Here is a 72089-nt window from a genome sequence, read left to right as displayed (position 1 = left end):
AATCTTGTGATGCATTACGTGAGTAGAGCCGTTTATGCAATAATCTACTTTAATTTACTTATTCAGCAACTTTCCAATCTCCACTAAAAACATCAGCATCAGATCAAAAAGGACAAATTCATACATTATAATAAATAAGAGGTCGTTTTATTTGATGGGATTTTGTTGAAAGAAATGATGCATTCTCATATCATTGGTAGAAAACTGATTCGGCTTATTACCTGTTAAAATAACCATTATAATAATAATAATAATAATAATACGCAGCATCCTTTCAGTTATTTGAAAAAGAGGCAGAGAAAAGCACTGGCATCACATTATAGGCAGCAGACCTCCTGGCCACAGACAGGAAGACAAAGAATCAGACTGTCATTGATGAGAAGAGTCCTGATTACCTCAACACATCCAGAGGTGCCCACTCTGTTTTCTCCCATTCTGCTGTGATGTGGAGGTGGGTGGTGCTGATGCAACAACTTTTTGTTGAGCCCTCTGGAGGTGTTTAACTTTACATCCCACTACCCTCCCACCTTTAGTCTGAAATCCTAGATATAATTCAGTGTAGTCACTTCCTGTTAACGTGAGTCTACGCTTAAAGCTTCCTGACACTGAATCGTGGGACCAGCGTGGGATGACCCTGTTCTCCCATTGTTGTTTGTTCCCATGGTTAGGAGACAAGCATTAATTACTCTTGCATCATTCTGCTTTTTTTTTCTAACATGATTCTTCTGCACAGCATGTTAGCTGAAATTAAAGACGAGTCGTCTCCTTTGAATTAAAAAAACGCAAAACCCAAAGTGCATGAAATTGATTTGGATCAATATGCGTCAGTTTATAAAAGAGAGAGGGAATTATAAAAGATGATAAATACACACATATTCATCGGGTAAACTGGGAAATCTGTCTGACATGTGACAATGGTCTGGCTTTGAAAATGTTGGAATCTTATTTCCAAACTGTTTTTTTTTTTTTTTTTTTGCTGTGCAGCACATGGATGTACTCTGATTTTGTCACGGTCTGGTGACCCAGTGTTCGAGTTTTTTTTTATTTTGTTTTGTTTATATTCCTTGGTTTGGCGTCAGTCATGGTTTTGGTTCTCTTGATTGTGTTCTGCTCCTGTTATATTTGTAGTTCTAGCTTATAGATTCGGTCACTGTATTTTCCAGCAATAAGGCTGCTGGCTTTAGTTAAACTTTCTGTCTCCGAGTCCAGTGCTTGGGTCCTAACCTGGCCTGCCACACAGCTTATCATGACATTTACTGCTAATGCACTTAAGGTCTCACTAAAATGTTCCCGTGTGGACTTTTATGCAGTATTTATACTGGTATGCCTTCAGTCTAACAAGGTTTAAAAGTCAGTAACTCAGAGTCACGGAGAAAGAAACAGACATTTCTTTCCTGACTCTGCAGCTCTCTGAAGACAACATTCAGCTGTATTTGTTGCCTCTGTAACTTCCATCCATCCATTTTCTTCCACTTATCCAATTCAGGGTCACGGGGGGCTGGAGCCTTTGCTGGCTGCCTTAGGGCGAGAGGCGAGGTACACCCTGGACAGGTCGCCAGTCTGTCACAGGGCTAACACAGAGACAGACAACCATTCACACCTAACCCCACTAACTGCATGTCTTTGGACTGTGGACAGACCCCACACAAACCCAAGGAGAACGTGAAAGATCCTGGTGGCACTGAATTCAGGACCTTCTTGCTGTGATGCAGCCGTGCTTCTGTGTAACTTGGATGTTAATATCAAAACAATTACAGTCTTACATCCATCAATCCAAAGTTCTTCCATTTAAACAGTTCAGATTCGTGGTTAGCTTGAAGGCTCTGCCTATCATAGGGCGAGAGGCAGGGATAAACCTGAGCAGGTCCCCAGTGTGTCAGAGGGCTAACAGCAACCACTCACATTCACACCTGCAGCCACTTTAGAATCACTCGTTTATCCACCCGGCTGAGCCTTAGGTTAAGTAAGTGGATTACGTAATATAGTTAATTATTCAGTGGTTTTTAACAAAGTTTTGAAAATGACAAACTGCACAACAAACATCTTCCAAGTGTTATGGTCTCTGTGATTATGGGATAGCGAAGCGTACTTTTACTGAACTTTTACTTGAGAAAGACGAATGGTTGGCATGTCATTTAAAGACATACCTGTCAAACTCTGTACCGTCCACATTTTGTGATTTTTCAGCCAGAGAAGCCTTCAGGTGGACATGAAGATTGTAGCAGTGTTTCACAGAGAGCTGAGTGTTTAGGTCAGGATACTTCTGTGAGCTTTCTATCATTTTATCTATAAAGCCACATCATCTATAAACTACACTTTAGCACATCTAATGCAAATTAACCATCATTTTCCTGCAGTTGCTGGTTTCTAAATGTCTCCAGAGCAGCAGATTGCACATCAAGGTCTCCTCCCCCAGATCCAATTCCATTTGTTCAGCCAAAAACAAGATCGCTCCATCAATATACAAGTCATTCTGGATGCCAAATGCCACTTGTTAAACAAAGCAGTCAGCAGCAGAGGGGAGCCCACAAATCATTACTGCAAACAGCCTGGATCAAAGGTGCTGCTCGAGCTAAATGTAAATGATTTGTGAGACATTTCTATCAGCTTCAAAGTTTATGAATATCTAACACACTTCCTGTTGTGCTCATTGTCATGCAATCATGTTACATGGAAGCTCTGTTGTTTCATTTGACCTAAATGCACATGTGTTTTCACTGAGTTCGTTTTTTTTACTGGTTGTAGATGTAGATGAGTACCCAGGTTCCTGTGGCACACTTGGCTCTTCATTAGAGTTTATAGAGTCATGACCAAACGTTTAAGGCCACTTGAAAAATGACAAAAATCATATTTTGCATTATTGGATCTTAACAAGGTTCCAAGTAGGGCTTCAATATGCAACAAGAAGAAATGGGAGTGAGACCAAGCATTTTTTGAGTGTGCAATTTATTTTGCAAACAACGCTTAAATTGAAACAGGCTGTTTTACAGCTGATCAAAAGCTTAGGACCACATGTCTTTAAAAGGCCACATCTGTGCAAAAATGTGGATTCATTATCATTTTCTGTCAGGTTGTTACACTGTTCATGACGACTTTTTCCATAGCAGCTCTTTCAATGTACCAAAGTCATAAACAGTGTAAAAGATGGACGTAGCAGCTGCGACTGTAACCACTACGCTTCTCAGTTAACACAAGCAAGTCTGGTTATGCCCGGGCACCCATACTGGCTGATTAGTGGTGAGTAATTGTCAAGAGATTTATTCTAAAGACACTTCTTCAGCTAAGAATCTAAAGGTAGAAACACACAGACGCTGCAGCTTTTACTTGCAAGGGCGATCAGAACGCTCACACCAGAGTGGGGGCCCTGTGATGTGCGCTCTGTTCCTGCACTTGTCTTTATTTATATACAAAAATAATACAACAGTGAATACGTCTATTCATAGGAAGAGGAATGTTAGTGCGTATGTATGTGCGTATGTAGGTGTATGTGTGTGTGTGTGATTCTGAAGGACGTGGCCCCTCTTCTTGTTAGGGAGTGCAGATAAAAGTGTCCAGCTCTCCTCTTCCTGGCAGGAGTGAAATAATAACAGCTTGTTCAGCTATTATCGCTGTGAGAAAGAATTTATAAAACAAGTCTTGTAGTGGACAACAGTCTAAGTCATAAAAAGGTCAACATGCAGTATTCTATCATATGCAAACTTATATCATTAAAAGCTTATACTGACTACTAAGTACAATTTTATATTGACAGTAATATACAAATAAAACTCTGGAATTTTTCTCGCCAGAAGAGGAGCACAAACCTGAGTCGCACAGGAAGTCATGATATGAGCCAGATAACCTTCATCATCAACATACTTAACATATATGTACTACCGAGTGGATCCCAGAGCACCATGACAATAATTTAATGCAAAAAGCAATTGCAATAATAAAAAGCAATAATAGCAAAATGTGTTTACTCACGAATCATTATTATGTGACTAATGTCGTTTTGAGAAAATAATTTTTGCAAAGTTACAATTCATTTGCATTTTTTAATAAAACTAAAATCTGAACTTTTGAGTTTTTTATTACTTAAAAGCCAATTCAGTGCTCTTTCACTCTAGCATCACTTAATTTGTAATTTTGAATAAACACTGTCTTGCATTTATTTGGTGAAATAAATCTGGGTCATTTTGACCCTAATATAAAATACCTGAAATAAACAAACAACCGGCCATCCCAGAGGTATTCCCCAGGGCATCACCTGCATCACCCAGGATGAACTGATCCTGGTTAGATGTCTGAACCACCTCAACTGGCTCCTGTCAGTGTGGAGCAGCAGCAGCTCAACTCTGAGACCCAGATATTCTTTGGAGGAAGCTCATTTCCAACACTCATATCTGTGATCATATTCTTTTGGACAGTACCTGTGGCTTGCTAGCAGGGGGGGATATGAATAGTTTTGATTTCAAACCTTCTTCTATTCACCACAACAGACCAGTACTGCGCTGTAATGAATACAGATGCTGCACCAGTCTGTCAGCCTTCCGCTTCACTTTCCCTTCACTTGTGAAAAAGTCCCAGAGATGCTTAAACTTCACTGGGAGCAGCAAGTCATTCCTCCCAACCCAGAGAGAGCATTCCACCTTTTTCTTGCTGAGGACCATGAGCTCAGACTTAACCGTGCTAATTCTCATCTCAACCAATTGACACTCAGCTGAAAACCAACCTAGTCCAAGCTCGAGGTCATCGTTCATTGAAGCCAGTAGAACCGCATCATCTGCAAAGAGAAGAGATTATGAAACCACCAATTTCACACTCTCCACCCTTTGGCTGTTCCTGTAAATACTGTTGACACATTTTATGGCTATAATCAGTGTCAAAGGACAGCTGTGGGAAAGCTAAAAACAGCTAAAAGATAAACACAAGCTAACACGGCAGATACGGCACACAAAGGTGACACCTTCTTCTAATAGATTTTCCAGCCAAATGTTGGACAGTCACATGAGCAGGTGGAGCTTTCCTCATGTCCAACAAGTTAACTTGCAATTATGGTAGCTATTGCAATTTTCAGTTTAGCAGCATCATCTCTTGGTTTCAGTGCAGACCCCACCTGTCTCAGGTAGATCCAGCAGCATTTTGAATGTTCTAATAACTTCAGTCTTTGTTCTATAAAATGACTAATAAAGTGCTCCTACATACTGCGTGATGCTTTAATTTAAAAGGCCTTAATTAATCGAATAAATAGTCCAGTTTATTGAAACTGCACAGGTGGAATTGGGTACTTTGGACTGGAGTCCTCTGGAACCACAAAACCACATTTTAAAAAGCACAGTGGTGTGACACGATTAGCGACAAATTTATTATCAAAGTCATAAAAAATGACCACGATAAAAACAAAAGAAGGATAAAAAACACACCTCATTATCTCTCAGTAGGACAAGCTTCAGGCTAATGACTTGAAGTAATGAACGTGAGTCTTGCAGATTCTCATCAGTTCCAGTTGCATGTTCTGTCACTCAACACTGCTTTTAATGCTGTAAAGTTGGGCATTTTAACACGGGACTCTGTGTGGACTTGTGCCTCAAGTAGCAGCTGGGGGAACAGCGCACATGCATTTTTAGGCTTCAGAGATTGCATCTTAGTCAAAGCAGGAAATGTGCACTAAGAGATTTGACACCATACTTTTGGTTTTACAGAAAATCCTTCTTATGATACCCAAATGAAATGAAATAACGATGGCTCTTCTTTTCTGGCAGTTGTCAAAGCTCAGCTATGAATAATCTCCAAAACTTGATACCAACGGGTTCTGATCAAGGACGCCGATGTGACAAGTAGAGACTGAAAATTCAGTGCATCTTGCAGATCCCAGAAGTTCCTTTAAAAAATAATAGGAAGTTCTGTCTTTGATTCGCTGTTGGTAGCTGTTGTAACAACACTGAGATCATTTGAAGTGGTTTTAAAAAGTCCTAATGAACAACAAATATTATGACAAAATATGACAAACTTTATATTTTATTCACTGATATTATTGCTTTTAAAATGTCACAGTAAACATATAAAGCAGGGAACAAGGGGAAAAGCTATTCTGTCAAACCTGCAGGTGGTATCTAACACTCAACGCACACTCAGCTCACATACTTCTATCTGTCAGCACTAAACTATATTTGAATGCAGAAGGTGTTTCACTTTTGTTTTACCAAACTTTAGTCATGATTGTTTTAGATGATCTGGAGCCACATTTTTAATGAACCTCCTCCAAGACATGCAGAGTCAGATCGACCAAGCCATTTTCAACCCTGTCTGATTGGAAATAAGAAGCCGAGCAGACTGGAACACAGCAGAGCTTGTGATTTTATTAGATAAGTGACAACTCACTTACGCATGACGGGCACATGTATCTTATTTCATTCCTGCACATCCAAAGAATAAATTAAGGCCGTAATGAGAAGAGGCGTTCCCCATCTCTCCTCGGCAGGCTAATTTGTCTTAGTGTCCTTCAGGAAAAGTTTCTGAGTGTTTTAAAAGTGGCCTTTTTTGTCCGTTACACTTAAGACATCCATCTTACCGATATCTCAGTATCTACTATTGAAAAGCAAAGAAAACAGCACCGTGTTACATAACGGGTAGTATGGGACCACTGGCCTGAATTCATTATTACAGAGATGTTTATTTGGTAAATGTGCAAAGCTTGCTGTTTCCCAAACCGTCAGCCCCGCTGGCTTTCCAAACTTGGCTGCTCTGCTTCACTCCAGAGACCTGCAGGAAGTCTCAAGGAGTCGCTGTAACAATGAGAAATGTTCAGGCCTTTGGTTATTTAAGTGTCTAGTGAGCATAATAATCACAATTCTAGGTCATCCTCATTGGTCTCCTGATAATATGGATCACCTTTAGGCCACGCACACACACACACTCATGCACACACAGCTGGATTTTAGCACTAACTCCTAACAACTGTACGATAGTAACTGATCTTTCAAAAAGGATAAAATATAAACGTATCATATCATTTCCACTTTTTGGCTACACACAGAAATAAATAAAGGAACAAATAACGCCAAGCCAAAACCAAATTATTGTAACATGGTCTCTTACATTTCACAGTAACTTCTGTAGCTTCTGAACCGCACATTTATCAACACACATGGGGACGTTGTGGTAGCCCAGCATCACCCGCTCGGCTGCTCCTGATCAGTAACACTACAGCTACAAACATACGTACATACAAGTACACCGTGTTTTTCAAATATTGCCCGTAAACCTGTTTAAAGTATTAATGCAGTAATGAAGTACTTTACAAAGCAGTTTCCATCCTGCATGCATCTCCAGCTTGGTGAAGACCAAATGCAATCCCAGCATAAAACCAATGAGACATAAACCATAGATGAGGATGCACTGTGACAGGTGATCACTGTCCTTTGAGATGCTGCTTTACAACCACTCATTAATAACATAGTAGCCGAACATGCCAAGAGAAAACCTCTTCATAAAATTAAGTTATGTTTTATCAACCCATCGATATTAAAATGTTTTTTAATGATGGGGTCTTTCTGTATGAAGTTCCTATGTGATGTCCTTCATGTGCCTGTGTGGATTTTCTCCCTGGAGCTGTGGGAGGACGCCTGGTGAAATGTTAGGTTAATTGGTGATTCTAAATTGGGTTAGGTGTGAGTGCGCATGGTTGTCTATGTACCCTGCCTCTCGCTGTATGACAGCTGGGGGCTGAGTCATACTAGATTATGTAGGTGACCTTTTGTGATTGCGAATCTGCCCACCGTCCTTATCACCCAGGTAATCCAAGTAATGCAGCTTTCAAAGTGAATCATCTTTTTTAACCTAAAGCAGAATTTTTGTATGAAAACAAGTTGTGGTCCCAGCTAAACCTGGCCAAACAGTGAGTGAGAGGTGATGCACAACAAAACCAAACTTAGTTTAATGATATTTTAAAAATGCAGCAAGTCAGCCGATGAAGCCCATAATAACTCTGTCATCCTCTAATGTGGACTTTGTCGCCTCTATATCTTTTCGCCTACATGGCACTACCTCAAATAACGAGCTAATGATCTTCCCAACTTCCTACTGCAGCCACAGATATACTTGTTAGGTTAATTGGTGATTCTAAATCAGGTGTGCGCGTGCAGCGTTGTGTGTCTCTGTGCATGGCCTGTTGATGGATCGGTAACTTGTACAGGGTGTAAAACATTTACTGCACCGTGTCAGCTGGGACAGGCTCGACATGAGTCAGCAGAGATGAGTCGTGAAAACAGGCTGGATGATTGCACCAATCTCCACATTCTTTCCATTCTGATGTTTAAACACTTATTCTAAGGCCACAAGTGAGATCATGAAGCAGTCTTTCCTTTTATTAAAGAAATATACAAAACTTTAATACCCTTGAAAACTAGAGTCTTTAAGAAGCAGTGAGGATTTCTGTGTACGCTGGTATCAATCAACACTGACACTCTCCAGAGCCCAGCTCAAATACTGACAGCTGTATGCAAACCTGTAAGACAAAAAATGTCCATTTAAAAACATAATTTTATCCCCTTTTTAATGCTTATTTAAAATGACAAAACTAGACTCACAAGTTTCAACTTGTCTGACGTTCAGAGAGGTAAACAAAACAACACGACAGATTTCTGTTATTTATCGCTGTGAGCATGTGTAGCTAATAATAAGTATCATATGATCCTTGCTTAAGAAGGTGATAGGATGACAAGTGGAAAAAGGCACAGTTGTGTTACAGAAGACAAAGAACAGCTACAATGTTGCTCGTACAGCAGCAGGTATGACAGCTGAGCCTGAACACATACGGGGATTTTCTGCTGTTTCTGGTTAACCTAAACTATATACAGTGGATTCAAAAATGTGCCTGATGTTTTCAACACTTGGTATTTATTAGAATTAAATATCTTTTGGTTGTTTTGTAAATAAAATTAAATGCCTGAAATGATTGGCTTCTCACGTAATACTTGTTAAAAGCAAGTGTCCGAGGAATGGCAGCCTCTAAAACCTCTTCTTAATGATCCCACAAGCTTGGCGTACCTTTTAGAGGTTTCTCCTTTTTTTCTTGGCAGAATAACTTAGGCTCAGTCAGGATGGATGGGGATAATTTCAGCATAATCACTTTTGACAAGAGCCAACGTGCTATGTTACTGTGACACTTCATCATTGTAAGAATCCGAAATTTAAAGACAGGTTGTTGAGAGCTGTCATGCTGTCCATGTTCTGGAGCGCTGCACTGTTTAGCAGACACTGAGACACCAAGAGGTTCTGACAGAGGTACAGTTTCAGTTTTCAGTTTTATTTGTCATATCCAAGTTAGCACAGGGTCAACATTGCAATGAAATGTGTTTGACAAGCAGCAGTCACTCAGCAGCATGATACAGTAGGAGAAAATATAATAAGATAAGATAAGATAACTCTTTATTGTCATTGCACAGTCATACATAGTACAGTAGTACAATAAAATTGGAAAACTGTCCTACGTCGGCACTACATATAACACAACACGACACGATAATAAAATAAAATAAAATAATAAAGAAAATAGAAAAATAGTAAGGAGCAAAATATTAGAGAGGCATGGTAAAAGAGAAAAGATGACAAAATATATATGTATCTATAAATATAAATATATGTACACTAGTGATTAAATAAGAAAATCTTGAAAAGAAATATGACGGGAGGGCAGATGGGATATTGCACAGGAATGAGCAGCAGAAAATTACAGTATTGCACTTTTAAATATAAATATCAATGACAATAAAGTGGAGTGACCAGTGCAGATTAAACAGAGTACTTGTGAAGCTGCAGGGTAGCTTCTGAGTGCTGTGTTGTGTGTGTTTAAGTGTTGTGGTTGAGGTGTCGTATGGCTTGGTGGTAAAAACTGTTTTTAGAATAGAATAGAATAGAATAGAATAGAATAGAATAGCCTTTATTGTCATTGTACAGAGTACAACGAAATTGGAGTGCCACTCCCTTGGTGCAAGTTTCAATAATAAATATAAATGTAAAATATAAAAAGTACAAAAAAACAATCGTAAGTACTCAAACAATAGTATGTACAATATATACAGGATAGCAGCATTAATATAATGACAGTATGAATAGCAGCATAATATAATGACAGTGACGGTATGGAATAGGTTCAATTGTTTTTGTGCTTATTTACTACGGTGATAGCTCTGGGAAAGAAGCTATCCCTGAATCTGTTTGTCCTGGTTTTATGTGACCTGTACCGTCGGCCTGACGGTAATAGTTCAAACAGTTGGTTGCTGGGGTGAGAGTGGTCCTTGATGATATTGCCAGCTCTGCTGAGGTACTGAGAGTTTGCAGTGACCTCCAGGCTGGGCAGAGAGCAGCCAGTGATCTTCTGGGCTGTGTTGATGACCCTCTGCAGTACTTTCCTGTCCGCAGCTGAGCACCCTGCATACCATGTTGTTATGCCGTACGTTAGGATGCTCTCTATGGTGGCTCTGTAAAATGTCACCAGCAGCCTCTCCTCCAGGTTGTTCCTCCTGAGCGCTCTCAGAAAGTGGAGACGCTTCTGGGCCTTTTTAACCACCGCCGTGGTATTTGCAGTCCAGGAGAGGTCAGCAGAGATGTGCACGCCCAGAAACCTCATGGAGTGTACCCTCTCTACACAGTTCCCGTGAATGTAGAGTGGGGCCGGGACTGCTCTGCCCTTCCTGAAGTCCAAGATAAGTTCTTTAGTTTTCGTGGTGTTCAGTTGGAGGTTGTTAACTGAACACCACTCAGTCAGTCTGTTGACCGACCTCATCTCTGTAGTCTGACTCATCCCCCCTTGAGATGAGTCCAACCACTGTGGTGTCATCCGCGAACTTTATGATGGTGTTTAAGAGATGGGTAGGGGAGCAGTCGGATGTGTAGAGCGTAAACAGGAGGGGACTCAAAACACATCCTTGTGGAGACCCGGTGCTGAGTGTGATGGTGCTGGACCGGTGGGGGCCGAGTCTGACAGACTGTGGTCTATTTGTCAGGAAGTCCTTGATCCAGAGGCAGATGGGGGTGGAGAGTCCCAGGTGAGACAGTTTCTGGACCAGGATCTCCGGGATGATATGATTGAATGCTGAGCTGAAGTCCAGAAAGAGCATTCTCACATAGCTTCCTCGGTGCTCCAGGTGACTCAGCGCAGTGTGGAGCGCTATGGTGATAGCGTCCTCGGTGGATCGGTTTGTCTGTAGGCAAATTGGTGGGGGTCCAGAGTGGGAGGCAGACCGGCCCTGATGTGCTGACAGACCAGTCTCTCAAAGCACTTCATCACTACAGGCGTAAGTGCAACAGGCCTGTAGTCATTTGGGCTGACCACAGCTGTCTTCTTGGCGATGGGGATGATGGTGGAGGTTTTGAGGCAGGGCGGGACGGTGTTTGATGACAAGGAAAGGTTGAAGATTTTAGTGAAGACTCCGGTCAGTTCGTCAGCACATGCTCTGAGAACCTTTCCATGTATTCCATCAGGACCTGCCGCCTTCCTGGGATTCACTGACTTTAGAACACACCTCACTTGATGCTCCCTGAGTGTTAGTGTGCCAGTGCTGGGGGCGGGTGGAAGTGGTGTGGCAGCTGGGGGCCTGGTCGTCTCAAAGCGGGCGAAGAAACGGTTTAGATCCTCAGCCAGTGAGGCATCAGTCCTAGATGTTGCCTGGTTATTGCTTCTGTAGTTGGTAATGTGATTGATCCCCTGCCACATTTTTCTGGGCTCCTTGTCAGCAAAGTGATCTTCAATCCTCCTCCTATAGGCAGCCTTAGCTTTCCTGATGCCTCTACTCAGGTCTGCCCTGGCCGCCCTATACGCAGCCCTGTCCCCTGACTTGAAGGCAGTGTTGCGGCTTTTTAGGAGGGATTGTACTTCGCTATTCATCCAGGGTTTTTGATTTGGAAACACCCTGACCCTTTTGTTGACGGTGACATTGTCAACACAGTTCCTGATGTACGAGAGTACAGTGTCCGTGTACTCCTGGAGGTTGTGGCTGGAGACTAAATCCCATACAGTTGTTGAGAAGCAGTCCTGCAGTTGAGAAAGGGCTCCTTCAGGCCAGGTTTTTATTGTCTTTGTCTGGGGCTTTGTTTTTCTCAGCAGGGGGGTGTAGGTGGGGGTGAGGGACATGCAGAGGTGGTCAGATCCAGCCAGGTGGGGGAGGGGTGTCGCTCTGAAAGCATGCCTGATGTTTGATGTTTGTTGTCTGAGCAGACAGGCTCCTGTAACATCTGCCAGATGGTAACAAGGAGAACAGCTGATGTGCGGGGTGGCTGTGGTCCTTGATGATGCTGTGTGCTTTACGGAGGCATCGCTGGAGATAAATGTCCTGAATGGCAGGAAGCCTCGTGCCAGTGATGTGCTCTGCTGCCTTCACCACCCTCTGTAGTGATTTACGGCTGCTGGCAGAGCAGCTTCCGTACCAAACTGTGATGCAGCTCATCAGCAAGCTCTCAATTGCACACCTGTAAAAATTTGAGGTGAGGTTGGCGTTCATGCCAAACTTCCTCAGCCTCCTCAGGAAGTAAAGCCGCTGGCGAGCTTTCCTGATAGCAGTGTCTGTGTGAAGGGTCCAGGAGAAGTCCTCAGTGATGTTGACTCCAAGGAACTTGAAGCTGCTGACCCTTTCGACCTTGACACCGTTGATGTGGATGGGCTGGTGTTCTCTGACTGGTCGTTTCCGGTAGTCCACTATCATCTCTCTATTTTTGCTGATGTTGATAGTCAGGTTATTTTCCAGGCACCACTCGTACAGCGCCATCACCTCCTCTCTATAGGCCGTCTCATCATTGCCTGTGATGAGGCCTATGATGGTTGTGTCATCCGCAAACTTGATGATGATGTTGGACTCTTGTTTAGCAACACAGTCGTGTGTGAACAGGGAATATAGGAGGGGGCTAAGCACACATCCCTGTGGCGTACCTGTGTTTAGGATGAGTGATGAGGAGGTGTCTTACCAACTCTCACCACCTGGGGCCTGTTTGTGAGGAAGTTTAGAATCCATCTGCAGATCGGTGTTCCCAGCCCAAGGTCGACGAGCTTCGTGGCAAGTTTTGAGGGGATGATGGTGTTAAATGCCGAGCTGTAGTCGATGAAGAGCATCCTTGCATATGTATTCCCTTTCTCCAGGTGAGTGAGGGTGGTGTGCGTTGCCAGGGCGATGGCATCCTCTGTGGCTCTGTTTGTCCGATAGGCAAACTGAAGAGGGTCCAGTGTGTCAGGGAGGGAGGAGCAGATATGACCTTTGACCAGCCGCTCCAGGCACTTCATGATGACGGATGTCAGTGCAACAGGACGGTGGTCATTCAGACAGGAGACCACTGATTTTTTGGGAACATGAATGATGGTGGATGCTTTGAGGGACGTGGGGACCACTGACTGCCTCAGGGAGAGGTTGAAGATGTTGGTGAACACCTCTGCCAGCTCGTCTGCACACACTCTGAGTAGCCGGCCTGGGATGCCGTCCGGTCCTGGAGCTTTGTGAGGATTTACCTTTTTAAAGGTCCATCTCACAGCTTCTGTTTTCAGAGTTAAAGTTGCAGCCTCACTGTCCTCCTGAGGGTAGAGGATCTGCTCTCTGTTGTCTGCGTCAAAACGGGCATAGAAGTTGTTAAGTTCGTCTGCAAGAGATGCAGTGGGCTGAACACTGACTGCGTTGACCTTCTTGTAGTCAGTGATGCAGCGCAGTCCGTTCCACAGTCGCCTGGTGTCAAAGCTGTGGTAGCTGGACTCCATTTTGTCCCTGTAGTCCTACAGAACACATGTAGACATGCTCAGCCATAGATTAGATTTTTTACAGTAACTTAGGACAGTTTATATCTTGCTTCTTTAAGCAAAATGATATCAGTTGGATTCTAAAAGCAACCTTTCAAACCTGCAGATGGTATTTGATACTGATGGCATCCAGCTGATATTTAGTGTAATTTTGCTTCCAACAGTAAACATAACTATTAGTTTGCAGTAGTGACACCATGTTTTTGCATTATCTTTATTCATCTGCCTGAGTGTGTTTCTGTCTGGGTGAAGGTTTGTTTTGTTGCAAAGGTACTGTGCACGTTTAAATATTGTATTTGCGTCATCGGTTTTTTGTCTTGTGTTTGTGCATGTCTGCATGTGTGCGCTCGCTAAATGATGTGAGTGAAGTTGACAGCACTCATATGCTGCTTGTTAGAATCAGACTCTTCTGCAGCCCACCTGCTGCAGACTGAGCGAAGGGGAAATCATATTACAGCTTCCCACTGTGACCCTTGTTAAGTTACAGTGATCCATTATGTGTGTGTGTGTGTGTGTGTGTGTGTGTGTGTGTGTGTGTTAAAGCAGTGTACCCATCATCTTGCACTGTTTGCGTGTATTTTGAGTGTTTATAGAGTTTATAGAATTTAACACTTGGCTTATTTAACTGTGAGATTTTATTTGCATTTCTTCTGAAATCTCGAAATGAAGAAATATCTCCATCTGTTTCTTTTCTGTCTCAAAAACCATCTGATCGCCTTCAAACTTGGTGGGTGAACCAGTGGAGGATGGAACCTAAACGTTTTCAAGGTACACATTCAAAGGCTTGTTTGTTTTTAACATTATTTAGTTTTTTTCTTTCCCATTCTATCATTTACATATGACATGACTACACAGCCTCGATATTCTAACAGAAGAATTCAGTTGAGTTGTTCTCATTTCACGATTTTACTGCCGAGTCTCCATGAAGCAACGTTTGGTTGAGCATTTTCCGGGTATTATACAGTTTATTTTGTTTAGTCATCTTGAAATAAGCATTTCTATCTAATATATATTTCCTAAAAATAAAATGATAATAAAAGATAATTAATAATCACAGGACTCTCAACAATCTGCCAAAACAAACCTGAACGGGTGTGTCGTTACTTCAACAACTTACCATGTTTCAGGTTTTTAAATGTCTGTGGGTCACTGTTTGTGGAAACACTCCACGCTGTCCCAGATGTCAGCTGTCTTTCACAGTAACACACGACATCGGATGAAAATTAATAAGTGCGCCAAATGCTGACAGTCCACATCTGTTGGGTCTGGCTGATTATAACACTTATATAAAGTGGAAGCTCATCGCGTTCTGATGAACACCTGTCACTGCAGAGGAGTGCACAAAGGAAAAAGGAGGCACACGAGACAGATGTTTCCCATAAGGCGAAAGGGCCACAACTGTATTTTAGACCAACGCATATGTTGTTTAGTTTATGGGTTCCTATTAACTCTGCAACAAGGCTAACTCTCTTTCTAGCTTTGTTACACTGAGGCTGAACTATTGTAATGTTTTAATATTAGACTCTTTAAAGCAGGTCATCCAAAAGACTACAGCTGAAATAATCACAGGGATGAGCAACAGAGATCATGTTTCCTACAGCTTTCAAAAGAACAATAGGCAGAGCCTTCAGATTTCTGGCCCCTGTTCTGTGGAACCAGCTCCAGGTTTGGTTTCAGCAGACAGACACTATTTCTACTTTTAACAGACTCAAAAAGTTTAAAACTAGAGTTAAATCAGGTAACTGTTTGAGGAGATTTCTGTTATAAATTGGCTCCAACTAACAATGCAACATCAAGATGACACAGCTTTCTGGGATTTCCTTCGCTGGATGCATCAAGAGAAACTGGAACTATACACAATATATAAAGTGGCTGACAGAGTATACAGGAACATCTGTGCCAAGTATGCCCTGGATGTCCCGAGGTCGAAATGGGATATTCCCCCCAGGGTGGTCGAGAGTGACTGGCCTAAGATCCTGTGAGACTTCCACATACAGACAAATGTGATGGCTAACCAAGCGGACATAGTAGTGTTGGAAAAGCAGAGGAAGACGACCGTAGTGATAGAGCTTCATCAAATGACAGCAACATCAGGAAGAAGGAACACGAGATCAAGAAAGCTGGGGAAGTACCAAGCGCTGAGACAAGAACTCGAGAAGATGTGGAGGGTGAAGGTAACTGTGGTCCCAGTGTTAATTGGAGCACTCGATGCAGCGACTCGCAACCAAGGCGAGTTTCTCCAGCAGATCCCAGGAACAACATCTCTCTGTCCAGAAGAGTGCAGTCCTAGGAACCGCTAAGATACTGCACAGGACCCTCAAGCTCCCAGGCCTCTGGTACAGGACTCGAGCTTGAAGGTGAAAGACCGCCTGCAGGGGCGAGAGGAGGGTTATATATATGAATAAACCTGAATTATACTGAATATCGGTATAATTGATCTCATGCACACAGTAAAGCACACACTGTGACCTGCTTGCCATTGAACCCCTGGGGTTAAGGACCTTCCACGAGGGCACCACGGTGCTGTAAATGATACTATTTCTGTTTTGTCTACCTGCTGTCAGGTGACTACCGTAATTGTCGGGCTATAAGCCGCTACTTTTTGCACAAGCTTTGAACCCTGCGGCTTTTAGTCAGGTGCGGCTTTTCTATAGATTGTCCATGATTTTTGTGATATCGTAAGACGATTTGTTTTGTTTGTTCCGCTGTTGTACGGCACTACGTTGCCTGGCGGAAGGATCGGGGTTCAAGAGTGGTATGTTGGTCACATGTCCATCCGCCAGGCAACATAGTGCCGTACAAGTAGCGCGAAAAACAAACTTCAAAGTAGCGCTACGCGTTCAGCGGGAGTCGTGGATGACGAGCGGCGATAAACTTGCGAAAAGCAAGTTGTGCTCAACTCTACCGGTGGATTCTGACAGCGTGGAAAAGTGTGCAAACATCCACGATCACCAACGGATTTCGAAGGGCTGGACTGCTGCATGATGGAGAGGAGGACACCGCCACGGCCCTTCAGAGGGTGTTCGACTCTGACACTGACAACGACAATGAGGATTATCTTTGGTTTTGAAAGTGACAACGAAGGAAAGAAGCTGAGAGTGGATGACGAAGCCATCCTGAGCCTGTTCGTTTCCGACACTGGAGAAGAGGACTTTGGTGGTTTTAGTGCGCAGGAAGATGGTGGTGAATGACTGACTTTTCTTCTTGTTAAAGCCGTGTCACTGCACCTGAGCCTAAAAGGTAGTCCGAATCTATTTTTCTGGTGTGCTGTAGGTTACTGTTATGTACTACATGTGCAAATATGTACCCATAACTTGATTTTCAAAATATTAATAAAAGGGGTGTGTCTCCAAACAGCCATCTCTTTCCTGACAATTCGCTTTGTGCATATTCTCTTACATATGATAAGTCAATATTGAAACACCTGCGGCTTTTAGTCAGGTGCGGCTAATGTATGTACAAAACAGGATTTTCCCCTGATTTTAGCTTGTGCGGCTAATATTCAGGTGCGCTTTGTAGTCCGGGAAATACGGTAATCTGGTAACCTTTGAGCAGAAGCACTCTTCTCCTGCCTTCAGGCCTGCTCTGCCCCATGTGTGAGGACCTTGTTTGGCAAGTACGTAAAAGCTTCCTGAGAGAAAGCAAGACTTTGTTCAGCCAAATTTAGTTCCCACAGCTACTGGATGTAAAACTGCCAACTCAAGTGTATTACCAGTGTTGCAGTCACAGCGACTGACACATCTGATCAGCGAACTGCCTTAACAAACACCCTAATCTGAATAATCACAGCCTGTGCGGCCCGTTGGGTGACACCAGATCAGCACTAATAGGACCGCCTGTCCTGTAGGCTCAACACACACACGCACGCACGCGCGCGCACACACACACACACACACACACACACACACACACACACACACACACAGGCTTCTTTCTACTTGTGTCTTCCTCACTTTATCAATTTCCATTTCAAATGTGTTTCATTAGTGCAATAGCAGACAAGTACTTGCCAAAGCACGAATTACAAATAATAGATAATAAACATTCAGTTAGCTGCCAGAGTGCATTAACAATGGCAAATGGATGGGAGAAAAAGAATGTAACCATGGAAATGTACATATTTATTAGATAAAGTGTATTTCACTGTGAGGTCTCCTGCAGCCTGTTTATTATTTTTATGCAACAACAAGTCTCTGTCAGATCATCTGTAAGAAATGAATCCACGGTGGCAGCGACTGGTGGCCTCTACCTTCTGCAGATACCAGTGTGGATCCAAATTCAAATTCAAATTCAAATTTTATTTGTCACGTACACAGTCATACACAGTACGATATGTAGTGAAATGCTTGGACAACTGCTCGTGACCTAAAGAAAACAAAAAAGGAAAAGGCTATGAATAAGATAGGAAATAAATATGAAAAATTAAAAAGGGTAAATTTAACTAAGAAGGAATAAAATATAAATTAAGGTTAAAAATGAAATAACTGTACAACACAAATTAGAATGAAGGGTAAATTTAACTGGGAAGAATAAGATAAAATATATAAATTAAAGTTGAAAATAAAATAACTGTACAACAAAATACACAATACACAATATAGAACTATATAAGAATGTATGAAGAAATCTAAATATAAATAAATATATACACAATAACAGCAGCTGTACAAGTATTAACTGGAAATGAAGAATATAGTGACCAGTGTTGTGCAAAAACAAAGTCCAGAAAGTCCAGTGTGTGTGTAAGAACCATATGTGTGGGTCAGTACTGTGTGGTGGTGTGATTGAGAGACCGTATCGCCTGCGGGAAGAAACTCCTCCTCAGTCTCTCTGTGTTGGTCTTCAGGGAGCGGAATCGCTTTCCTGACCTCAGCAGAGAGAACAGTCTGTTGTTGGGATGGCTGAGGTCCTTCACGATCTTCCTGGCCTTGGTCCAGCACCGCCTGCTGTAGATTGAGTGCAGGTCAGGGAGCTCGGAGCGGATGGTGCGCTCAGCTGACCGCACAACCCTCTGTAGAGCTCGTCTGTCCTGCATGGTGCTGTTCCCGAACCAGGTTAAGATGTTTCCCGCCAGGATGCTCTCTATGGTGCACGAGTAAAAGTTCCTGAGCACCTTGGAGGGCAGTTGGAAGTCTCTCAAGCGTCTGAGGTGGTAGAGACGCTGTCGGGCCTTTTTCACCACGGTGTTGATGTGACAGGACCATGACAGGTCCTGCGTGATGTGAACTCCGAGGTATTTGAAGCTGTCCACTCTCTCCACTGGGCACTCGTTGATGACGGGGGTCTGGTAGTTCCTCTCCTGCTTAGTGCTGAAGTCCACTATCAGCTCCTTTGTCTTACTGACGTTTAGAAGGAGGTTGTTCCTCTGGCACCAGTTCTCCAGATTCCTAATCTCCTTCACGTAGGCCGTCTCGTTGTTATCAGAGATCAGGCCCACCACGACGGTGTCGTCAGCAAACTTGATGATGGTGGTGGAGCTGGTAGTGGCCACACAGTCATATGTGTACAAAGAGTACAGCAGGGGGCTCAGAACACACCCCTGGGGGGCTCCAGTGCTGAGAGTGGTGGAGGCTGAGACATGTCCGCCCATCCTTACTGCCTGTGGTCTGCCAGTTAGGAAGTTGGAGATCCACTGACACATAGATGAGCTGAGTCCCAGATGCTCCAGCTTGGTGGTGAGTGTGGAGGGAATTATGGTGTTAAATGCAGAGCTGTAGTCTATGAAGAGCATTTTAACATAATTCCCCCTTCTAGTGTCCAAGTGAGTGAGTGATGTGTGGAGGAGATGAGAGATGGCATCGTCTGTGGAACGATTTGGACGGTAAGCGAACTGTAGTGGGTCCAGTGTGTCTGGTAGTGAAGAAATGATGAAGTCTCTGACCAGGCGTTCAAAGCACTTCATCACTACTGAGGTGAGGGCTACAGGGCGATAGTCATTGAGAGAAGCAGGGTGGGGTTTCTTCGGGACAGGAACAATGATGGACTCTTTGAAGCATGTGGGGATCACCGACTGAGATAAAGAGATGTTGAATATCTCAGTGAACACAGGAGCTAGCTGGTATGCGCAGTCTCTTAGGATACGACCTGGGATGCCGTCTGGTCCTGCTGCTTTCCTGGTGTTCACTCTCTTGAAGGCTCTCCTTACTTCATGCTCGGAGATGACGAGCACGTTTCCGGTGCTGGCAGTATCTTCCTGTCTGCAGCCGTTAGCGCCGCTAACACTAGCATTGTTGGAGACCTTAGCTGCAGCCTCGAAGCGAGCATGGAAAGTGTTCAGCTCGTCTGCCAAAGTCACGGCCGCGTTCGTCATACCGGCTGTTGGTGCTTTATAGTCCGTTATTGTCCTTAGTCCCCGCCACAGGCTCCTAGAGTCACTCTGTTGGAGTTGTGACTCTAGTTTCCTCCCGTAGCGCTGCTTCGCCTCTTTCACCGCCCTCCGCACGTTATATGACGCGGCTTTGTACGGGTCCATGTCCCCCGTCATGAGTCCCGTGTTGTAGGCAGCGGTGCGGGATCTCAGAGCGTCGCGGATGGTTTTATCCACCCACGGCTTCTGGTTGGGAAACGTTGTGATAGTCTTTGTCTCCACGGTATCATCCGCTAGTTTCCCGATGAATCCCACAACCGCTTCCGTAAACACGTTGACGTCATCGTCGGAGCTGTTTCTGAACATGCCCCAGTCTGCGTCATCGAGTGCGTCCTGTAACGCGGCCACCGATTGATCCGTCCAGCGCGCGACCTTCCTCTGAACCGGAACTTCCTGTTTCAGCCTTTGTTTGTATTTTGGCATGAGGAAGATGGCGGCGTGATCAGATTTGCCAAACGGGGGGCGGGATTGTGCCTTGTAGCCGTCCTTGACCGTAGTGTAGCAGTGGTCCAGTGTCCTTTCACCCCTGGTGGGGCAGGTGATGTGTTGATAAAAGTTCGGCGCTGCGCGTTTGAGGTTGGCGCTATTAAAGTCCCCCGTCACAATAAGCGCAGCGTCCCGGTGTTGTGTCTGGTGCTGTGTGAGTGCCTCATGCAGCTCGCATAAGGCGGTGACCGTGTCCGCTTGTGGTGGAATATAAACGGCACTTACAATGACCGATGTAAATTCCCGAGGTAGATAAAAAGGACGACACATGATGGACAGTAGTTCCAGATTTGTTGTGCAGGAGCGTGTGAGAGGAACAACGTTCGCACTGTTGCACCAGTTGTTGTTCACCATTAAACACACGCCGCCTCCCCTTGACTTCCCCGAGTCCCGTGTCCTGTCCATGCGGTGAACCGAGAAGAACTCGGTCGGCTGGATGGCGTGGTCCGGCACCGCTGGGTTCAGCCATGTCTCGGTGAAGCAGAGGAGATTGCAGTCCCGAATGTCTCTCTGGAACTTTATCCTGGCCCTGAGGTCGTCAAGCTTGTTCTCCAGTGACTGGACGTTGGCGAGCAGGATGCTAGGCAGAGGTGTGCGGTGTGCACGAGCTCTCAGCCTGTTCCTGACGCCGGCTCGCTTCCCTCTAGGCCGCCGCTGCTTCCCTTTGTTCTCCCTCGAGATCTCACTCGGCCAGCTCGGATCCGGAGTTAAAAACTTCGAATTGTGAGTACATTGTATACCAATAGAAACAAGAGTGTCACGGTCATACCTAATGTACCCAATGGTGATGATTTTGCCGATTTAGAAACGCTGAAAACTAACTTAAAAAACAAAGACAAAGAAAAAGTGGTCGGAGCAGTCGTGATGGCAGCCGACCTCACCGGCGCCATCTTAACTTGATCCTGTAGTGTTGCTAATGTAAGCGGGTTCTGCTTCATGCTGCTGAAACAGGTCGGCCCAAATAAACCCTTCGACTCTGCATTGTGTTGTATTTTTAAAGAAGACAAGGAGTCTCTGCTTGATTGATGCAGATTTATTTCCTGGATGGAAACATGGTGTCGGGTCAGTACAAATGGCTGCACAGCACGCTAAAGCAGAACATCCTGTTAGCATCCACTTTAGCATACAGAGTTTTACACAACATTAAACAAATGAAAAGTGCACAAACTGGCATGAGGCTCTGTGTGCGTCAGTTGAGCAAACACGTTTTATCCATCTGTAATACATAACCGCATTATGTGCGGGACAGTACAACTCACCTCTCGTGTAGCTTCAGCAGACGGGCAGTGATTACTGCCGCCAGCCTCACCTAACAGGCCACACCAAGACGTGCACTGACATTTCAGGAATAAGACCACATAAACACTGTTACACTAACATGGTCTGCAGTGGAAATCAGAAGTTTTAGGTCATGGTTGTCATGGTCTCTGTGGCTTCTATTAGTTTTAAATACTTCAAGTGTTATTTTCTCCTGTTACGTTCTCTCGTGTTTAGTGTTGGTTCTGATGTTTCAGATAAGATAAGACAGATCTTTGTTGTCACTGTTAACAGAGCAATGAAACACAGTTTGACATCTCTCCATTTACAGCTGCAGGTTTTTACAATAAACATTCTTTGGATAGGAAGATAAGATAAATAAAGATAAAAATACGTTTAAGAGGTAATGTGCACGTTATATACAGAAACAAAATATATATAAATAAATATATATGGGGGTATATAAAGCTTCTCACAGTGCACTATCTTAAAGGATTTTGTTTTGAAGGACAGAAGACAGAGGAGGCTGCAGGACGTCCCATCACTGAGGAGCTGTTTTTACCTGGTAAGCCTTAAAGAGGAGCGGCACACAGCTGGGTTGTGCAAACCGTGAGGAGGACTCTCAAAACTTCTTTGTCTTCATGACTTGTTTCAGTTATTTAAGATAATCTGCTTTTTTCCCTCCTTGTCGTTTGTGTGTGATTGTTTGTGAATTGAAAGAAATCAACTCCTGAATATGAAAATGTTAAAAGCTTATATCTGAGATCATAAAATAAAGAACGACTCAGGAGATTACAAAGCAATCTGAGATGCACTTTATTTACATCATTATAAAATGAGACCTTCGTCTCCTCTCTCCTCGTGTTCCTCAGGAACAAGAATGGACAATCTGAGAAGAGAGGGGGGCAGTTGCACTTTCCTTTTGTCAAGGAAACATCCTTCAGACATCCTTCGTACTTTTATGTTTGAACTCTGCAACAGTGGCTTTGCATGATTCACAGTTCAAAATAATCCTTCTTTCTCTTATATTGAGCATTGATGCATCTCCTCAACTGATCTTCTATGAAGGAAGCCACTGTAGTCATCATTGTCTCCCTTCCAGTCCAATATGGATTCATACACTGAATGAGGCTGTTTCCTGGATTAACTGCTGTGGGACCAATACCGCAGTTTGCCCATAGTGAACACGTTATTTTGAGAAAGTAGTGAGAAGCTCGGAAACATTTTGTTAAACACTTTATTTCATAAATCCTTCTGTTTTCTTACATAATGTAAAAAAAATAGTCAGAGTAAAGAAATCCAACCGTTGGACTGGTTCTGTAGAAACAACTTAGTCATCCTCCCCCGACGCCCAAAACTCTGACTTAATTTAAGCAGGAACATCTGATGTGTGAAGTAAATGTGAGTCAGATATGATGTCTCTTTCTGTCCTGAAGCCACAGTGAAGCGAAGAAAATTAGGTCACACAGGAATTTTAAATAGAGCGGGGTGCTAAACCAAATGAAATCACTACTTTGCCCAAACGAGACAGGGAATTTCCTGCCAACAGATTTTGGTAGGATGTATCCCGGAGGACACTGGTTCAGATCCACAGAGGGAAAAGTGGCAGATGGTACAATCAATGGTACATCATTGTGGCTCTTTTGGAAAATCTCTGAGCTGTTTTGTTGTTTTCCAGGGAAGCGAGATTTGAGTCTCACCGCATCTGAAGGTGGCGTGCTGGATGTGGCTCTGGATGTCAGACTCTGCAAAACATGGACACAGAGGTGGTGACATCATCCACTGGTTTAGATTTTTAACTTATTGTAATCATTAATTTCATTTTCTCATATATATTATTTTAATGTTTTGTTTTGTGTTTAATGTATTCATCTCCTTTTGCCTCGGTTAAGCACTTTGAATTGCATGAAAGGTGTTATACAAATAAACTTGTACATTTGAAGTCGGCCGTAAGTGGCCATTCGAGGAGCTGGCTTCATTCATCAGTCCTAAAGTTTTCCTGAACTTCCCTTCAGCTTGTCCTGCTTGCTTTTCTGGATTTCCATAATCTTTAGTCCTCATTTTTCTTTCTACAAGAGTGCATGAGAGATAGACTTTTAGATATTTTAAAGCTTACAAATAGGCAAATATTTTATTATCTTCACTTTATTTTGTGCTCAGCAGGACAGTTAAAAAAAAACACAAATCAAAGCAGAGATCACAGCTCACTCTCATCATTGCTGCTCTTTATTGGTGACTTCAGGCTATAGAATTGATTTTACCATTTTAAAAATGTGTATGCACAACAGGCTAAAGGTGTTGCTGATGCTAATGTCAATTCCATTACATTGTCTAAGTGTCCAGATGATGTGTGATTCCCTCATTTGAGACTCTTGAATCTCAGATCTTGGTTATTATGTGACATTCCTGTCATATGCTGTGGGAGTGTCTGGTCGGGTGTGGTCCAGGTTCCTGTTGTCCGTCCCTTGGGGTGGAGTTGGCCAACTCGTCACCTGCTTCCAGTTTCCGGGGCTCCATCTAGAGGGTTTTTAAGCCAGCACTGCCTGCCACTCCTCGCCAGTTCGTCCTGCTACCACCCGTGGTAAACTTGGCCTCCTCTGTGCTCGGACTCTGTGTGCCTGGATCGTGGGTTAATGTGTTCTCCGTCTCCTGTGTTCTCCAGATTCATCATCCGTCGTACTCATCAGCAGCGCTGGTTCTGTTTCCATCCCGTTCTCCAGTCTGCCTAGAACCCTAGGACCACACACTCATCTTCTCCTCAGCCTGCCCTCCAGCCCGTACTTCAACTTCCCTGGACACCTTGGAACCTGGACCAGCTTCCCCACACTCTCAACCATCCCTGGGACGCTCCCACGGCAACCCCTTCCCCTCCTAATAAACGGTGTTTTCAAGTAAGCCCAAGACTCTCCACTAGTACCACTCACCTCTGCCATTTAATTGTTTCCCATTAAGTAAAACCCTTCTTCTCCGCCCTCGGGCCTCCCTCAGTTCCTGCAAATGATTTCTGTTAGACCCAGTCTTGTTTAAGTTCCTTTTCCTTCAATAAATTGTACATAGTTCAAGCAATCGAGTCTGCTCTTGAGTCCACTGCATCCTTGTTTGTGACAATTCCTTTGGGTTTGTTGCTTTTTATTTGAATTGATTCTATTATTATCTGAATGTCTTCCTCATATTTCAATTATTTCTTTTTTGAGTGTAACAACAAACCAGTAAAGGGACTTGGGATCTGTTTAAACCTTTGGGAAATTACAGATTATTTAATTAGCATCTATTTATATCAAAGGGACTTAGAAGGGGATTAAAGCTTCAAGTTTCACACCTTAATTTAATCAAAATGATATAATGGTTCTGTCAGGATAAGCCAGAGAGAGGAATCAAAGTGCAGGGCAGAATGGGAGGCAGGCTGGAGAACAAAACAAGAGCTTTCATCAGCTCAAAGTAAAAGAAATCCACGAGGAACAAGAGGCGGTAAACAGATTATCTGAAATCTGACAGAATTATGCAACACATACACGGGGTGGATTGGACAAAGGTGAAACCGGGGTCGGGCAGAAAGTCAAAAAGGACGGAAATCAAACCCAGGTAGAGAGAGGGAAGTCAATTGCTGTTGTTTGTAAGGCTTCAATTACCAAAATAAAACAGGAAATTGATATGAGGAAAACAAGGGAACTGATTGATAAAACAGAGCCAGACGAAGAAATATTGGCAACACAAGGAAAATATGAACAAAAAGGAAACGCAAAAGACTGAAATCAAAATAGAACCAAACTCAGGACCATCACAGCCTGTTAGACAGTGAGTTTTTTTCTGAATTAAGCAGGACGAGGGCTGTTTGCAGCCTTCAACCTAAAACCAGCTGTAGCAAATGTCAGTGTTGAATGTGGGGCGATCGTGGCTCAAGAGTTGGGAGTTCGCCTTGTAATCGGAAGGTTGCCGGTTCGAGCCCTGGCTTGGACAGTCTCGGTCATTGTGTTCTTGGGCAAGACACTTCACCCGTTGCCTACTGGTGGTGGTCAGAGGGCCCGGTGGCGCCAGTGTCCGGCAGCCTCGCCTCTGTCAGTGCGCCCCAGGATGGCTGTGGCTACAATGTAGCTTCCATCACCAGTGTGTGAATGGGTGGATGACTGGATATGTAAAGCGCTTTGGGGTCCTTAGGGACTAGTAAAGCGCTATATAAATACAGGCCATTTACCATTTGAATGTGAAAAATGTAAATACATCGCAAGTGTCAAAGAAGTGATCTTTGCCAGTGGGAGTAAAAAAACCTCTCTATTCCCAAGCTCTCATTGGCAAAATTAACACAGCAACAGTGCATCTGATATTCAGCCTAATGCGACACGTCTCTACAGTGTTTCACCAGCAATGAGCAGATGAGATCTGGGTCACAGAGGAATTTTAAACAGCACTGGTAATACAATTAAATCAGTGACAGTGACATCAGTGATTAGCTGGAGGGCTCATCATCAGCAGAAGACAGAAGCTACACACGAGCAGAGAAATGCAAACTTTTTTACACTGTGATATTAAATGACAGTTGAAGCTACTGACCAACAAGGGGTGAGAGGTAGCAGGTCAGTTTTAGGTGTGCTCTATACACAGTTTGTATCATTGTTCTTATATTGTTCCTATTTTTATACCCACTGCTGCTGTTAGTGGGTATAAAACCAGAAAGAAATCTGTTTTTCATAGTTTGACTATATGCTTTTCAGAAGGTTCTCACATTACAACCTGATCCACACCTGGGCTTTTCTGAAGTGTGGTGGTAAATTCAGGCAGCTGCAGCCACCTTCAACACTTTCTGTCTATTCTGGAGCACCAGAAATGAATCCAGGTGGGAATAAAAATCTTCTTTTTTGACTTTAAAGCTCCTGATTGAACCTGGTAGTTCCAGCAGACGAGACACTTCTGTTATTAGAAGGAAGCACATCTCTTTCTAATCTTTGATCCTTATATTTTACTGTTTCTTTTACACACACTACAATGATGAGGTGATGTGTGAGCACCTTTACTGTTTCTTTCTTTAAAAAAACCTGTAGCCTACAAAAATAACATGAATGGATGTTTTGACATTACCAGTGACCTAAAAGTGTTTCTAGCTGCATCCCACTAAGTGGACCTAGAACTGTACATCACTACCAAAGCTTGAGACACCCACCGATAGCACTGATCAATCACTGAAAATAAAGACAAGGACAGCGCTATGTCTTCCATGGTATTGTAATACACTATTGTATAAGCTCCTACTGTATGTCAAGAATAGCTGTTGCACATTAGAAACTGTGTTAGACAGGTTTTTTAAAAATATACTTTAAACATTTTATCATGTCGTCATGATTCGTCAGTGGCTCCTGCGGTGCTGTGTTTTTCTGCAGGGTGGCGCCCGTCTTCCAGTGTTCACCTGTTCTCCACGCACACCTGTGGCTCATCACGGCTGATGAACCTCAACCATACCCAAGGCCCTGTTGGAGTGTTGTTCCTCGCTTACCTGTGTTAGTGCAGCCCAGTGCTGGCTCTTGTGTATTTCCCTGTGTTCCAATACGAAAAGGAGTTTGAGCGTGTGCTTCTCCCTTTCCCGACTTGCCCTTGGAATCCCTGGAACCCTCTTCTCTCTATATGCATAATATCCAGCAGTGTTGTAAACAAACCCTTCTGTTTGGCTGCACAGTACAGAGTCCAGCATCAGTAACTGTGACAGTCGCTTTATATTCGTTAAAGACATAAATCAGTAAGGAACTCATCTCCTGTACTTTTAGAGGTGTGCCTTTTAAAATACATTGAGGTGCACTGCATCCTTTGATTTTCATTAAGTGCTGAAGGAAAACAAGTCAAGACAAGAAGGAAAAAAGCAGCTGATGTAAACACTGCTGTCTTAATACAACTCATCCTGAGAGACTCCTGTTTGTGGAAGAAAGGAACGAGTGAGACAAGAGTCGAGGTGAATCACAATGAAGAGACAAGACTGAATACAAAAATTGAATGAGTGCATCCATCGATGTTGGGATATATTTTGCTTCCATAACATATTCTTTCATATGACTGAAAAGACAACTTTAAAAATGCATAATTAGTTCTTTATTTGTTTTATTTGGTTGGTACTCATGGTGATAGCTGTTAGTTCCATTTTCATTGTTCACTTGTAGTGGCTTCACTTAAACAGAACTGCCTTTCACATGTTCGCTGGTTTCATCTCCTCTCAACAGTGGATTTATACAGATCCCATCATGCAGTGTTTCTGTGAGACGTGAGCAAACATCCAAGAAGGGGGCGGTCGACTATGAAGCAAAGACTGCTGTGAATCTGTAATATTTTATTAAAATAATGTGACTTTGCATCAAGTGACATCAAAAATACATCAGGCTGCTCAGCATCATTGCAGTAGTAGGTGGCTATGCATGCATGTGTGACTGTGGAGTTTGGAGCACAATACCATCAACTTACTCATCACCATAGTAGTGAAATGGTGAGGCTCTCATTCACTAGTTACAAAGCTTATGCAACAGGTCTGTGAATTACTGCTGCCATTAGGAGCACAGAGCAGTCTATGCTTTGGGCAGGTTAACCTTGACAGATGCTGACAGATCCACCCCACACTCATTATCTCCACTTTCAAAATACCCATGTGGTCACCATCTATTCACATTCAGACTTTAAAACTATTAATTAGGAGAAATTCATCGGTTTACAGACGTGTTGTATCAGGTGGAATTTGAACCGACGCCGCTTGAACCAAATTCCCAGATTGCTTCTTGCTGCCAGTCCCCCCTGCAGGAAAGCGATCGCACAGTGAGACTACAACTGGAATTCATTTGCATATGAAAACAGGATGTGTAGTGAGAATTCACAGCTCGTGTCTGAAGATTAATTTTACATTTTCACACTTCTGCTTATTAGCTTCATTTACCCAATTCACTGAAGTGCTCGGCCCATCAAGTACCACAAGAAGCATATTCAAATGGACAGAATATCTCAGCTATTAGCTGCCCTCTGGATAATTCTTTTAATTTTGTTAACTGGGAGCCTCCATTTAAACACAGATTAAAGAGTCCTCTGACTGAGCCCACGATGCCTCTTGGTGAACATGTTGCGATGGCAACAGAGGGAAGAAAAGAGGGAGAAAGGGGTGTCTAGATAATATAGAAACCTCAAAACAGGAAGTGAATGCCTTTTATTTGCCAAATGAGTTGGTTAGCCCCATTACACAGAGAACAGAATTGACTTATTCATTAATCTGGAAATGGATTTTAAACAGCAGAGTGTGCCAAGCTACACAGAAACACTGTTCACAGTTTCTCTGGGAAACTGCTTGAAGACAACAAAGTCTTTGACTCTTCACTTAGTAAACAGATATAGTGCAAGATAGGATACTTTTTTGCGTGGGCAGCAGTTAATCTGCTGGTTATATTTCAGCTAATAGCCAATAACTTTATGTGCAATCCTCGTAGGATTGCTACAGAACTACGGTTACACCAGGTGAAAAAGGGACTAACAATAAATGGCCACAACACACAAAAATATCAGCAGCAATGAAATTAAAGTAAAAAAAATTAATACATATCTGAGTTTTCATATAATTGTTTTAAAGACTGACAGAAACCAGGTCATCAATCAAAATAGTCTTTATCTATGAAGAATTTATGATCACGTGGTAATGAAACAAGCCTAAACCTTCTCATCTTCCACTGTAATAGCAAACACGCTGACTCGTCTATTCCAACTGTTCCCTGCTTCCTTCTCAGCTCAGTAAGCTCAGGGGTTGTGCACAGTGGGCAAGTCTTTTTAGACCAACGGCGGGAAAATCTGTAAATTATATAAAGTCAGCAGTTGCAGCCACTCCCCACCAACATGTTTATGGCAACGCTGAAGACACCGCTGTGTCATGTGGTGCCTGCAAGCCAAGTTATGTGGCTGGTGACTCAGATTTACCTCTAAAGCCTTTAAAACCAAGGCATGAAATTCACCAACATGTTTAGACATGACATTGTTTCTTACCATCTCTCTTCTAGTTTGGGGTTTATATCTGTGCAGTATTCTTATTCTTGGACCTTTAGATGAAAGTAGCTTTGAATGTACAGCTTAAAATAATCTATAGTGGAGCCCCTCAGTTCACACACACTCTCTTTACAGTGAGGTTTTTGTTTTGTAGTTGAACAGTCTTAAAGCTGATGAAAGGCTGTCTGGTGGCTTTTACTTGGAAGCTGCAAAACCTTCTGCATGACAGGAGAAGTACAAGCAGGCCATGTGTGAGGTGTACGACATCGTTCATGATGCAGATGCTTCCTCAATACACCTGCTAGGTTAAATGCTACTGATGGTGGAACCGAGCAGCTGCAGTGCTGCACGGTGCAGGTGAGGCTTTCCACAACACACCTGTAGAAGGAGGCGAGGACTGAGGGAGCCACTCCAGCTTCCTTCAGCCTTTGGAAGAAGCAAAGATGCTGATGTACCATCTTGTTGTAGCTTCAGGTTGGTGTGCCTTCTTGGTGTTACCCACTTCAAGTACCCGGGGATGCTCACAGGTACTCGATGCAGGTGGGGTGCAGCTGATGCCCACAACCGCATCCTTTTTTTGGCTTGTGTTGATGAAAGAGTTGTTTCACACACAACATGCAGTGCAGTCCTAGATCAGCAGCATGTGGATGAAGGCGCTCATGAAGCATCCCTGTGACCAGTATTTCATGGAGGAGGAGATATGAATTCTGACAGTTCGGGATCTGTTTGTAAGAAAGTCTAAAATCCAGTGTGGATAGTCGTCCTAACAGAGCCAGTGTATTTACTGGTGTCTTTAGGATGATGCTTTAGTCTAAAGTAGGAGCTGTTTTCTTCCAGATGAGTGAGGACCAGAAGAACCACTAAAGAGATGGTGTCACATCATGACTTCAGAGGAGTCCCTGGGGACTAATCATTCCCTCTTTGGCACAGGGATATTGACAGCAGTTTTGAGGTATGTGGGAACGCTGTCGAATATATCTGTCAACAACTCAGAGAGCTGGTGTGAGCAGACCTTTAGTGCCCTACCTGGGATGCCATCTGGGGAGAGTTCCCATCCAGCATTTCAAGGAGTAACCCTCTGCAGAGAAAAACTCACCTCTGCCGCTGTGATGCTGAGGGGCAGCTCACTGGGTGGAGGATGAGCTTGGAAGGGGCAGTGGTCTTCCTGGACTTATGATGCAGGGATTTAAACACACATAGTAAATATAGCCCTGAACTTAACAGGAAGAAACCTCCGGCAGAACCAGGCTCAGGGAGGGCGGGGCCATCTGTTGTGACTGGTTGGGGTGAGAGAAGGAAGACAGGATAGAGGCCCAAGAATGTTTCTCATGCAGACTGGATCAGCCAGGGATCGAACCACCAGCCTGTTGTACCTCCCGACATACAGGCGCCTCTAACACATCTGAGACTTAATATTATTTTCTTATAGTCCACTCAGTCTGTTAAATGTAAACACACTGCGGCTGTTTATGATAAGACGACACTTCAATGATCCCCGTGGGATAGTGTGTGTGTGTGTGTGTTCTCAACAAAACTGAGTTTTCTTTCTTTTTGTGCAGCAGCTCAGGGTGTGTGTTTGTAGTTATCTTGCCCTGGCAGAATCCCTGACTTCTGACAGGGAATCGAACTGCCGGCTCATTGCTCCCTCTGCTTTGCAGCTCATCACATCATCAAACCTGACAGCTCGTGTCAAAGCTCGTCCCTCTCGTCCCTCACTCAGGCTCCACTTTGCCCTAAAGTCTCTCTCCTACTCAAATACACTTTTATTTTTCTTTTATTTGATTCTATCATTGCAGCAGATGCCTTGTTGATAAATTCTGACTTAAAATAAGTTAAAACAGCTTATTATGAATAATTGGCTCAACTGGATTCTGGATTGGGTCTAATCATCTGTATGTCTGAGTCCTGTGACAGAGTGTTGGCTGAGAAACGTTTTGGGAGAGGAAAAGAACAGAAACGGTATTTAAGATATAATTTGGCAACTCCAGGCCTCTAGGGCCGGTGTCCTGCAGGATATAGATGTGTCCTTGATCCAACACAGCTGATTTAAATGGTTAAATGACCTCCTCAGCATGTCCTGAAGTTCTCCAGAGGAAAGGGAAGCATTTAATCAACCCTAAAAACTCATTATGCAGCATGACAACAACCAGCTTTGGAACCTAACAGTGAGTGACATACAGCACTATTTTAGTTCATGGACCTGTAACAGATGGTATGGCCCCTACACACCCCTGATCTGAACATCAAGAGCCCTCTCTGAACTTATCTTCCTAATGTAGTATAGTTGAAATCCTGCTCAGCCAGACAAAGGGAGAACAGAATCATTTTCCTTGCAGACATCCTTCTGGCTCCAGAAAAGGCGAGTATCTGTATTATATGATTTACGCATATAATACTTATGCAACAAAACATTGTGAATTCAAGAGTGAAATTTGTGTAATAGGCTGAAGAACATGGTTCTCATGCAGTGGCCCCTTTTATCATGAAAGACAAAGAATTGAAAATAATAGTTTCTGTTTTTAAAACAAAAGTTTGCTGTTAGGAGTGATGGATGAATCTGTTACATAAGTGATTGACTTTTATGTTTTAAATATACTTTTACTGTCCGACCAGAACACTGAATACGCATCAAAGGATGTTTAACTGAATCTCAACAACTTCAGTCCTCAGATAATCAAAAAATTTCCAGTAGAAATGGAGTGTGAAGCAGCAAAGTTTAAATGATTATTTTTAAAGTGATGGAACTTTAAGCTCAAAGCCTGCTTCACAAAACCTCACTTAACAAAGATCTAGACTTGTTAGACATGGTAATTCTTTCAAAAAAAAAATTCTGTTTATTATCTAAACATTTTTATACCATAAGACTCTGTAGAAAATATCTGTTGTAAATCATGAGGCGGCCGTTCTGTATTATCTTTGTAATCAATATATTTCTTCTCATTTCTTTTCAGTTGTTTCTGTGAGCGGTGGCGTTCTTTAAATCTGTGTTCACTGCAGAGGTGCCCATTGTGTCCCAGTCAAACAGTGCTCGCCACTGTGCTTAATTATTCTAACAAGCAAAAAGTATTAAAGCGATGCTTATGTAGTGTATTTCAGACAGTGAGATGCAGAAACTGCAGGAAATTCTGGTCACAACAGATGTTAAAAGGGAATAATGAGCAGCATCATGGCGCTTGCATCAATCTGCTGCCCAAGATGAGTGGGAGAAAGCACAGCCCTGTCATCTGGACTGCAGCCACGTACATATTTTGATGCAAAGACTGCATGAAGTGTGCAAGTGTGCCCATTTTATTGGACATTTTGTTCCTTTCTTATTCCATTAAGGTCAGAGAAACCATATTTTGATGGTACACTCCTTGCCACGGATGCAGATGTATACCATTTTGTTGAGGATGTAAGGAGTAAAATGAAAACTCAAAGTTCAGTTTACATTATAGCTATTAGTACAACAGTTCTACTACAAAGATATTACTTGTACTGGCCGTACCTTCGGAAGTTGGCATTTTCCATGTTGGAATGCATGCCAAGGCCCATCCAACCCAGTGTGAGGTGCTACACCGTCTTTATCAAACTAATTGAAATTGTTTTTATTTCAGTGTTACAGTAAACAGTGGTTTCACATTTATCAGATAACCTGGAATAGCAAAAATCAGGAGGTTGCTGGCACAACTGCTCTCAACTGTAATGTCATGTTTGGATATTTATTATTGTATGTCTGCATGATTAAGCAGACTCATAATATGCTAATGACGCTGATGCTAATGCATGCTAATGCTAATGAGAACCAAGGAAAAAGTATCTTTCAGTTAAACTTTATTTTGTGATTTCCTGCCTCTTTGGAGATAAAAGATGCCAAACAAACACGTGAATGGAAAGGTCAGGATGTCCTCTATTGCTCAAATAAGTCAAAACAAATGTCCATAACAGAGGACATAAATGAGTAGGTTGGTTCTCAGGAGGATATAGAATTCTGTATTTGATTTTCCGTTGCTTTTTGTTTCTTTTTGTTTGTGTCTTTGTTGCTGTTTGGTTACATTCTTCTTTTTACAGTTTTTTTTATCAGTTGCTTTTTTGCGTACTTTACCAGCTGCAGTATTTTCAGAAGGAAAACGATGTGGTGAGGGAGATGACACAGCACTGCACCTACATCAGAAGGCTGTCTGGGAGCAGCAGGACAACAATATCATGAATGTCGTCTGGCAGAAAAACTGAGATTTATTTGTTTGCTTGTTTTTCATTCATTTATTTCTCTGCATTCCCAGTTGGAGTATTTGAATTTGAAATGTTTTGTGTCTTAACACTAACTTGAAGATTTGACGTCCTAATCTGTGGCATATGTGACTGAATCAAAATGAATTATAGTTCTCTCATAAGTTATGGTTGGAGCACAGACATGATAAAAAATGGAGATTGCTGGTTTAAAAAGTGAAGCAAACATGGAAGTGCCCTGAACTTGCATTCTTCTGAATGACCACTGGTGGAACATTCCCAGATTTCTGGGCATTTGTCCGGACCTCAGTCATTCTAGGTGTGAGGAAGAAGGATTTTTCAGGATATAGTCACTGGCTAAATAATAATGACTGACAAGAGTGTGTGGTTTCAGTCAGACACCCTTGCCCACTGTCTAAATTTAAAAACATTTCACATTCACTATTACTCACCTTAATCATCACCATTATTTATCTCATTCCCCATAATGCAGGATTTTTGCTGTAAATTTATGCAACAGTTATTGTGCTTTTGCAGTAGCATCTTCATCACGAGGTAAATATTTTTGAAAAAACAACCTTTAGCCAAACCAAGATAGAAAAGTGAAAGAAATACTTTCTATCACCATCAGGAAGATTATGTATGATATCATAACTGAACTGAGGTCTGTAAAACTCGGTCTAATTTTAGCTATTTCTGTTTTTGTTTTGTAACCTCACAAAGTTCAAAGGTCAGTAGTGCAAAGCCGTGGCAGTCAGAGGTTTTATATTTCTATGCCACTCTCACCATCAAGATATTTTCAATGATCTATTTGTTTTAGACTTTCTTCTCAAAATTCTGGAAAAAAAGACGTCCCCACATTCCCCCTCCAGTGGTCCTAATCCTCTTCTGTATGTAACAGTAATGTAATAGAGTATAGTTAAATACTGTGTGGATTAGAGACAAAATCATTGAATTTGTTATAACTTTATTAACAAAAAAAACTAAAATTAACTTATTGTTGCTGGATTTATTACAAAAAGAGAGCATTTATGGGCTTAAATGTCATAGATTGTAACGCTCTGGGGCTCTGCAGTGGTTCAGTGCATAAAGCAGCTGGCAGCGGCCTCCAGTAATCTGGAGTGAAGTGATGTGCTCAGCAGCAGTGGAGAGGGCCATCAGGAGCCACAGATAGCTTTCGGCCCACCTGAAGGATTGTTTTCTTCTGCCATTACCAGCTTCATCAGTAATATTACAGCAAACTGGAATGATGAGCACTCTTAATCTATGCATCAGATGCAACTCTGCAGACTGCATTGCTCGCTCTGCAGCTGCTTGTTTAGAAATAAACAAGCCAAAGTTCCCTTTGGCTGATCAGGTACAACGATGAACGAGAGAGGGAGAGAATAAAAAGAATGATGCAGCTAAATGTGCGCCATTCAGGGGGTTTTATTCTTGGAAAAAAACACCTAGAACACGTTTAAAAAGTTGTTTTAGGCAACTAATAAAAATAGAATAAAAATAAATAACTTTCTGGAACTGTTCATTTCTTCTTGTATTTCTTATGATTAATGTATAAATATTAAAACCATTCAACCATTAATTAAATGGAGACTCCATGAAAAGTTCTTTATACATCAGTCTAATCAATTACAAATAATCTGCAACAATAATCTGTATGCTAAACAAAATGTTTCCATTTTTTATACATATCCCAAAAACCTTTAACAACATTTTTTTACTGCACTCATAACAGAGAGGCCGCTTCACTTATAAATCTCAGTCAGTTAGTGTCAGTGTTATTAGTTAATGCTATCAGTAAAGGTGGAGGGAAACTGATCCAGACTACAACAGTCAAAACAATTATTCACAATTTATCACTTACGACGATGGTTGAACCTTGGAAAAATACATAAGTATGTTCTAGACTGTGACTGAGACTGTGCTTGTTTATCTGTTTTACTTTTATTTATATTAGTAGTAGTAGTAGTATTAATATACACTCCATTTATTGATCTGTTGGATACGTCTACATGGTCTCACAGTTGTTGCTAGCTGGTGCTACAGTAGCTTCTTTTCTCCACTGGCATTCTGTTAGAAATCATCCTCTGTGTGACTAAATGTTAACAGTAGAGCTACAAACAGACTCCTCACATTTTTTAAATATGTATTTGTCAAACTGACAATTAACACCTTTGAGCTTTGACTTCTTTGCCGTCACCTCTGTCGTTGCAGGACAGGATATAAATGGCACTCCCATCGGGGCAGGTCTTGGGGCTTTGAAATTCTGGAGGATCTGATGTTAATTGGCTGTCTTATATAAACCTAGTCTCCAGTTGTTACAGCTAATGTTCTTTTCCTTCTTTGTCCCACATCCCTCAAGCTACGAGAAGCACGATTATGAAAATGTTGTTTGTGTCCCCACAATTTTCTCTCCCACACAGCCACAAGTCGTACCCAGGATGAACTCGCCACCTCTCTCCACAGCTGTTGTTAGGCAAATCTGCTCAATAATATGAGTCACTACAGTACGGTGTTTGGCTCCTGGTAGCTAAAGTTTCAGAATGCTGATCTTCTGGAGTTCTTTTACAAATGAAACTCAGTATCTAAAGATTTCTAGGGTGGGAGGTTATTTTCCACCATAAACTGAGGGTTCTGTGTAGGAACAAAGCTTATTAAGTGAAAATAAGAAGGTTGGGGTTGCTCCAGTTATGAGAGGTCAGGACTGCTGAACCTTTTTGGAGAGCGCTGAACTGACTACCTTCTGTTTGCCAACTTGTTTTGCATCTGCAGACTCGTCAAGGACATCCTGGCTGCTTGTTTGGAAGACAGTGGAATCATGGAAGTTCGTACAAACCCTTCACTGTGACCCTTTCTTCTCCTTGATAACACATTTGCCCAATAAATGAATACACAGTCTATACTTGACATGTTTGTCTAATGAAAGAGTCTTTTTTTAAATGTTCTTAACACTCATGAGTGAATCAAATCTGAATCGAATGCACTGCTTCTGACTTACATTCATGTTGAGCTATTATTCTCATTTCTATATTTTCACTTCACTAGTGTAGCTTTGCATGATTGATCTTATACTGTGCTTCCCAGCTAACTGACTTTCTGTCCCTCACAAACAAAAGGACTGACCAGCTGCCCTGACACGCTCGTATTAAGGAGACTTTCTTTGTACAGCATTCAAACTGAGGAGAATCCTGAGCTCTTGGTTCACAGGGATGACTTTTACATGCGCTGACCTCGATATTTGAAACTTTGATCTTGTTTGATGTGACCGACCATTATTGGCCTTTATTAACATTTGCTGTGCTTTTCCTTTGGGTAGGAAAACAGTGATATAAAAAGTCGTTGACCCCAAATGAACATATAAAACGTCTGGGATTAAACTGTTAGCGCAGTACAATATCACTGGAAATAGAAAGACATAGTTTAAAATGGAGAGAAGGTTCAGAAACGTGCTGCCCAGACGTTTTTTATCCTCGGGGCTTCTGTGCCGTTGTCATCATTACACAGGCTATTAGCTTTGCTGCTGGCCTGATATGAACTTTTATGTAACATAGTCTGTTTATTAGAGTAAATGTTAACTTACTTTCACATAAAATCAATGCAGATTTGGAAATACGACGATTTTTTAAAAGTTTCTCTTAGGTATGAGTGGGGGGAGGGGGGGTGTTTTGGGTTATTTTATTGTATTTGCTTTTTTGTCAAGCACTCAAATATATACAGCTGTGTGTAACAAGGTGTGTGTAAATGAGCTTCCTCCGAAGGGTGGCTGGCCTCTCCCTTAGAGATAGGGTGAGAAGTTCGGCCATCCGGGAGGGGCTCAGAGTAGAGCAGCTGCTGCTCCACATCGAAAGGAGCCAGCTGAGGTGGTTCGGGCATCTGACAAGGATGCCCCCTGGGCGCCTCCTGGGTGAGGTGTTCCAGGCATGTCCCACCGGGAGGAGGCCCCGGGGCAGACCCAGGACACGCTGGAGAGATTATATCTCTCGGCTGGCCTGGGAACGCCTTGGTATTCCCCCGGATAAGCTGGAGGAGGTGGCTGGGGAGAGGGAGGTCTGGGCCTCTTTGCTTAGGCTGCTGCCCCCGCGACCCGGCCCCGGACAAAGCGGATGAAAATGGATGGATGGATGTGTGTAGCAAGGTTACAAATCTAAGACAAAATGTGAAAATCACACAACCCCACAAATTTCCAGTTTGCAATAAAGGATTCATGTATTCAAACAATGACACAGGCAGTGTGTAGATCTAAAATACTCTTTGCTTTAAAACAAATGATCTCCTTTTCAGAGTTGATTGGGTGAAGAAAGCACACAATTATGATGACACGTACTGTGCAGTGCATCAGCCCAGACGGCCTTTAAGGCATCAGTGGAGGCAGGATTTGACTTTTCCACACACCAAACCAGTGAACTGCCAAAATCCCAGTTAATGTTGTAAGCTGAAGATTTTGTATGTGACTTGCATGTACATTTCCTACAATATAGTTTGCATTGCATAGCTCCTTATGTGGTACTAGTGACAAAGTGATGGCTCAGCAGTTTGTAGATATGAAACACTATCAGTGGAGCATTGTTTTAAAGAGTGAAGGTGTTTGGGACCAAATGCAAAGACACAACTGTGATGTTTATGGTAGGCAAAATTAAACAAGGCATGAGGAATATCGCTACAAACACTAGGAATGTGATGCAGGAGCCACGCAGGAAGACTAAACAGTGCAATGAGACAAAGAACAGAAGCAAAGTGAGAGTTTAAATATACAGGAGCCAATGAGAGGCGAGCAAACAAAACATGGCTGAAACTAATCAAGGTTGACAGGAAAGGAAGAAAAAACCACGAACAAGACTCAAAAGACAACAGCTAGCAACATAAACCAGGAAGTAGCATAATGGGAAAACCTAATATAGAGACAAGGAACAGGAGGCACGATTAACTGAAATTCAAGAAATTAGATTTAAACTTTCATTATAACCTCAAACAGAAACTACTTTGCAAAAGGTAGTGAAACAAAAACTACCAAATGTAAAGACTAAACTGGGACATTAAATATCTGATACACAAAGAGAATAAAACACCTAAAAACAAAACAAGGCCAAACACCAAAAGCACAGGAATCCAAAAATTAAAACAAAAACTCAAAAGTCAGGCAAAATCCCAGGGTCAACGACACTCGGCATTTCTTCATTTGTCAGTGTAAATGTTTTTTTACCATCTCTGAATCTTTTCATCAATTCTTTAAACATCTTGCATTTTACATAAACCGAACCTATCGCTTAGGACTCTCTCTGTGCACAATACCAGTCTGACTGATCAAATTCATTTGAATGGAAAACAACTAAGCAAATATTATAACTGCATTACATGCCAAACATTGTCAAGAGATTATTTACCACCTTTTTGAGCGATGAGCTAAATACTGCTCTTATAATATCAGAAATATGTGCAGAACAAATCCCAGCTGATCAGCCAGGAATCGATGCACTGTTGGAGCAAAATATCAAGAAGGATGTTTATTTAAAAGAGACATCTATTTGGCTTTTCCCCTTTTTACACGACCATCTGTTTACGAGGGATTTCCAGGCTAATTTTTGGGTTATTTTCTAAAATCACCATTTATATGGAATCTTTAAGTTTTTAACTCCAGTAATAACCTAAATAACTGAATCCAACACCCAAATAATGAACCTCAGTTGTAATTACCGGGCTACAGAGGAGCCAGCAATATTCTGGTTATAGCAAACTTTCAGTGGCCAACAAATCTCTGCGGCAGGTGTGAATGTTTGGCTACGTTAATGTGAATCAAGGTGCTGCTGCTGCAAAAAAAAAAAACTGCCAAAAAATGCTCTGGGAAATGAAATGTGAAATTCGGCTCAGCAAGCATCAGCCAAGAAAATATCAGAGCCCTCGCTTAGGTGTGAATTTGTTTGCATTAAAAATAAGCTCTGTCAAATCAACATTTCAGAAACAGCATGATATCCTCGCATTATTCAAAACTGTGCACATAGCGATTTAAAACGAAACCCTGAACCCTTCAGTCTAGGTCAGTGGGTCACAAGATTATCACCACCAAGGAGCAAATTTCATCAGAGTCTTTGTATTAACTGTCAAAGCATGATTTCTATATTTCCATCCTCGGGTCTTTTTACTACAAAGAAAATATATTCATATTAAAACAACCACATTTGTGATCATTTATTTAGTGTTTAGAAACGAGTGCATGGCCACAGGGATGCGTTGCTACTCTACTCATTCTTGCACAGACATAAAAATTATGTCCCAGCCGGAGCTCTGACCGAGCTCTGACCCTGAACTCGTAATGAACTCCACCCCATCCCTCAGGGTGCTTCATGTCCTTGCATATGGCTTTTCAGCTGTAGCTTCGTCTCTCCCCCTCCCTCCTCACTCATGTGTCACCTCACCTCTCTGAATTCCTGTAACTACTCACATGATAAAAACTAAAGTCAAAGTAAGGTTTGATTAGATATTGTCTACTGTCAATGACATCACTATCAGACATTACCATGATATTAAATGAAAAAAAAACAGCTGGTTTATATTGATTTTAATACATGCATGTCTGAAACCCTTTAGGACATCTTAGTTGATGCTTAAATAAATATTACGGTACTATTACCGTATTATAAAGCTGGAACTAGCCCTCCCTTATGTTCTCAGCATTTTGAATATAAAATGCAAAACTTCCTATCGCTGTCTAATTCTATAATGATCTCATCCATCCATCACTGCCCACATATCTGGGACTGGGTCTGAGCAGCTTAATCAGAGAAGCCCAGACCTTCTTTTCCTGAGCCACCTGCTGTAGCCCATCTGTTGGAGCTGCTCCCGGGCCAGCCGAGAGACATAATCTCTCCAGTGTGCCCTGCATGTACCCCAGGGTTTCCTCCTCGAAGGATATGCCCAGAACACCTCCCCAGGTGGGACTCAGGAGTCTCCTACTCAGATGGGAGGGGCCAGCCACCCTTGTATCTGTGATCTTGATTTTTGAGTCACTACTCAGAGCTCATGAATACAGAAGAAAGTAAGGATGTAGATCAACCCGTGAATCGACAAGCCACCACACGAGGAAGCCAACAGGACCACATCAAAACGCAGAGACGAGCTCCTGAGGCCATCAAAGTGGAAGCGTTTGGCCGCTTGACCGCCTGTAAAAATGTCCATAAAATTCTAATTAAAAATAAGAATCAGTGAAAAAGAGCAGCTCTGAAAAAGGCCGATACTCAATGGGAATGAGACTAACTTAATTCCAGCAATGCAGGCTAACCCCTCGCTCAGGTTATACAGGGAAATGTTTAATTTTTCTTCCCTCTTCTCAATTTCACTGATTAGTTTCACAGGTATGTGCTTAAACTGTATAAATACGAGGTTGTCTAAATGAAACTAACGGTATGGCTTTGTAGTGTGGAAGGAGGAAACCCACTCAGGCAAAAGACACCATACAAACTCTACATAGGAAAGCAGGATTTTCCTTTATTAGACAACAATACTTAACCACTACAACACCACGCAGCCTGGAAAAGACACCAGCATCGCAAGGTATTAGTTCGAGTTTACATCCTGGGAGAGAAGTATGTGTGATACCATCACAGACCTGTTTTGGCTTCACTGGTGCTTAATGGCACTCTGTAAAGGGTGTGATGCTCCAGTGTAAATGGAACCAGACAGACAGCAGGTAGTGTGAAGTTGTTTTAGAGGCACTGGGGATGAAGATGGTCACTGCTGTTTTTACTAGCACGGTTACCCCACAGGTCCGTCTGTCATTATCTGCTTACACACCCGCAGCAGCCACACTGCGTCCTCATACAGCCTTTCCTTTTGAACCTCATCTTCAGCCTTGCTTCTTCTCCAAACTGCGATATGTTCCTCAGTCATTTTTAAGACATTTTCTCCTCTCCGGCTTGTGATGAACCTTTTCCCTTTTCCCTTCTTCACATTTTCCTTACAATTTGAAGAGACACATCACACTTATAACTAGTTTAGCTTCTCTTTGTTGCTTTTCTGCACAATTCAAAATGTGTAATAGTGCTAAAGTACAACAATCTTCTCATTTTCACCAGACTAATCCTTCAAACACAAGTATTCCCAGAATTACCCAATTCTCTGTTTTTCTTTTCTTTTGTCTCTCTATAGATACCATCCAGCCATCCTTGGTGTGACATCACAATTCATTTCCATTCACATTTGTCAGCATTTGTCTTTACTGTGTTTGGACAGATGTTAAATTGGTTTTTCCCCAAGCTGGCACAGATCTTCTTTAATGAATATGAACCAGCCCAAGTTTCCCCTTAAAGCTCCTGCCAAATTTGACCCATCTATGTTCTTGGGAACAATATGGGAGAGTGAGGAGACTGATCCAAGCTGATCTGTGTGGCATGGCTGAGTTTCGACCTTGGGTGGAGCCTACAAATGGCAGGGAGAAATGGAAGCGGCGAGGGAACTCTGTAATAGGCAAGGCAAGTTTATTTATAATTCAACAACAAGGTGATTCAAAGTGCTTTACAGAGACATTAAAAAACAAAAACAAGAAAAAGCCCGATTTAAAATTGATTAAAAAACAGTAGATAAAATCAGAACAGTAGATAAAATCAGTAGTTAAAATGTAAGTTTTGAAATTTAAGCTTAAGTGCGGATTTGGTGCTTTATTCAAATGCAGCTGAGAACAGGTGAGTCTTCAACCTGGATTTAAATAAACTGAGTGTTTCAGCTGATCTGAGGCTTTCTGGGAGTTTGTTCCAGATATAAGGAGCATAAAAGCTGAATGCAGCTTCTCTGTGTCTGGTTCTGACTCTGGGAACTGATAAAAAACCGGATCCAGATGACCTGAGGGATCGGGAAGGTTCATACTGGGTCAGGTAATAATAGGAATATAACTTTAAATCCGCCAATAAAGGCTCAAAAACCATAATTATGGACAAACAACAATATATACTGGAAGCTAACAGGCAATTGGCACTATATTCCTATTAAGGACAGTATTCAGAAAAATACACAAATTCGGACTCGTGCTATTGTGGACAAACTATACAGTAGGAAATATATTACCGTGAAACAAAGAGACTTTTTATACAGTTATTTATACAGTTATTTATTTATTATTATTTCAGTTATTTGAAAGATACGTATCATTTTCTAGAACTAATCAAACCAATGAGACTCTGGACAAACACACATTTATTCACAACAGACATTGATAGCCTGCACACGGACATTAATACAGAACTAAGGCCAAAAACAATAGAAACTATTCTGAAGGGGCATCGGGACCCTAAGATGAGTTCGCAGGTAGACAGTATCTACAGGTGGAGGGCACAGCAATGGGGCATAGGTAAGCCCCCTCATATGCACATTTGTACAGGAGTCAGTGGGAACAGGAAGCTCTGGCTAAATGCCCTCAAAAACCAACTTTTTTTCTCAGGTATTTGGATGACATCATAGGAGCATGGTCTCATGGTGAGGAAAAGTTTTGCAAAGTTATTAATGTTTTAAACAACCGTCATCCCTCTTTTAAGGTGAAATATGAATTACATTCTTCACAAGTAAACTTTCTGGACACAACTGCTCCTGGAACAATTGGATTCAAATAGGAAAAAGATTTCTACCGAGGTCTATTTCAAACCCACAGATTTCCATGCTCTTCTACAGAAGTGCAGCTATCATCTTAAACACACGTATAAAGGAATTATCAAACCTCAAATTATTCGATTCTATAGAATTTCCTCGCATGACTCAGATCTTCAAGAGTCAATTAGCAGACTATCCCAGAGTCTTAGAAATAGGGGCTATTTCTTAGAACAATTAAAAGCAGTATGCTCGCGATGCGTAACTCAAAGATAACAAGTGCAGGTGCAGATGAGCCAAATGAAGATGTGGCTCAGAATCAAACCCAATTGGAGGACCCGAGCAGACTTATGGTTACTACCTATTCACATCTCCTACTTACCGTTGCAACATCAGTTAAAATCAAACTTTAATAAGTATACCTAAGATTTGAGACCATTCCCAAAGTATAGAGTAATCTCGGCTCATAGGAGGAACAAGAATTTAAAGGACATGCTTGTCAGAGCTAAATTACCTGAACAGTCAGGTAGAATAGAGCTGGTGAAATCAAACCACAACAGTTTATATATAACCCCCATGGACGAGCCGGAGCACCCATTTTACACAAGATGACATTGAACATGAAAAACATTATTTATTGTATTTTATGTTAAAAATGTCACCGTGTGTATGTAGGAGAGACAGTATAAACAGTACTAGACAGACTAAAACAACACATTTATAGCGTTGGGGAAAACAGACTGAACAGTCCCTTGGTCTTGCACTTTCAAATACACCGACTGCAGTACTGGAACATAACGGGACTTCAAGCCTGTGCGACGTGGACGTGCCTGCTCCTTTGCTTTCATAGTTGCTTCATACCTGTGAGGTCCACAGACTTTAATGCAGAATTCGCTGATTCCTGCATTTGCATCTATCCTATTTTTAAGCCTCTCGCATTAGGGAAAGAAAAAATTGGGAACAATCTGAAATATAACAGGTCTTCATGTCTGTAGAAGGAAACTTAAAAAATCAAACACTTTGGCCAGAAACTGTTTATCAAACTAAGCGGATTAGTCGTAGTGGTTCAGTAACATTCGTGTTTCTAAACTTGCTCTAAAAATACTGCACAGTAACTCTCCTGAATCTGATGCACATCTTCTGTTACTGCTATATAACACTACTGTAGCAGCCTCTGTTTCAATGCCACGATTGGCAACCTGAACCAAAACCTCTGGTTGGTTTTAGTACTAAGTGTCCCAGAAGCACAAACACATAATGAGCTTTTGGTTTTTCTTTGCTGTGTTTCTATTAAGTTTTCTCTCAACTGATTATTTCACTAAATTGCAGGTAATCCAAACTGAAGCAGGCAGCTCATATTACGTTCTTATCCAGCTGCCCTTACTTGAAAAAATAACAGCAACAACAACAACAACAATCATAATAATAAGTTCATACATACTTAGATAAACACAGTAAAATATCGAGTGCCTGTCGAATCAGCTTCCACGACTCATATGTGTGGTATTCTAGCTCGTTTACATGGCTTCCATGAAAAGTGCATCAGTGTCTTTGAACCTTTTATTTCAAACCAAACCTCACAATAATCCTTCCATCCAACCCCGCTTCACAGGCCATAGTACAGACTCTCTGAATGGTTATTGATTAATAACTTGTTAATAACAAGTGATCAGACACTGAGCATCCAAGTGTGTTAAAACAACACCAGGGATCGTATCAAGCTTCATTAACCAACAAGTGATATCAGTGTGGTGATGTCCATCTTTTTTACAGAGTCTATGATCCAAACAAGACACAAACCAGGTCTGTTGGTCTAATGTGTGATTAAGCAGACTTTATAGGTTTTTAAAATGGAACAGTTATCTCCCAGCAGGCAACACTGCATATGCCAACCCACTGATTTCACAAGACGCCATGCAAGTCAAGTCAAGTGGCTTTATTGCCATTTCAACCATGTGCAGTGGTACAGTACACAGTGAAGTGAAGCAAGACAACATTCCTCCAAGACCATGGTGCTACATATAACAGACGATCAACACAGGACTCCATAAAGTGCAAGTGTGCAAAAACACAAAACAAAACAAAGACAGTGCAGACACAAGACCAAAATGCAACAATGACAGTTGGTTGTGCAAAAGACAGAATTGTGCGAAAAGTAGCTTGATGTGTGTGTGTGTGTGTGTGTGAGTGTGAGAGACAGAGAGAGACATTGTGCAGATAACAGGGTGACACAGAAAGCACCTGACATACCTGAAGGCATTAATGTACAGCCACGGATGGGAAAGTAGTGAAAACTAAAATAAGGACATCTACCTGTACAACTTTTTAAACTAGCTGCAAACATTGCAATACACTGTTAAAACAAACCCAAACTGTTGGACTAAACAGCAAAAATCTGTTACCCGTAGAGTAAACCAACAACTTAATCAACTGTTGTTCTTCCAGCCAAGAGGAGGAGCGTAGCTTTCTCACCACGGGTATCTGATGGAGCCCTAGAGGTGGAAACCAGCCCACAGTATAATGTAGCTTACAGGAGAAAACTGAATGACAGACGCATGGGTTTGGAGCTCATGTGTGTGTGTGTGTGTGTGTGTGTGTGTGTGTGTGTGTGTGTGTGTGTGTGCATGACTAAGCTAACCCTGTGTGCAAAGATGGTGAAGTGTCTTTAGATTATGCAGCTATAGACCACAGGCTGCTGCATCTCCATCCAGAAACCACCTCCCAGCTGCACCACGTGGTGCCAAAGTCATCGCGCTCCAGCGTGTTCCTCCCAGCTGCACCATCCGTGGCCAAAGTCATCACACTCCAATATGGGCCTTCTGGATGCAGCATCTAATGCCAAACATATCAAAACACAACATGGGCTCTCAGCTCGACCATCTTAAGACTCATTTCAATCCAGTGAGTACCCTCCAGCCGTCCATCTGTGTGTGAAAATACATTTTAAAAAATTCAGTGCACCTCACACAAAAGGAAGAATAATTTAACGCAGTCCTAATCCTCCATTTGATCCAAAAGACATAAAAATACCATTTCATCTGTGCCATCTCCAGCCAGACATACTTCAGTAATTACTAGCATTAAATCCTCGTCTCAGTTTCACCATCTGAGGACAAACGTGTCATCGCTGCATGTCTCGGTACCACCTGAGGCCAAACTCATTGCAGTTTAAATTGCATATCTGTTTCTTATCTACTAACATTTTTCTGGTTTCTGTTCAGTGTCTGTTTATTCTCTTTGATTTGGTGTAATTCAGATTTCATTTTCTCCATAAAGAGAACTTGTCCCTCTGGGCGTTAAACACTCAGCATCTGAACAATAAAGCTCCACTTGTACCTTCAGGCGGTCCAATGCAACGCCAAATAAAAACCCACTATCGTCCATGTGAGTCAGTGGAAGACAAATCAAAGGATTCTGTGGGTCTGTGGTCTGAGGGAGAGTTTGTGTTGTACGCTCTTCCTCCTACACGAAGAGTTTTGATTTATTTTTGGCTTACAATTTAACCCCAAAACATGATTTTTTGCTTTTATTTAAAGTTTAAAAGATCTGGAGAAAAAAAAGACTTTAACTTGTGAATAATCCAAATGTTGACAGAGCAGTTGCTCTGTGTAAACCTCCCACTAGGTGCTTGGAGTGTAGGAGGGACATATTTTAAAGTTGCTGAGTGAACACTGACAATTTGTTGCTGTCCACTGTGCTGGACAATTGGACTCATTGCTGAAACTCTATATGAACTCAGTCCACACACGATGACCTGCAGGTCTGCCTTTACTGTTTAATCACAGCTCCACTCGACAACAACAGGCTTTGTTTATCGGTCAGCTTTGTTAACAGAGATTAAAGACTGTCAGTGTGGAAAACAAAGGCAGCTGTGGGCACTCGTTCAAACAGAAGTTTGAATTTCTCTAAAATCCTACGTGCACATCCAAGCCAACTATGAAAAACAGCAAATATGAAGCGTGTTAAAGCCTATTGTATATGCTGTGTATGCTCCAAATATAGAGTTATAGTTTGTGTACAATCTGTTAAGAAAAAATAAAGAAAAGAAACATCAGGGAACCACTCGTGACATGTTCTTTGGCAGCATGAGTACTTTCACTGAGGTTTATTTTGACTCCCATAAACTAAAGCAGCGTCAATAGACAATAGAAAAATACAGACTTATCCACAAACAGCTGGAGTTCATCGGGTACTAATCCATGAAGATGACTATTGTTATTGTGCTGTTATTGGACGTAGTGTCATTGGCACTTTATATTACAGCTTGGTAATATAATAATAAGAAGAGAAGAGGTAACATTAATACATTACCAAGGTAATGTAACCAAGTAACAGCTTGGCACTGATCTTGTTACTGGCTGAGTAGTATTAGACTATATTTTAAATAAAATGACATGTTGGTAATAATCTCCTATGTTTGTAAATATTTGCACACTAACACTGTATACAGTTAAAATGATTCCTACATTATGGACAAACATTCTCCTTTGTTTGAAAACAAAAAAGTGAATATTATATAGGGATGGGTATTGATAAGATTTTCACGATTCCGATTCCATTTTCGATTCTGTTTAACGATTCGATTCTTTATCGATTCTTTTTAAAAAAGGAGAACACTAAGTTCGATTAGCTCAGAACTTTGTTTTATATCTTCTCTTTGAACAAGAAAGAAATTTAGGAGTAACATGGCCTTACAAACCCAACAGTGAGATCTTAAGAGATCCAGCCTACGGCTCTTCAATGGGGTGTCACAGGGTCCCCAGGAAAAAAAAAATTGTAAATGTAAAATAATAAAATAAATATTCTTCTGTAGCAATAACACATGAATATCCAGTAATGTCCCTGCCTACAATTAAACACATTCACTTACTGAAAATCATCTGCTGTGGCAAATGGGTTCAAGCCTTTGACCACAAACTTAGTCACTCCTCGGTGACATTCGTCTATCCTGGCCTGAAAGGAGACGCTACCGGTAGACTGCAGCGAGAACTGCCAGCATCTGAGCCAGACTGTCTGTCTCATCATGATCACCTATATTACTTCACAAAAAAAAAAAAAAAAAAACCCAGAACGAAAAAGTAAGCTTAGCATGAGGAAAAGACACACGCAGAGAAAATGATGCAGAGACTAAAAACTTTAAAATCTAAACTCCAAACAGAGCAGCACCATGACACAGTGTAAAATTCTTTCCTGACATTTAGATGGAAGCTAATGTTTGCTCATTGTTTCACTGTGAAAATCGTTCAAAGACAAACAATTGTGAGCTAATTAATTAAAAGTAGATTCAATTAATTTTCCCTGAATGCGTTCGGGAACCAGGTTGAGCGTGAAAAGTACAAAGTTTTCATTGCCAACCAAGAATACTTTAATAATCACTAAGGAAATTATGTGGGTCACAGTTGCTTCAAATCAGTAACAGTAACAGACTAAACTAATTAAACAATATGTTACAAAGTTTACAAATTTAAGAAATAGCACTAATATATACAAGTCGCTCAATCATAAATATCAAGAATATTAAAGAGGTGAAATATATATGGTTGATATTTGACTCTAACCTGTGAAACTTTATCATCTGTTATTTTACTGGAGAGCATGTAAAGGGTGTAACTATTGCAGTGTGCTTTGGAGTTGTACAGGGAGGCAGAGGCAGGAATGATGTCCTGTGTCGTTCAGTGGTGCATTATGGGTAAGCTCAGTCTCTCATTGAGCGTGCTCCTGTGACTGGCCAGCATGTCATGGAGTGGGTGGGAAGTATTGTCCAGCATTGTCCTTATCTTAGACAACGTGCACCTTTCAGACATCACCTTAAGGGAGTCCAGCTCCATCCCCACAACATTAGTGGCCTCGTGATCAGTTTATTGGGTCTGTTGGCATCTGCAACCCTCAACCTGCTGCCCCAGCATGCAACAGCATAGAGGATGGCACTGACCACAACAGACTCAGATGTTGAAAGACCTCAGAGACGACTCTGTACCTTCCTCAGTGGTGTTTTTAGCTCAGTCCAGTTTATTGTCTGTGTGTACTCTGAGGTCTTTATAGTCCTCCACATCGACCCCCTGCACTAAAAAAATGTTCAAGGGTTTCCGGTCTGAGCTGCAGATGATTCTGCTCACACCAAAGAGTCAACCACAGCCCAGTACTCTCTTTTAGCCACGGGCAAACCTTAAACATGCCGCTTTATCCATGCGTGATGTGCTTGCCATGCCCGTGGTTTTCCCTAACCATGGAGACAGTGGTTTAACAGGCTTTTATGCAATTTGAAAAATAGTAATGAGTTCTATTAATAAGATGCAAACATAAAAATGTCTCAGAAAATAAAATGGCCTCTTATGTTTCTGGCTCACTAACTTCATCACCATTCACTTCTTTCATTTAATAGAAATGCCATTTCACAAACTCTTTACATCAGCAATAATAGCGCTGATAACTGCGCTGGAAATTGGTACAAATGGCAATATTTGTAAAGATGGCAGGTCTAATTCTGGACTGTCCTAATCTACAATAAACTATCAGAGAGATTTATGGGTAATAAAAACTGTCTCCTGTGACTAAACCTCACAAAGTAATAAAAGTCCATCTCTGCACTCTCCTAATATACGAAACCCAAATTTAATACACTTGTCAGAAGCACTGATAAAGCTCTCAGAGAAAAGGCCGCCCCTCAGCAAAGTCCATACAAATTCAACAGGCTAAAATTTAGACATACAATTATAATCTTATCAAAGTGCAATTACAGAGATTGTGTAACATCTATCCACATCACCATATGCTCCCACTTCTTGGTTGTAACAGGTCAAAATAAAAGAAGCTCGCACACACTGCTGCGTGAAGACAGACCTGGGAATCACACGCAGTGACGTGCCACATATTTCATTGTCATAATTAAATGTTTGCTTTGCTACTTCTAATCACTGCGTGCATTAACATGCACATAATAATTCAATTATGGACAATAATTAGAGTGAAGCATTACTCCAATCATGCGGCTTCTGTTAAATATAATTAATTATATATCTTCTTTATATATCTAGCACCCAAACTGTATGCATGGTCGTTTGTGTCTGAATTTCTCTCTCTCTCTCACACACACACACACACACACACACACACACACACACACACACACACACACACACACACACACAATCGTGTTTTCATATCTTTGTGGGGACATCTAATTGACATAATGCTTTCCCTAGCAGATTAACCCTCAGCCTAAACCTAAGCATAACCTAATTGAGACCCTGACACTAAAACCACATTTTGAGTCTGAAAAATGCCTTCAAACTCATGGGGACCAGAATTTTGTCCCCATAAGGACTGTTGGTCCCCACAAGCATAGCAAACATCCAACTTTTGGTCTCCACAAAGATATGTAAACACACACGCACACACACACCTGGGTGTGTTTGTGCGATTATGTGACTGCAGTGTGACAGTGCAGCAGCTGATGACTAGAAGCTGGGGCAAAAGAGGGGACATGAGACGTGTGTGTCCTCAAATCTATCTGACAAGCATACCTGCACACACACACACTCGGATTGTTTTGCTCTCGCGTTCACATCCAGTAAAATCACCTCTAACTGCAGTGGACAGGTGGCCCTTTTAAACTCCTACTCACTTTCTCTGCACTCTCATTCACACAAACACATCAGGCGACAGCGCTGCCAACTCCTGTGGACAGCTAGCCTTTTTAATTCACACTTTGACACACACGCGCGCACCAAAATGTCGACCAAAACAGACCCGAGTGCCAGGAACAGTGCGCGGGCTCTGCTGCTCTGGACACAGCTAACCATGTGTTAGATGTAAGTATTGCTAACAGCAGGAGACAGGTGTTTTTTTCCTCTGCATCTGTGTCTGCTTGTGTGTAAGACACTCTTGACAAAAAAAGGTGCAAATAACCACCGTGGACAGGTATCTTTGCACCCTTTCTGTCGCTTGCTGTAAATGTACGCTTACCTCGACGTTTGTGTGTCGCACGTTTTTCCCCACCTTTGTTCATACATGACTCAAAGACGTCAGACAGTGTTGCTGGCTAACACACCCTGATACTGAGCCTTTTTTAACAGTTTGTTCTGATGAGTCACATCTGTGCAGTTCTACCAAAATTCCACCCTATTCAAAGCCTATATAAGACATGAGCCTACTGTCAAGCATGATTACTTAATATTAGTATACATATAAAAACAAAACAATAGCTTTATTGGTGCAATATATAGACACTTAATTCCACACAGACAATGAGTTCACAAAACCAGAAATGAAAGCACAGGAAACTGTGACTTAACATAACCACCAGCTACACCTGACATCCAACCTTTTTGATTTACTCACAACAGAGCTGCGGTCCTCAACCCCCGGGCCCTGGACCAGTACTGGGCTGCAAGAGTTCATGTGAAAGTGTGAAATTTATTCATTTTTATCGTTAACATGGTTTCCCTGGGTCTACCGGTACTGGCTTGTTGTATTTATCCAGGTCCAAACTCCGTGAAAATATTGTCGGACACAAAAAAGGTTGGGTACCGCGGGAATTGAAAATATAATTTAAAAAAAACATCAAATGTTCAAACTGAGAAAATGTAAAATTTTACAAAAACACACGAGCTCATTATGAATCTAATGGCAGTCCCAAGAAAGTTTGGACAGGGCCGTGTTGTTTCCCGCCGTGTAGCATCCCCTCCTTCTTTTTAACAACAGCCTGTAAACATCTGGGAACTGAGGAGACCAGCTGCTGGACCTTTGTGAACATGACCATTTAGTTTAACTGTGCTGTTAAGCTAAATGGTCATTAACATATCAGGGCCCGAGGAGTAAACAGACACCAGGCGTTCACGCCAAACACAATCAGGATTTGAGGTTAAAGCCTCTCAGCTGCTGCAGCTCCATTTGTGAACTGATCTGCCAACAGATCCTCGGTGGCTTTAAATCTGAGTATTTGTGGTCTTTGCTCTCTTTCTTTTCCTTGTGTCTTGTGTCTATATTTGGCTCCTCACTACAGCCATGACAGATTCAACATTAAAATGTCATCTCAGTCTCCTTAAAAAGCAAGGTTCTGCAGTGACACCTTGGGTCTTGGCATTCATGTAGATTTCCTTACAGTCACCCATGTGATTGTAAGTGACTCACTTAACAGAATAATGTATCCAACTACAACACAAAGAGACTTGTCTGATTTGTGAGAAACGCAACAAAGAGGCCAAGATATTCCAGTAAAGAGATCCCAATCCCATGTGCCGAAGCAAGCTTAATCCACAGCGGCAACACCATCCACCCTACAGGACAGAGCAACTATTTTTGTATAGGTAGCTGTAACTGATAATGTTATTAGTCTTCTTCTTCTCCTCTGTCTATTTTTACTGTATAATTTTTGTAACACCTTCCTGGTCACTTCAGGCTGCTTTAAAAAGATAATATAACTACAGACAGCAGACGTGATGCATGAGCATCAAAAGTCCAGGTGCAACACACAGGAAATAAATTTGTATGCGACACCAGGTAGAGATCCTGTGTGGTTTGTTCTGTCATTTATGCATGACCAAGCTTGTACTTTCATCCATTTCCCAGAAAACATTTTTACCAAATGTTCTTATCACGAAAACAAAGCAAAGAGGAAGAATGCATCAGATAAGAGAGCTCAGAGCCTGACTCACAGGTTGCAAAGTGTGGGTATAAGCCTGCGCTGACCTCCCTTCATCAGTTGTGCATTACTGTTCGCTAAATTCCCTTCTGCCTCAGGAAGCAACGAGAACAACATCCAAGCTAGCAGTCCACACATAGAAAACCACGGCGCAGACATGCAGCTTTTAACGTCTGTTTTCCTGTATTTTCCATTTTGAGACAGTGGAGTAAAATTTCACTGTGACATGATTTTCCATCCTGGACATGAGGTCGACCAGGATTAGAAGCTCAGCCGGTCAGACCTGGTCTGATGGAAATCCTTTAGCTAGTCTGCTGGCTTTGGGGGCTGCTCAATTCCGATTTTTGATCAAATCCGATTTTTTTGTCTGCTTGTTCACACTACAAATAAAATGCGACAGCAAAAGCGTTCAGCGTGAACCCTCAAAGCGGCCGCATGTACAAAAGAAGACGTCACACACAACAGGCTCTGTTTAGACCCAGAGCAAACAATATTGTTTGACTAATGGCCCTTAATATAAAGACTTCGGACTTTACGTTTCCCAATTTTTGCTTAAAGTTATTTTGTTATTTATATAATAATGTAAATAACGTAATGATTATCCTTATATCTGTTTTAGAGGAGCGGTGCTTCAAAGGATAGTTGCAGATTTCTGTCAGAATCTGCAACTATCCTTTGAAGCACCGCTCCTCTAAAACAGCAATAAGGATCACGAAAGTGACCCAGATCGGATTTGAAAATATCGGATTTGTGCCGTTGACACTGTCATACCATGATCGGATATGAGTCGCATAGGGTCGGATTTGATTTGCAGGGTGAACGTAGCCTAAATGAGGCAGGTTGAATCTTCTTGCATTTTAAGCATGCGCAGGACTGGAATGTAAGTGGTTTTGGCCGTTTCAATGTGAACAATGTGAAAATGTCTGGGCTAATGTGGACGTAGACTTATTCAGCACCGCCACCAGTTGTGTTGATTGTAATTGCCGAGTGTGTCATTAGACATCAGGATCAGTCATTAGACAAATGACTGATCCTATTTTTCCTCATGTACTCAAAGTCTGCTGTAAATACTCGGTAGAGCCCCAAATATTCCCACCACTTTAACAGAGCTGTTTTTCGAGTTTCAGATCATCTTAAAAGTCTAATTGTTTTCTTTTTTGTTGAAGGTTAATCACCACTGACAAAGTAGTTTTCTTCAAGCAGCATTTTATCCTTTTTCAAAAAAGAACATTGATTTCCTGTTTCTAATGCTAATTATGCATAAGGCTGGCATATTCTCACAAAGGACTGCTGAAAAAGAATTTCTGCAGTGCTAACTAAAAACATTAAGAGGATCCACCATGATCCTCTTAATGTCTGCCAGATGGATAAACCGGAGCTGAAATCAGTCAAAGCCTGTGCTTTAAGTACAAGTCCTCGAATAAATCTTATTGAATTATTCTTATCTTGGAAATGTTCAAATCCCCATTCAACAAACACCACCTACAAAGTGTTTAAGTTTATTCCAACATATGTATTTCCAAAGGTTCCTGAAACGAGACAAAGGAGTTAAAAATGGAGCCTCTGATGTCAAAGCACTGAAAGCTGCACTGCAAAGCAGGATTTTGTCTTCGGGGTTAACCTGAGGTTTGTCGTTCACTCCTTGCAGGGATGCATTGCCATGGTAACTTAAGCTGCCAAGCTAACATGCTGTTGGCTGCAAACAGTTTTTACGTTTGTGTTTTTATATTTATTTTTTTCTTGCTCTCATTAAACACTGGTTTTAATAACTCAAATTAAATCTGTCTATTAAACATTACATTTAAACAGATTGTGATCCATCAAATTGTTCTGTATCTTAATGTTAGAGCAACTGATATTAAAGCACATAATCGGCAAAAGCAGATTTTCTCTTTGTTTATAAAGGAAGCTCTGCTGCCAGCACTGTAACTGTAACAGTGATTGGTCAGACACCAATGCTACACTTTTCATATGAGCTCAAAGGGACATTGGGATAACCTGGTTTATCTTGGCGAGCTGACAAACAGCTTCCTGTGACGGTTTGCCCTTATCTTACCTGATTACTAACCCTGATGTGGCAATCAGGATAAAGATATGTTGGGAATGATAAATCAAAAAGTCTGTGTATAAAAGAGAAACGCAGTCAGCATTTAGAGTTGGAAGGAGACTTCATGTATCGGAAGTGTTGGCAGGGAAGTGAAAGATAACTAAAGGAAAAGTGGTCTTATCTGCAATGCATTTACATGCATGTATGTGTGTGTGTGTGTGTGTGTGTGTGTGTGTGTGTGTGTGTGTGTGTGTGTGTGTGTGTGTGTGTGTGTGTGTGTGTGTGTGTGTGTTGCATAGGCTTGCAGAGCCGGTGGGAGTTTTCCAGGCTGGAAGCTGTCGCTACTTGACACGACAGTGCTGTGATAACTACTAATGAGGACACAGGAGAGAACATGTTATTAGACTCAAAATAAACACATCAATACGCAAACATCCTGCTGACAAAATGAAAGACAGACACACACATACATGTATTTGTTCCCAGAAAGCACTGTGAGAATTTTCCCATCATAAAAATAACAAAGCAAAAAAAGAACAAGCGAGTGGATAATCCCACTCGACACACTAATGCAGCTACCACCAGTGCGCTAGCCGAGCTTTAATTCAGGTTAAGCTATGTTCATGAAAGCTTGATACCAGGGGACACAGTTTTCTTCTTGCTATGAATAAAACAGCATCTTCTTTAACTGTGGGCTACCTCGGGGAAATTAGAAAACACTGAGTACTGCTCGAGGTCAACCTTGATTTTTTTCAATGAAAACTGTGAGAAAAATGTTTTGGATCAAAATGCATTTAAAATGAATTTAAATATAACAAGGTTTTACAAGGTTTTGTTAGTAAATACAATTTAAAATTGCATTTAAAAATGTTCACAACTGGATAAAGTACTCAGATTTATTCCACATGTGTAAAACCTTTTTCCTTTGTTTCTCAAAAACCAGGAGTGTGTGAAGCATGAATGCACTGCTCAATCAGGATGTCCTACATTTCAGTTCATACAGAGAACTTAGAGTTGCAATACAAAGCTAGAAATTCTGAGAAGTGTGAAGGACTTTATTTTGTACAACTTTCCTCAGCTAATTATATATATATGAAACATGTCACTGTATTTGTGTTTTAGACATTATAATTATGTTGTTTTCTTTTTCTTTCTTTGTTCTCTGTTCCCATGTATACTCTACTTTTCCTGTCACATGTTTCATGTCACCCTCGTCTCTATATTCCCCATGTTTCCCCAGTGACTGTTAAGCCTGCGTGTCTTGAGTTTTGATCTGTGTGTTTTCCGTTTGATTTTTGTAGTCCTTGTCCTGTGTGCAGTGTATCTAGTCTTGCCTCCCCTTGTCTCTTTATGTCTGATTAGTCCCAGCTCTGTTTCCACCTGTTCCCCATTCTCTCTTCCTGCTTGTTTTAAGCCCTGTGTTTGTTTGTCTTTTTGTCTGTTTTTGTGTTGCACGCTGACTGTGCTGTGTTTTTTCTCTCCGTGTGCCTAATCATCTCCTAGCTCTCAATTCCTGGTCTATTTTCTAGTGTTTTAGTTTTAATTTCTTGTTTATAGTTTAGTTTTGTATTTGATGTGAAGTGTTTCCAGTAATAAAGCTGCCATTTTCAGTTATTCCTTCGTTTTGAGTCCTGCATATGGGTCCTCATCCTGCCTGCCACACAGCGAAACATGACAGTATAAAACAGTAAACATTTACCGACTGTGTGTATTCCCCCTCTTTCTACTTTGAAGTCTTAATAAACACATATTTATTTGTAAATGATGATCCATTCAGTGACACAGGTTTTTAAAAACGAAATACAAGAGTAACCCAAATATGAAACTTTAAAACCAGGACTATCCGGTCATTAGCTGTTTCCAGGTCCAAACTCCGCTTCAGGTCCCAAAGTCAAACGAACACTGTGACATCACTGAGAGTTACAAACTGTCTGAATTCTTTCATCTGTAATAAATGATCAGTGTTGCTGCTCTACCAGGTGTAACAATTAAGTTTAACATCCAGGCATCCATGAAAACAGGATTTATCAAGTTTAACAGATCAGGGAGTTCGATTCCTACACAGTGTTCAAAAGTGTTAAATTTTTTGGTGTTAATAGTCTCCTTGCAAAAGTAGAGTTAATTTTACTCTAAGCAGAGTCACATTCTTTTAATGTAACTCTGAGGTGTAAAATGATAGTAGTTAAAATCGAGTGTTAAAAATGAGTGTTTCTCTGTCAAATCTGGAGGTGTTACAATGGAAACATTAACTCTTGACCTCTTAACTCTGAACTCCTACAGGGGCTATGACACCAACAGAGTAAATTCACAAACTCCGCCCCCAGCACGGCTCCAATCGAAGCTGAAGTGAAGCCGTTTCAGAACATTTTGCTCTACATATTTGAGTTGTTTGCCATGCTTGGTAAGTCATTCTTTCAAAGATTGTTTCAATTATTATTAGCTTTTACTTCTGTGGCTCTTTGGAGTTGAGACAAAGCTGTGTGAAAGGCATTAGCCATGTTGCTCGCTGATAGCATAATATTCTGTTTTAGCTAGCTGAAAGGTATTGTTTGCGGGCAAATACCACAGCCTTGAAAAAAAGCTTGCATGTGAATTTTCAGTCAAACTTTTGGTCAAATACACCTAAAACAATGTGTAGAATGTGAAATGTTGGTATAATGGTGCTACTTGAAGCCTGAAAACGATCGCCCATAAAAAAAAAACGAGCAAACAGCAGTAGCTGACGTCCTGACTCGATTCTACGTTAGCATAGATCCCTCCAGAGTTTTGTGCACACGGTTTAGGTAAAAATGAAAAAGGTTGAGGTTTTACATTTAGTTCAGTATTACCTGTTGCTTGTGTCCTTGTCTTTTGGGAAAATACTTTACACAAGTAATGGCTCAAAGAGGATTCCTTTTTTTTTTTTTACTGTGCTGCAATTGTTTACTGGATTATTTGTGCCATTAATTCGTGTCAACTAATTTTTATTCAATCTCCGCACAGGATATGCTTGTGAAGATGGAATATGGGGGAGAGCAGAAGTGCGTTGAAGTTCCACAAAGGGATTAATGAAGGACATGCATATTGTATTGAAGAAATAAGTGATGAGAATGCTGTTATTTGCATTTACCAGCTCACCTATGTCAGACCTTTTGATAAACAAAATTCTAATGAAAGTGAGAACATGTATACTGTTACATCTTTCAGAAAATGTTTTGAAATTGTGGTGCACAGTTCAGAATAAATGTTTTTCAAAAACCATTGCATCTTTTTAGTAAATGTTTATTTCCAAAAGAAATTTCTAGAAGTTCAGAACAGTAAAATTCCTGCTTTTTAGAATGAATTAGAAGATAACTCTTACGTAGTTAAACTAAAATACTCTTTGAGAGTTAATATATAAACTCTTTACACCAAGTGTTAAATTATCAACTCCAGACAGATTTGGTGTTTAACACTAAATCAGAGTTAACGTACCAACTCTCCAAAAAGAGTTAAATTAACACTCTCTGGTGTGGACCCATATAGACACTTTAATAGTGTTGAAATCAAATCCGACAGTGTTAATTTGGACATGCTGGATTTGCTGTGTAGTTTCCATCTAAGCATGATATAGCATGTTCTGACTGAGGGATTTCTGAAAAATGCAAACGTACAGCTCTGCTATCACTTCCAACATAAATGAAGACAGGAAACTAAACAGCAGTGACGTTTGTAGGGTTACTGAAGTTTGGCTAGTGTTACGTCCCTCTGCAGCCCCTAATCTCTTCAGTGGGTTCAGCTGTTGCTAATTGACCACACGTAGTCAGGTGTGGATGGAAGGATACCTGAGGCAGGCTTTCAGCAGGCCTCACTAGCCGTTGCCGTGGTGGCATCAGCTGTTCTAGCCAACTTGCAATGCAGTTTAAGATTAAACCTCTTCTCACCTACGTAATGTTAGTGACACAGCTATGTTAGCATAATATAAACACAGTGAAGATGGAGGATGAACGCTAACTGTTTTCCAGTCAATAAAAGTTAACATGAGGGTTCCCGATGGTTAGGGACAGGATGCTGTAAACGGACCAAACTTCAGTCAGGAGAACAACTGAGATAATCCATCCACAATACGAGGTTAGTCATTCATATACTGCTGGGCTGTAGCTACATCGGAAGGCTTAAAAACTGAGCTTAAAAATTAACAGAGAGGCCGACAGTGATCACTGACTGTTTTTAGGGGCTTGTTGAGATTCAATAGAGCAAGATACAAAGCATTAAAACATGTTAAAAACACAACAGCCTTAATAAACGCAGAGTAGACCACAGTGGTGGCAGCATCAGGCTAAGGCAGAGCCTCTCATTAACACAGCCAAGTACACTGTTCAGAACTGAGGCAGATCCTTACAGAAAGCATGCTCTGTGATGAAGAAGGAAACATACTTCTGGAGCAGTTTCCAGCCCAGCCAAAGCCCACAGGAAATCTGCAGGAGAAATTTAGGTTATCTGACACTCAACGCAATGCTGATAATGTTGGTTTTCAGGCTTTAACACACTTGATTATGTGTAAACTGCAGTGACTGTAGTAACCATTTCTTTAGAGAAAGAAATAGTCCAAACACTTTTTTGGAAATAGTATTCTTATTAGAATATGCAAATTCAGCATGAAACAGAATTACTGGGCTGTGTGTCCCAAAAACATAACTCCGAACAAGAACTGGAAAACAGAGAGAGACACTGAAGGTGGATTTTAAAATATAAGTTGAAATCACCAGATTTCATACAGGCCGATTATTGATGAAACAATGTATTGAGATATTGTTTGAGCAGTTAAGCAGTTTGCTGGACATTAATGTGAGGAAGTGGAAATGAAGTTTTGAATTATGAAAACACCAGTTCAGGCTTTTCAGGGGATCAAACCTTTGTCTAATTATCCCAGGGCTTTGTTTTCTGTGTTTTTCCCACAGTGTGTTTCAGTTTTTATGACTGAAACAGAGTTAAACTGAATTAATTACAGTATCTCATTTGGCCAAATAAATGACTCTGCTTGATGTTTCCTCAGATCTTTGTCATTGCTTATTTTCTGTTGTGGTGGCGGGATGCCAGTGTTAGGAAAAGATTGTGATCCAAGTGTGTGCATGTCAATGTTACTGCTGTCAGTGGTGATTAAGTAGACTTATTGAACCATAAAATGTGTAAATGGACCCGAGTGTAACAGCTATTCATGTTAAATTCTGTTGACTCAGCACCAAACAGTAAACAGGGCTAACTACTGAGGCAGCAGGTGGCTTTTCACCTTTAAACATGACTGTAGTTTCTGAGGAGTTGATACAAAATCTTTACTAAACCTCTTGAATTAATGGTGAACGTCTCTTTTTCAGTCACGTTTAATTTAAAATCTACTCCAAAGCTGTACTGGGACAAACCTGAAATATGGCAAACCAATAATGTAACATCTTCTGGTTTGTTTAAACCAGAAATCTGCCCATTAAAAAAATGTACAAGCCAATGTTGTTGTGTTTTGTGAAATGAATGTAAACACTATCAAATAGATCTTCACTCAAGTGCAGCCACAACTGCACGTTTATTATGACGCCAAACACATCAATCTGAGGCCAGAGACTCAAGCAAAGTCTAATGAGATAATCAGCTACAGCTGTGACAGGTGAACAGAGGAGCGCAGGTGTGGAGGATGCAAACAAACGAGGGACAATCAGCTTCCAGCTGTGGGAAATAATCCACCATATCAGCACCACACAAAATATACAAGAAAGGTGTGATGATGCAACAGCTGCATTAAAATAATAAGAAATGCAAACTGTGAAGTGAAACGTGAGCTGCTTTTGATGATTTTATTTATCACAAGATTTCTTTCAGCAGGGAGTTCTGCCAGTGATGTATGGATGAATTAAATATTTCTGACTTTTTTGGCTTTTTTGATGGATTTCTTTCACTGTACATCATCGTATTAAAGCTGGGCAAAACATGAGTCAATTTGCAGGAAACATGAAGGAAACAATGAACAAATCACAGATCATTGGGATATGGAGAAAGCACCCAACTGGGAATAACTTTATGCTACATTCATGGCTCATCCTACACACTTAAAAAGCAGGAGAAAGGGAATGTAAAGAAAAAAAAAAAGAATTGTCATTGTTTTATAGGCTTCTTACTCTAATGCCGTTCTCAGCAGACCTGGCACAAAGAATTAGATTTGTAAAGCAGACGTGGTCAGTGCGCAGAAACAAACCAACAAAGGGGATAACTCAGAGGAACAAACCCATACAGCATCTACTCGGTTTGCAGCTCCTCTTCAAACTGTTTTATGGTGAGTTTCAGCTCCAAAAGCTACATTTTGGTTCACAAAAAAACAAACAAGGACGAAAGCAACTGTGCATAAATCAAACTGTGCAACAACTTAAAAAAAAAGCCTTGCCAGATAATGTAATGGATGGATTCCATTTAAAAAGCAGCATATTTCTCTTTTCTAGCTTTGGTCACAACCAAAAGCAGAGCTAGAAATGAGATCAGCAAAACAAAACTTCAAGTTAATGTTGCTTAATTACTCTGACCTGTGAGTGAGCATCATGTATTTCAGTCAGTTTCTACCACCAAAAAGCCCAGAATGAAGCAGAACCTTGAGTTCCTCGTCTTACTTTAACTCATTGGAGTATCAGTGGTCAACACCACCGAGCCGTGGCTGACACTGTTTCCTTAACTCAGCAGAGGAGTATTTGAGATCAGCACTCTGGCTGCTTGCTCGCTCCAGCTTCTTTTCCCTGTACGTTTCTTCTTTCGTGCACCATTTATCATCTCCAGAGTTTACTGTTTATTTACACCACATAGCATAACAACGGAGCGCTGGATGTGAGACACGCAGGATTCCTTCTGTATGGCTGTTAGATCGCTCAGAAACACAAACATGCAGATGGACTGGGAGACCATAAAATCAGTAGAAGATGCAGCATAGAAAGCTTTTGAAAAAACAACACGAATACCTTTGTAATATTTTCAGAGATAAAAGATAAAAGGACACTTTGGTTTCGTCAGAGGGCTCATACAAGAAAACTGGATTTTGATACATGTTTCTGTTATTAAAGATAAACATAAATAGGAAGTATATATATATTTTAATACAAACTTGGTGAATGTGTGCACAATTTAAATGAATAAAAAAGTCTGCAGCATGAATCACTTTCACTACAAGAAGAAATATTTGGTAACAATATTATTGCAGACACGAGTTAACTACCTCTGTAAAAACATGAATTAATTAAAGAATAAATCATCTACATGTTTATTCATCATTGTGCATTTTGGGGTGTGTGGGATAAGAAATTTTTGAAAAGTTACCACTGATACTAACATTGAGTAATTTTGACCAATCAGAAATCAGTGTGGCAAAAATGCATGTCTGCATGTCTGGTTGCTTAGCAACACATTATTTACACACATTTAAAGGTTCCGGCAACATGAATGCGATAGCTAGATGTGACTGAAAGATAAGCACACAGGGGACTGTGGTGAGATAAATGATGAATAATTACTGCAGGGCTGAGCTGTGGTTGGCTGTGCAGAGCAGCGAGGGAACCTTAGCTCAGCTGAGCCGAGAATCCGAAGAACTAATCTGATTAAATAAAGAGAGAAATCCAGAGTCTCAGGTCTGAGGAGCAAAGCTCATGTTTTCTGGTTATGGACCATCGTGATTTTCAGGATTGTTTGATTCTCGGGCCGTGAAAAACATTCTTACACTTTTCCTCCGATGCATTCGAATAAACTGCCAGTACCTGATGAGCCAGACTTCAAACGGCTTTGTTTGTTCGGTGAATGTTAAACCTGAATACACATCTTGAGGTTTTCTCAAAGTAACATTGTTCCCAGCCTACTTTCTAAAAAGTACTTTGTGCATGAATAGTTGCCAGCTTGGCTCTATAAGTGCTTTTAATGCTCATTCTAGCAGCTGCCGAACACTTTTCTAATGAGAACAGACTCCCTGCAGCGTTTTCAGGTGCAATAAACCTCATTTTCCAAGGTCATGTCTCTAATGTAAAGCAGTGGGGGGCCTAGTATTTACAGGCAGAAGCACGTCTGGGAAACATTTTCAAAGATGAGGAGCACAAATCTAATGGAAGGGAAGAGAATAAGAGGTGTTCTACTTTTCTAAGCTCACTTCACTTTGTCTCTTCTGTAGAACTTTTCTATGAACTTCTACCATTTCAAACATTCCCTGACAAAAAGACCAGTCTCGCTGTATCACTGCACCACTCCTCCTTTATTCTGGCTCCATATTCCATATACAGTATTTGTGATTGTCTCTGTCACTCTGACCACGGATGTACCAGAAAAGTCGAAACACACCAACTTCTTCAGGTCAAATTGTTGGTTTTGATAAAAAAAAAACACTATTATTTCTCTGTTCATGCTTCTTTGTTCATCCCACCATCTGCTCACTGCTCAGTTTAAAGAAACTGATTTTCACACATAAAACCAGCGGATGCACACGTGCATGTTATTAGACGTGCTTGTTAACTTTGCTTAACTGTCATCATGTTTTCAGTTCCAGTGCCATTGTTTCTCAGTCAAAAACACGTTGCACTCAGATTGGGCATAAAAGGGTCTTGAAGCATTTAAAGCAGCTTTAAATAATTTACATACTTTCTAATATCCAGCAGAGGGCGACTGCTCCAAAACCAAGACTGGTTGTAACGTAGAACCTAAACACTGAGCTATTAGTGTGATCCTCAAGACTGGGTCCTCTAACACAGACCTGGGAGTTTTCTGCACAGCATCTCGGCTGTTCTTAGGACTCCACTGACAAAGACAACAGTACGTACACACACACACACACACACACACACACACACACACACACACACACACCATTTCTATAGTAGAAGGGTCCAAAAATCAATTCTTCTCTGTGAAGCCTCGCCATCTTTGGAAAATCTGATTATTAAAGGGACACTTAGACTGTACCAGTTAGTAAAAATACTTGCACACAAAAATGTGTGCACTCCATCACACACAGACACACAAAGCTTTTGTATTCAGTTCATGTGACAGATATCTGCAGCAGCTCTGAATGCCACTGCCTCCTGCCTCATCGACTCAACAGCCCGGACTCGACTGAACTTTGCAGGAAGTTTAGACGGTTTTCTTCACTGTTGACTCTCTGGACTTAATGTCAGCATTTGTTTATATTATGTAGCCCATTTACCTCTGGGGCTTAGTGTGCAGCAAGCCAGCTAACACCTGACAGTATCATTTTGGAAAATGGATCGAAGTGTCACTTTGGTACAAATCAGGAAGCAGTCAGCCTTTGGTGTGAATGCCTTTATTTTCCTCCTCTTGGCTCTCGAGCTGCACGGCCGTGCGGTGACACAATGTTTAAATTCACAGCACCAGCTAAGTTGTAATTAAGCTCAAGAGTTTTTTGTGTTTGGAACTTCTGCAGCATCTGAATACTTTATCCTCTAATTATATCTAATGAGCAAATGTATTATAGCATGTATTACAAAGACACATTTTGTTATAATTATCTGTATTGTGGACAGGGTTATGGATTTCTGAGCGAGAGTTATTGAAGCTGCTGGTGCATAATGACTTAATTTGCTCTACAGGCAGTTGAAACCTAAATGGTGTTTTCTGCTGTGCTAGTTTACATAGCAACTGAAATGCACTCATCCATAAACCAGATGTGGAGCAGGAAGCTTGCTGATGTAGCGTTTGCGAGCTTGTTGCTAGTTCAGAAACTTCAGTTTCCAAAGCTGTGTTGAACTTGTTGTGAGTTTAGCTCTGATGAGTCGAGACGTTTGCACAGTTTGTCCAGTTTGTCTTGTCTGCACACTCTTGGTCTTCTATGTAAAACATTTTTGTTCAAAGGGAGTAGGCCACACTGTAACAGAGTCATGCCTTAGACTGGCCTCACAAGTGGCTTTATTGGTCAACATTAATTAGCAATAATTTGTTGGTCTCCTATACTAATATTTCCCTGTTATAAGCCATTCTGTGCTGTTACACCAACATGAACTAGTATCCACTACTCGATGTGGTTATCTCCCAAGATATATCATATCTTACAGCTGGTCTCCAAATTGGCACTCAGTCATCATAACTTGGGTGAAACCTTACTGTAGACAGAGCACCGCTGCTGATTAATAGCGCCACTTTGGACATTTTTCTGTCTCAAATCACAGTGTGTCCATTCCTCTGTGCCAATATTGCAGAGAGAGACTTTCAAAACAAATGAGAAAGTGAAAACAGGAACTATAGCCAAGCCAGAACGGCCACTGCCAAACAATCAATCCCAGTTCCCCACATATTCCCTTCTGCAGTCCAGGCGCCCGGAGCTTTAGGCTCATTTTCACATTGCAGTAAAATCAGGGCACATATCTGCAGGTTCCACCCCAACAGCCTGCAAGTGTTACAACTCAATCAGAGCTGATCTCCTCTGTAGTCCAGTCCAGTTTTCTACCCCCCTGCCACACACACTCACACACACACACTCAGCTGGACATGTGTCCACCTGCAAAAGTATGGCTGAGATCAAAACAAGCAGCAGATTTTTAAGGTCAGAAGGATTCGCTTTACTGCGGCGCTCTATTCAAAGTCAGTGCTCTGTTGTTTGACTGCCAGAAGCCAGCGTGCCGTCTCTCTCTGGGTGTTTTCTTGTCTTGGCAGGCTTTTGGTGTTTTGTTTGCGTTTATTATTGAAACTTTAAGAGAGCAGATAAATAATAGTTGCAGTCATGTGTATTTCAACATAGTTATGTGTTATTTTTCCTGGCAGGAATATCTCCAATGTTTGTGTTCAATATCGAAATAGTTATTTCTGTGTTATTGTCTGTCAGGTTTGTTTGTGTGTGCCAAATAAACTTTATGCACATAATGATTGTTTGTACATACACTTCATTCCCTTTGCTATTATATACTGAGTGCAGGGAAGTGTATACACAATATGAACACTGTGTTCGTGTATCGATGTATTTCTGTGTGTGTACAAAAATTATTCTCAAACTAAATTCCAATATTTTCACTAATAAAATCATCCTTGGTCAGTGTCACTGGAGACAAACTGAAGCTGCAGTTGTTATACAATGTAATTTCTACTTTCACTCAAAACCATTTAAATATGTTCTGGTTGGAACAGTAGCAGATTTGGAAAAGTATTCCAGGCCCTTCTCTCCTCGGCCCTGTCCATCCAAATTCAGCCCAATTTGGGGTAACCCAGGCCAGATGGAAAGGGAAATCTGTCCAGCATGATGTGAATCAGCCCTAGGGTCTCCTATCATTTTAAAATGCCCAGGAAATCTTCAGAAATAAGCCAAAATCCACAGGTCCAGCAAACATTTAGATCAGATGCCTAAAGGATTTCAAGCAGCAGGGGCTCCAATCAGATTTCCTAATCCCCTATATGAGTGAGCACAGATGGGAGAGTTAATCAGCACTGTCATTATTTTGGGCAATAGTCAGAGTTAATGTTGTCTTTGTGTATTGCAGGGTGGTATCATAGAGGTGCTGAGTCTTCTGGAAAATTTTGAGTACTGCTATTATGTTTGCACCATGGACCTTAAAAAGAGTCAATCTTAACTTCTGTGTCAAATTGCTCGTATCACCAGTGATGCCTGTCAACGTGAAACTCGAGTCAAAGTCCCAGAGGCTGACTGGAGTTTATCAATGAAAGAGTACACAAGCCTGAAAGAAACGCATCACATCAGGAGTGTGACCAGAACGATGTTTGTCTTGCGCTGGAACTCATCCCATGGAGTCAAGCCGTCGATGCAAAGTTCTACTGTAACATCCCGAGGCATCCGGGAAGATTTGGTAGGACCAACCTGAAATGGGCCGTGTGGGCAGACACACAGTTCACTGGAAACTTGAGGTTCGGTCACACCAAATACATTTTTACTCACCACTATTCCATTTATCTCCACAACAAAAGGCCCCACCTGGGCAGTGGATTTGAACCCAAGACCTTCCTGCTGAGCAGTAATATTGCTAACCACAGCACTGCTATTCTGCAGCATTCTAGTTGATTCTATTTGTTTATTTAAGCAGAAGGCGTTGGCTTCACACTATCACAAGGACCGGACTCAGATGTCAACCCTTTCTGTAGCTACAACCTGAGGAAATTAGATTTAACATCTATGATTTGAATTGCTGCTGATGAGTAGATACTGCTATTCGTGCATTTATTATTGATGTAAATAGCTTTGTAATTGTTAATTTAAAAGGTCCTGTAGGACGATCATTATCTTTCACTCTCTCACACGGTGGTTGCAAACAGATGACAGTTCATGTGTCTGCAGATCAATTTTGTTGATTGAACTCACCTCTCATCTTGCAGCAAGTGTGAAGAAATGAATGAGGCTAATTGATGCTGCATTGTGCACTCTGTCGGGGTGTCTGACAGAACCCTGAAACTTTGCTATTTCAGGCAGTCACAGCTCTGAGAGAGGGGAGAAAGAAACACTTGTGCATATGTTGTTTTTCAATTCTGGTTTCCTTACTTGTTTCGTACAACTTGTGTTCAGTTACCCAGTTGACCTTTTTAGTGGATACATGTCGTGCTTTATTCAAGTTTTCAGATTATCTTGCCAATATACACTCAAGATTTCCATTAATCGTCCTGGTCACTTTTTCTTACACGTTTGGGTTTCCTTGTGTTTTCATTGGTAGTGTCATCATCTGTGTGGATAGTTCTACTTACATTTTGCTTCTTCTTAGATTTTGGCCTTCATGTCTGGGCTTTCCTACTTCATCATCCAACCATGTATAACTGTAGCTTTGCTTTGAGGCAGAGAGAGCAAAAGCCAAAAATCTTAGTGTCTCGTCCTTACAGAGACCAAGGCCTTCACTGGCCGGAGTATCTCAGTGTATTTTGTGTGAACAGCTTAACAATAAAAGTTTTTCATGAAAGCAGAGTTTGGAACAAAATGTAGAATTAAAAAGATCATTTAAACAAGGTAAACAAGGCCACTTCAATCCAGAAAATCAAAAAGAAGAACTGAGGACATAAGTGATGCAAAGAATCTAAAAACACAGGCAGATAACTCAGGAGGAGGATTGAAAGACCCTCTGACACAACTAAAGAGAAAAGAAGGGCTTCGATAAGCTAAAACAAGTTAAAACAAAGAAGGCAAGAAAGTAAAACTAGACAAAATTAGACAATTGACTATCAAAATAAAACAGGAAGCTACTATACAGGGAAACACTTTGCACTGAAGAGGCCAGACCAGGGCCCTATGTTACAAAATAAGTTCAGCATACCCAGAGTATCACTCAGTTATGTAGATTTACTCACCTTAACACTGACAGTATGGATAAACGGTCACTCGAGGCTGGTTATCAGTCCACTACCTTAACCGTCATCCTTAGTAAAGATGCAACACTGTTGTAAAAAGGACAGTTATATTTTTATGTTCTTTGTAGAATGTTAATCACCATTCGATAACATATCTAGAGTAGGCAGCCATCGTTCTCATAGGCATTTTCTAAGGAAGAAGCCTCTTATGATCCATAAAACCCAGGAGAGTGATTAGATGTTAACACAATCACCCATTTCACATGAGCATGCAAAGGAAACTTAATAAGAAACTTAACATTGATAATAATTGTAAGAATAATGGGTCTGACCCAGTGTTTTGTGTTTGTTGGTTTATTTATATTGTTGGATTATTGTCATCCTTGGTTTTCTGCTTCTGGTTATTCTTAGTTCCTAGGATTTACGGTTTATGTTATTTTTGCCTTCCCGATGTTCCTCGTCTAGTCCCTCTTGTCTCCGTGTTCCCTTTGTCTCTGCCTCAGTGTCAAGTCCCAGTCTTTGTGAATGTCTCTTGTTTCCTGTTTTATGTTGATAGTCCTGGTTCTGTGTGCAGTGTATCTAGTTTTTCTTCCCCTTGTTTCATTATGTCTGATTAGTCCCAGCTGTGTTTCCCCCGTTTCCCATTCCCTCATTACTCCCTCGTATATTTAAGCCCTGTGTTTTCCTTTGCCCTTTGTGTCCTATATCTTCTCTGCTGTATGGGTTCCTTGTGCTATTGTTTAGAGTCTATGATGGGAAATTTCTTTCTTCTATATAATGATCAAATGTTTTAACAATATCATTTTAGTAATAGTAGTATCTTTGTCACATAGTTATATTCATGTAGGATGTTGCCACAAGTGGGTCTTATGTTTATCACACCTTCACAGTGGGGCCATTGTATGTGGGTTGATGACATCCAGGCGCTGCGTGTAAGGGAGGTGACGGTTAGTCGTAACTCTCGTGTGGGGGGGAAGGGTCCGAGGATGAGCTGAACTAGGAGGTATAGAGCTACGTGATGTGCTGTGGAAGTTTCTTTGTATGTGAGCTTTGCCAGGTCATATATAAGACATGAGCGGGCGGCGGCCATCTTTAGAAACCATTTTGGTGTGTGACCAAGTGTTTGCAATTTATTTAAAATTTCCACGGCAGTTCCTAGCTTCTCAGTTCCAATTGAAAACTCTCAATAATAATCAGGAGACATTCCAACATGGTGGTCTTCAAAAATCAGATGACATATGTTTATTCAAAACATAGAAATGGGAACAAAACATTTTTTTTTTAGTTGTTTAATGATCATCTCAAACACAGGGGGTAGAATAATGCACAGAGGGAGTAATGAGACTGACATGATTAAAATATTTAAAGAAAGAAAGGAGTCTGAAGTTTTCATTTTTTTTTCTACATGATCACTTTAAATAATAACAACCAGCTGCAGGAGAGAAGAAATTAGAGTGCAAAAACACACTGCCAAACACTAAAAAGGAGAGCCACAAATGGTGAGAAAAGAAAGGCATAATGACTGGAAACAAGAGAACAACAGCCCAACCATGTGTCTGTCTGAATGACAGATAAAAGAAAAGTGAGTGACAGCGAGAGAAACAGAAGGACAGAGATGGGCACTCATGCAGGTGTTGAACTAAAGCAAATTAAAAGATGACAGGCTCATTTCAGCTGCCTGTCTGTGTGCCAGCGAGATGACTGTTTGGTTTCATTTCCATTTCAACATGTCACTCTGCTGGAGGACCTAATGGAGGGTGGCCATCTCTCCATCTGTAAGATATCGTCTGTAACAAGCTCTGCATATGTTTTCATGGGAAGTAATAATTCTAATACTAAATTAATACTAAAACGTAATTAGTAGCAAATACAAATTTGCGAAAGATGTCACACAGCTTAATTTTTCAATGTTCACTGAGCCCTAACCTGCCTCTCTCAGCTTACCTAACCCTGAACTAGTGGGTACCTGACCAAACCTGAGTTATAGTGTCCCGCTTGATTTACGCTCTTCCTCGTCTCCTTTCATGTGGATTCTGTTCCTCCATCCTGTGGCAGATGGACACCAGGTAAATTGATAAAAATATCTTTGTAACACTTCACAGTGTAATAAAGTGGGAAAACTAATTTAGTTAGTCTCATGAAAGTGGCCACTTTCTCATTACTTTCATATATTGTTTTAGTAAGTATCCAAAACATAACAGTTCCATTTATATATTTTTTCAAGGGATCTTAATCTGTTTTCATTCTTGTATGCTTTTCATACAAGTTTCACACAAGACCGACACAAACTTTATACGATTTATATATATCTTTTCCATGTGGGTGTCACGGTCTGGAGGTTCAGCTGGTCGCTGATCAGCTGTCTCTCCCTCTTTCTCTCTCTCCAGGGCTGAACTCATTATGGGTTCACGCCCTTGGCCCACGCCCTCGAGGAAGAAACACCTGTGCCTCATCAGTGTGGATGGTATTTAAGACAGGAAGCAACGGCTGTTCTTCGCTGGATCGTTGTGAGAATCGCGTCAGTGAAAGTCGAGCGTCCCAGCAAGTATTTTTCCCGTGCAGTAGGTGTTTAGAATCTAACAAGCGTTTCTTTGTGTACAGATTCCCTGGACTGTTTCCCTGGTGTGCGAGTGGATTCGTGTTTGGACTGTGTGGAGAGAGACGAGCGTGTTCCCCTGGATTTTCCCCGGAGCCCTGCCCCCCTCACCTTTTGTACATAGCACTGCCCTGCATCTGTGTATATACACTCATTGGACATTGTTCTTTAATAAATTCTCTTGTGTACATCATCCCCGGAGTCCAGCGCTTGAGTCCACCTTGTACTTCGTGACAGTGGGATGACTCAAGTCTGACCACTACATTTACTTGCTCATACAGCTTAAGTGCATTGTCATGTTTTTTTTTTGTTTTTGTTTTTTTGTCTCCAACAACATACCTGACAATTACAAGTAGTGATGAGATTAGTGGAGTGTTACAAATATGTAACACATATTTGTAATAGATCCCAAGCAAATGTAATCTGGGAGAAAATACACTTCCCTCTAAAATAACTGAGAATGTACTGTGACTGTGTGGCATTATGTGCATTTTTTTGAGACACATTTGTTCTTAATGACAGTTTCTGTGTCCCGCCATCTCCTTGTAGTAGCTGCAACAGTGAGGTGTTGCAGATGAAGCTGCACAAGTGAGCACACAGATGCAGAGGACAACAATCAGATCGATCAGTATTCTCACAGCAAGTCTGTATATCAGCATAAGTGATATAAATACAGCCTTTCTTTCCTTGCTCTTATCTCTACCACTGAGACCCCCCCCCCCCTTCTGTCCCCTTAATCAAATTGATCGCCCTGCAGACCCTCTACAAACAGCACTCTTATTTTCTGTCTGTGTTTTTCTCTCCCTCTTCTCCATCATTGCTGGAGACGCCCACACAGTTTAATAATCAAAGTGTCTTTTTCTGCATTTTGTTGTTCATGAGAGTCGGCATCGAGGAGAAAACAACTCTCCAGCT

At 41.4% G+C, this 72089-nt stretch overlaps 2 long non-coding RNA genes across 5 annotated transcripts; both read left to right on the top strand.

Annotated features, from left to right (window-relative positions):
- The first annotated feature begins 16335 nt into the window (after nucleotides 1-16335).
- Nucleotides 16336-26652, top strand: LOC309687445. Of its 4 annotated transcripts, none has more exons than XR_014270770.1 (5): nucleotides 16336-16999; nucleotides 22378-22434; nucleotides 23548-24450; nucleotides 24532-24760; nucleotides 26579-26652. It is a non-coding gene; the product is annotated as an uncharacterized lncRNA (long non-coding RNA). The 4 variants fall into 4 exon arrangements; XR_014270772.1 differs by lacking the exon at nucleotides 26579-26652 and having other exon boundaries at nucleotides 23548-23635; nucleotides 24253-24450; nucleotides 24532-24891; XR_014270771.1 differs by lacking the exon at nucleotides 26579-26652 and having other exon boundaries at nucleotides 22383-22434; nucleotides 24532-24891.
- A 30759-nt stretch (nucleotides 26653-57411) lies between these two features.
- LOC309687099 lies at nucleotides 57412-58564 on the top strand. The gene is made up of 2 exons (XR_014270621.1): nucleotides 57412-57725; nucleotides 58307-58564. It is a non-coding gene; the product is annotated as an uncharacterized lncRNA (long non-coding RNA).
- The last annotated feature ends 13525 nt before the right edge of the window (nucleotides 58565-72089 follow it).

Source organism: Aulonocara stuartgranti (genome assembly GCF_965226115.1).
Source record: "Aulonocara stuartgranti genome assembly, chromosome: 14".
NCBI lineage: Eukaryota > Metazoa > Chordata > Actinopteri > Cichliformes > Cichlidae > Aulonocara > Aulonocara stuartgranti.
The sequence above is the reverse complement of the archived record's forward strand: the minus strand, read 5'-3'. Positions and strand labels throughout refer to the sequence as shown.